The following is a 71115-nucleotide window of genomic DNA, read 5'->3' on the forward strand; positions in this document are numbered from 1 at the left end:
CCTCCCCCTTCTTTCGCCCACTCCCATTTTGTCTTATTTCCAAGAATAAGTAGGCACACTGCGCTCTTGTAGGTATGAATAATGGAAGCAGCCTGCAGCAGGAGCTCGTTTCCAGTGAGTGATCATCACACTAAAGTAAGACCTAATGATCCCGCAGATGAAGGAGAGAGGCTGGCATGCATGATTAACATCCTCAGGTCTGTCTCCAGAGCCACGCAGCCTCTGCCGTCGGATCCTAGGGCCGCCCTGAATGAATGTACGGCAGCAACACCATCCGGGATAACGTGATGGAGTATCCATGGACCTGAGAGCAAATGTGACTACAGAGTTGCAGCATCACCTTGTATTTACGCTCCTGAAAGTGTGCGAAACTTTAAAAATCAAACATTCTTGTAAACACCTGAGCAACGCATTCTCCTCCAGTTACGATTTTGAGAAAAAATTTACAGACGACAAACATTTTACGAAATCTTCACATAGTTATTTAAAATTTAATTGATCATTTGTATAGATATAAATAGGTTTTTTTTGTCTGTTATTCCCTGACTATGTAACATATAACAGTTTTTTTTTCAATACAATAAAGCGTCTTAAAGAAAATGACTTGACAATGTTTTTATTTGTTTATTTTTTTGCAGATTGCTTTTACTGCTAATCTTTCTTCAAATGATGCGCTGAAAAACGGGCAGAATTTATTTAGTTTGTGATCATTTAAGAATAGCTGAAAATAGTATTAAATCAGGTCTTTCATTAATTTCTGCATGTATTTAGTTTAATTTATTGAATTGTTTTATTCAATTATTTCATAGCCCTGCCTTGCAACATAACACCGCAACATACAAGGTGATTGGTCTGCAGTCGAGCAAAAGTTCTTGGTTAGCCAATCAGATGTTAGCGTCTATTTGACCAGTCATAATAAAACATGAAAGTATTTTATAACAAAATGTATGTAGCAAGGAAGATGTCAAATATTAAAATTCTGAAAAATATTTCTTTGATTTTTTTTTCAGAATCTAATTGCCTGATAAATTATTGACACTTCAATCCTTTTTTTGTGTGTGTTTAGTTACATTTAATTTAGATAATATACTAAGAAATATTCATTTATTAAATCGTTCATTCATTGGGTTGGGACACTTTCAGCCTTTGGTCACAAGGTGGCACTATACCTCTATAAAAAGTTTTCCCTTCTTCATGATCATGTCAAGCTACAGTTTAAATATAGACTTGTCATCAAAATGAGCATAACAATAGATTTCACAGAATATACAATTACATCTAGAAAGAAAATAAAAAATAGACATTAGGGCAAAAAATTGCACCGGTTTTCTCTTAATATTCTCTTTTTATAGTTTATTCTGAATTGAAGCCTCACACACTGCAAAAACTGAACTAAAAGTAAGTACAATTTTCTGAAAATGAGTGTATCTGTCCTTGATTTGAGCAGGTAAATAAGGTGATCTGCCAATAGAATAAGATTTTTGCATTTAAAATAGGAACAATTCATCTCCATCATCTTATTTCAAGTGCAGCATATCTAATTATCTTAATTTATGGGTCCAACATACTTATTCCATTGGCATATGATCTTATTTACCTGCTAAAATCAAGGACAAAAACACTATTTAAGACCATTTTTGGATATTTTTAGATTCCGTTTTTGCAGTGCATTCACATCAGCACTGGTGCATGACTCATTCATTCTTACAGAGAGTAGTGCAGGCTTGAAAACATGAGGTGCACAATTTGAGCTCATGATGCACATCTGAGTCAAGCGCTGCTCCAAAGACATCCTGAAGGACACGGTTTTGAGTTACATGGTGTTTCTGACAGCGAGCTTTATCCGTCTGCGTGAAAGGGCCTCGCTTCCAGTCATATTGACATAAGTCGGCTGGAATCCCACAGAAGTGATCCCAGGCACACCAGCTGGGACTCCTGTTATCACGAGATGTTTCAGACTGGACAGTGGCGGCTGACTGGAAGGCACGTCGCCTCGCTCTCCGGTAATTACAAAGGCCCGAGCTCATGTATCAGTGAGACCCGACTGAAACATAAACATTAATCTGTCTGCTTCATCAGGCGCAGAGGAGAGGCCGGGGGCATGCAGCAAATGCTTTCTCTTATCTCATCTCATGCCAGTAACTGTCTGGCTGTCATTACAAAGTACCAGGACCTGCTAACAAAGCAAGACTATGTCCCAGCAGTCACTGTAGAGGCGCTTTAACCATTTTTTTCTTCTGTTAATACAGACAGGGTATTAAAGCGAAACCATCTGAGAAGACTTGGCTGTAAGTCACTTTTTAAAACTTAACCAGCTGTAAAACTTAAAAACATATGACTTCTTTCGGATAAGGTTTGTGCTTAAAATATTTCAGCGACACTTGTTTCCTTAAGACCCTGCCCAGGGTACTTTAGGGCCTCCAGCAGAATCTCATTTGTATATGATGCATTCTTGATACATTTGGTGTTCTGGATTTAACACAACAACGCGTTTCGCTTTTCGCTGAACCATTTGAACATTGTGTCTTCTTTTGCGTCTGTGTGTTTATGGGTGGATCTATGTGAATTCAGAGCTGGCGCTTCACCAAAATTTCATCATGGTGACATAATGACTCTAAAGATTCTTGACTCTTGATGTTTGATTTCTACAGAAATCGTATGACGCGTTCCCGAGCTCAGAAGATGACTCGTTAGGGAATTGTCAGAAAACTTTATCCAGTTCATTAAACATGAGAGCGCTCATAAAGAGGTGATACAACAGAAATCGGTGCTTAATAAATTCTATTGGAATTATTTACGTTATGCAATATCACAAAGTGTCCAAACACCTTTTCATTTTTTTTTTTTTTTTTAAGATTTAGTGGCACCAGGGATATTTACTGATTAGTAGCATAAAATGAGCAGAGAGACAGGGGAAGACAGACAGGCAGTAAATGGCACCGGGTTGGAAAGGAACCCAGGACATTTGTGTTGAGGACACTGAGTTTATCACCTCGGGACCTTTATAAAAAAAGCCTCCAATCTAAATTAGAAAGGGAAATATTGAATGATAATGTTTCTCAGAGCACATCAAAGCAACCAGCTAGGTTCATGTTTATATCACAACCAAACCTAAAAACCAGTTCAGCTCATCAGCTGTTAAAAAGTGCCATCAAACTATGAGTTTCCAGAGCATTTTAGGGCAGCATCAAACTCAAACGGCATTCATCTGACCTTTTAGATAATCAGCTTGGAGCCAAGTTCCATATTTTGTTCACAAGCAACCACGGGCAAAGCACTTTTTTTATCACTGCTACGCTTACAAACAGTTTTGGTGTGCAATAAATGTTTTCCCAGCAGAAGCAATCATTCCGTTATCTTTAATTTACCACTTCTACTAACGTAAATCTAAAGATACGAGGGTTTGCTTTAATACACGTTCATTTGTTGAGACACCTTTTGAGGACAATACGTGTGCGTTCCTTGCTTTTACCTTGGGCTGTCTCTGCCTCCTTGTCCATCTTGGGACACGTCAGTGACCGTTTGGAGGGTTTTGTTTCTCTTTTCTTTTTGTAAAAACTAGTGTTGCGCCAATACCGATACCAGTATCGGACGGGGCCCAGATCCAGAATTAAAATGGTGGTATCGGTATCGGCAAGTACCAACAAATAGGGCACCGATACCACTTTGTTGTTTATATGTCACTTGAATGCAGCCTTCTCTCTCCCGACTATTATTATACATGTTATATAAGTTCATGAAAGTTGCACTATTTTGGCATTTGAGAGCCAAAAGTTTATTCAACTATATTCACCCATTCCAGGTAGGCAATAAAAAGTTCTACTACCCTAAGTAGTATGCAGTTCATATATACACACACAGATCAGTTTCAAACAGATGGTATCGGTATCGGCCAATACTGCACAGCCAGTTATCGGGTATCGGTATCGGGGCCAAAAAATGGCATCGGTGCAACACTAGTAAAAACCAAAGCATTAAAATCCACTGTGGAAACTTTGACAGCAGAGAATACACAGGAAAAAGCAAACGGCAGAAAGATCAAGGCTAATTGTAGGCTAGCTGTGCTGAAATCCGCTGGCGCTCGTGTTTACAACGCCGTCAGTAAGTTTGACACTGTTAGTGAACTGTTTGCTTTAAAAAAACAAATAGAAGACACGTGGTGTATGAAAACCAGCCTCTTTTTGTTTGCTTTTCTAACCTGTTGATATAAAAAAAGTATCATCTTTCCCTCAAACCAGTCTGCAAAAAAGAAAATAAAGCCAGAGCTCCTTGAAATTGGAGCAATTTTCCCTTCCACCAAAGCCAGAGATGAATTTATGACACTTGGAAAAAACTTATACCAGAGAAACAAAGGTTTGTTTCAATCTTTTTCCTTAAATATCTCTTTAGTTTCTGCTCTTGCAGGCATATGAGCGACACAAAATTTTCAAATGTTTCTCACCCCACAATATATCTTAGTGGAGCAGCAATAATGCAGGATTCTACACAATTTTACAGCCAATCATCATGAAAGGCTCGGTAAAAAGGATTATAAAAGCCCTAACAGAGCACAGACTCTCAAGCTGACCCACTTGTTGGTTATGACTCTTTTTCTCACTAGTTGTACAAACTGGCCTACATTATGGCGGTGCCAGCTTGTGTTCAGTTCACATCAAATTATCCGTTCAATCTCCTTCAGCCCAGCTGAGCCCAAACACCCCTACTGTTGTGAGAATAAAGAGTAGGCGGGAGAAAATAAGAAAACAGGTCCCCAACACTTGGCCGGAGTTATCATAATTAGGCCATGCTGATGTTCCAAGTACTATTTATTAGCCGTTTGAAGTATTTGTGGGATTTTTACAGGCTTCTTTCATTTTTAGAAAAGGTAAGGAGACTAGGGGTTTCCACGCGTAAATCACACACATACATATATATATATATATATATATATATATATATATATATATATATATATATATATATATATATATATATACTGTATATAAAACCCTTTAATTGTTTTCACATTCTTTTAATTACTATCACATAAAAGGCCAATGTATTTATTGCAAGCTTGTTTGCAGAAAGACCAACACAAAGTAATGTAACTGGAGGAAAAATCACACATTTAGTTTTCAAAAGATCTTGTAAATAAAAGAGCTCTAACAAGTATGGTATACACTATTTACTTTTAAACCCAAAAATTAAATTCAGTACTTCATACGACACCTGATCAGTTAGGGACAACTTCCCTGAGCTTCATCGGATCCTCTGCCGTTTGCCTACCAGCCTGTCGCCGGAGCGGATGACGCAATCATCTACCTGCAGGAGCCTGGAAGCACTGTGAGGATCACTTTCTTTGATTTCTCCGGTGCTTTTAATTAACGCCCTCCAGCCTGGACTTCAGAAGGACAAGCTTTCCGCAGTGGACCACCACCTGACAGGCCGGTCTGCGAGGATCTGTGCTGGCATGGTTCCTCTTCACTCTCTACACTGCAGACTCCATCAACTCCACAGGTTGCCGTCTTCCAAAGTTCTCAGGTCACTCAGCCATAGTTGGCCCGCTTACAGGAGAGGACGACTCAGAGGACAGAGGACACGGTTCGTTGTGGACAGGTGCCAGTGAAACCATCTCATGATCCACGTGGGGGGAAAAAATAAGGAGCTGGTGGTGGATTTCCACAGATCCACCACACTGACACTGGAGAATCTCCAAGGAACTGGCATTCATTTAGTACAGTTTTATAAGTACCTGGGTGATAACCAGAACAACAAACCTGGACTGCAGTCACAACACTGATGCTTTTTACAGTAAGGTTCAGAGCAGACTCTACCTGCTCAGGAAGCTGAGGTCTTTTAGACTGCAGGGGGCGCTCCTGAAGACCTTCTTTGACTGTGGTGTCATCAGCCATCCTCCAATGGTGTATGTTGTTGGAGCTGCAGCTTATCTGCTGCTGAGAGGAAGAAGCTAAGTTCGTCAGCAAGGCTAGAGGTGATTTTTTAATGTTGTAAAATAGTCTTTTTCTGTACAGTGTAATTTCTTTTGCTTGTTGTTTTTTTTAATCACACTTGTCTGTATATGCATGCTTCCATTTGTGTTTTAGTTTGCTGCTTGTACACCTGAGTTTCCCCAGTGAAGGACAACAAAGAATATTTTTATTTTATTCTATTCTAGAATAGAATACAATAGCATCTTATATATCTTATCATCCAAAAATAGAGTTTGGTAAAACAACAAGCTTACAAAGACATGGCCTTTCACCTAAACTGGCAGGCCGGGAACAGGAAATAATCAGAAAAGCAACTCAACTACAGCAACTCTGGAGGAGCTGTAGAGATCCAACACAAGTCAGTTTTGTCTGCCATTGAAAAAAAAGACACAAAACCTGTTTTCCCCCAGATGGAAAACTAAAACCAATGAACACCACATGGTTGGGATGGGGATTCATCAGCCAGCAGGACATTGACCATGAACCTAAAGCCGGAGCTAGAATAAAATGCCTTAGACAAATGCAGGTTCATGGGTTAGAATGGCCCAAAGTCCAAATGATCCAATTAAGTTAAATACATTTCTAAGAGACTTGTTTGTCAGATTAAAAATACCAAAAGGTACTTTTAAACAACCTTTAAGCCAGTAATAAACATACTTTTTATTAAGCCCCTATTTGTGCATGAAAACTGGATTTTTATTGGTCTGATGCAATATTCTAATCTTAAATATTGTGTTATTTGTTAGAGTTGGGGACAAAAACCGTAATCAACAAAAACAAAGGCTTTAAGACATCATCTGTCTGTGTCTGTGAAAAAAGTACATATTATATATATGTATTTATTTTTCTCTCTCACTGTATTTAATGTGTGCCCTTGAATTGTTGTTCAACAATATGCTTTTTTTATTATATACACTATAATAAAAAAGGCAAAAATAACAATATTCTTCAGTTTTATTAAACAAAGTATCAGTTCGTAAGATTACAGCATTAAATGTTTAAAACTATGAACGCAACTATTAGGAGCCTAAAATGAAAATTGAAGTAAACTTAAGACATTTGTTGGAGCTACAGAGCCTCTATTTACACCATAAATACATCACATTACATAATTCATTTTAAAAACAGCAAAATTAGCTTTACATAGAAAGATTTGTATGGCATTCTTATGTACACATAAGATAAAAGGTGGTTATTTATGATCATTTACAAGCATACAGTAAACAGATGGTTCAGAATTGCATACAGGTTCCGGATAATCATAGCTGAGATGGTCAAACGTACAGGACAAGAGTAAACACTATTTGCACAGATCTGCTGTGTCTAAGCAGAACAAAAAAAACATGTAAACATTTGGTTACAAAGATCTGCTACCAACTTGTCATCTCATCCTCTGGAGGCTAAAACTTTTCAATTCTCAATACTTTGAACTGCAACACCCAGATGTGGCCAGTGGAAGAAGAAAAAAAAAAGTGTGACTATCAACAGACGGCAGCTGAAGCACTTTTGAGGCTGCAGTCATGAGAGGAAGCCCTCTGCATTCTTGTGCAAGTGTGAATATCCACAAAGAGGCCCTGTCAACAGTATAGCTGCTGTACATATTCTTCTGCCAGTAAGCAGCTTTAATTTAGAAGTGGCGCGGCTCTGCATAACATGCTGCAGAAAAAGTGCTCACTTTGTCAAAAACTAACCCTGACGTTGCTTTAAACAGCCGTAACTCAAACACATGCGGTTTCTGCATAGCCGTGCCCAAAAATAAAGAGAGAGAAAAAAAAAAAAAGGATGCAGAGTCACTGTTTTACGCCCGAAACAGGGTTCACAAATATTCTTTCAGGAAGTGCTGCTTCTCTTTCTGGTCCTGGGCCTTCTCTTCAGAATTTCCTCCTCTTGGTCACTTTCACAATCCCTCTGAAAGAACGAAGAAACAAAAAGACGTTTGAATCATTTTGACTGCAGTGAAGTGTGGAGATGGTCTGTTTTTTTTTTTAGAAAGTTATATCCAGAATTAGAATCTGAACTCATGTAATCTGGCCCAACAAACAAGTTGCTTGTGCATTATTGCTGCACATAAATGTACATATGAGCCACAAGGAACAATATGTAGGAATGACGTCCGGTTTTTCCAAAGAAACATCAGAAGTACATCTCCAAACAGCCTGTATGTACTCAGATGCATGCAGGAAGTTATTTCACTTTCTACTCCTGAATTTAACCAAATCACACAACAAAAAAAAAAAAATGTCATTATCCTGAAATATTGGTTTTCAGAATGAAATCATTCACAATTAAGCAAATGTCCAGAAGCAGTCTTCCTTGCTGCGCTCCAGCCTAGCAGCAATTCCCGAAACCAAATCCTTATGCTAATAATGTTTGGTTTATATCTAGTTTTAAATACAGCACTGGCCACATTTATTAGCAATACCAGGTAATGATGTGTAAAAAGCCTAAAATGAAATTGATATTTGTAACAGTAGCCGGATCTCACACAGAACCATTTGGAGGAATCCAAACTTTTAATTTGAGAACATCAACTCTCTGGGATTACACATCACAATTGTTTCTAATAAAATCCACAATCATTGGTGCCACTTTAGCTGTGAATACCTTGTAATCCTCCGTGTTGTACCTCTAAGTCATCTGTGGCATTTTACACCACTGAAACAAACAGAGGGGCTGCTTTACATCAGAAACAATTATTTCCTACGCTGGGATTGGAGTTTTCTATTTTTCAGTATGAGTTTATGATATTGCAATTAAAGATTTTAGTTTTTTTTAGTGTTGCGCCGATACCAGTATCAGGCAGGGCCCCGATCCAGCACTAAAATGTTTTTTTTTTTTTTTGTTTTTTTTACACATCATTACCAGTAGACCAGAAAATTCTGTCCTCATCTGTAATATCATAAGTACAGGTGGTAACATTTTTGATTTAACTTAAATTATCAAGCAGAGGTGCATCCAGACAGGTTTCTGCAAAGTCAGGTAAGCCTTGGCGCTCTGCTTCCAGTCTTTAGCAGGAGAAAAACTCTCGGGAGGCTGGCTGTGCAAGTACAGCACAGATACGAGAGCGTCAGCAGCAGCAGCCTCGCATCGGCAATGTCTGGAGGAAGCTTTTCTGAACTGTTACGCCGCTACGACGGCTGAACCCTTACAACGTCTTCCTCACCTTATCATCTTCAGGCAGCTTCTGACTCTTCTTCATAATCCTCGTTAAGTGGTTGCACAAAGCCACAATCCGAAAGGACAGCTATAAGCGTTTAGAGACACAGAAAAAGACAAGCGGTCATAAAATCTGCTACATTTTCCACAGATAATTTAAGGGTTTAATCCTGAACTTTACCTTCCAGCGGCGTCTGGCATACTGCTTCTTAAAGTTCTCCAGGTTGATCACAGAAAGCCTCTTCTCCATGGCCTGCCTGGGATTGAGAGGCTGCAGACACACAACGTGGGATGACATGGAAAAGACAATTTGTGAGTCGAGGTGGTCGGATTTTGTCAGCATGTCTGGGATAGCTCGAGAGTCAAGCTACAATCACAGTTTAAAAAGTGGGTTTATCATGAAGAGACTACTTTTGTTTCAGGGTTGAAGAAAGAAGCAGACGCGAAGAATGTGACAAAGAAAAATTGTTTATTTGGGCCAGCAAAGAAGAAAGAAATTAGATGCATTTATACACAAGAGATGTTATCACAAGTGATGGATACTTGCATTCTTCAAGAAAGAAATAAAAAAAAGGGTAAACAGTTTGAAAAATATTTAAAAGTGCCTGTTTAAATTCATAAAAAAGAAAAATAACATCTTTAAGAAACGTTATCTACTGTCAAGATAAAAAAGAGTAACATAAAATAATGATAATAATCAATGAAATAAAAAAGTAGTAAAAAAAACATTGAAGTGTTGACTTACATTAAATAAAAGTGCTCGATATTGTGCTCAAAGTGTTATATCATTTCAAAAAAAGTTTGAAAAGGATTCAGAGGTTTTTAAGTTAAATAAAACATAATTCTAGTCTATTGTTTTACATGAAGACAATAAATTATAATAATGTGTAATTTTCATTGGTCTGAGAAAGAGCTGGAGTCATTCAGAAATGAGATAAGCTTATTTTTGTACAGGCAGCAGAGCCAGCGCCTAAAGGGAGACAGACGAATGATTGAACTGAGCCCGTCTGTTACGGTGACCAGAAAGAAAAAAAACAAGCTGCTTCTTTAGCAATCGATAAATCTGGTGTACTAAACGTAGTCTAACTTTTTAGATAATCTATTTATATTATTTTGTTTAGTTTCAAACATGAACCTATATGTATAAGAATTTAATAAACTTTTAATCTAAGTGGGTTCAGCCAAATGTGAAAACTTTCATACCAGCGAGTTAACACGTGACTTAAACTTACATAAAATAAAATAAAAACTCTGAGCGACGTGTCATATGGCCCTGCTCTGCAATATTATTCTCATCCTAAGAAGGTGCGGCTGTAAACATTGTTGTAATAAATAAAATTGAAATTGAAAAATTGAATTGTAACAGAGGAGACAGAACACCAACAAGACAATATATCCAGAAGGTTATAAAATGTAAACTGCTACACAAGTGCTTGCAGATGCAACCCTTAACTCACATCCAGCTGTGAAGGATGCAGTCAGCTCCTGGTGATGCTCCAACGCATTTCTGATGCAATCATTTCGACAGAACTTCCCAAAATATAAATATTTAAATAAATAAATAAAACACGAGAAGTGCAGACAGGCAGTATTTGTGCTGTGTCAACTGCTTCCTGGATGTAAATTTATACCCAAACTATAAAAAAAAAAACATCATCTTATTTAGGTTATCAGTAAAGCAAAACAGGCTTTTTGTTTCAGAAAATTCATCTTCACACTCCTATTTCCTGTATCAAAATAGTGTTTACACTGCAACTAACTTTTTAGTTGATCTAGAACCATGGTTCTCAAGCTGCAGTACAAGTACCACCAGTGGGATTTGTGCTTCATTTAGTGATTCTAAGAAGATATTTTGCGAAATACAGCTGAGTCCCTCAAGTACAACGAGCTTCAAACTGAAGCGAGTCAGGAGAGAGGACCGGGCGAGAGTATTTCCATAGTATGAACGAGAGCAGGAAGCTGATTTGTTCCACATTTATCATTAACCATGTCCGAGTGAGACGTTAGAGAAGCTGCAGGACTTCCCAGTTGCTACAATGTTTTCAAACACTATAGTAATTCTCACTAAAGGAGGCTGTTACAAAGATTTAAGGAAAATCTCTATTAAAAAACAACAACACAGTTTTTATTTACTGATGCTGTTAAAAAGTTTAGAATAGACGACAACCACTCAGGATTGGATCTTACGCGTAATTCTGACTTTAAGGGACTTTTCAGTTTATTTTCCTCATCTCAGTTTAGACTTTGACACAAAACTGGAACCGGTGATTGAACTGCATCCTTCAACTTTGGCCGTGCCAAATGATAAGATGTTATTTCCGTTCTTTGTCGTTTGGTTTTATGTTAAAGAAGAAGATCGGAAAAAGTCAAAGTCCTACGGTTTTTAACATGTCTTTCAGTATACTGGTCATGTTTTAGCTTTGGTCGTTTCATTCCTGACTTCTCAGGTATGAAATGGAGACGTTTTGTACTAATAAATGCATTGATACACACGTACTAGGGAGGGTTTTTTGATAAAGCAACAACTTTAGGTATTTTTCTATCGTCTGCTCACAGTCTTTTGTAGGAAATGCTGCTATGTGACTCCAAACCTTGACGAAGATCAGCAGGAGCTCAAAGTAATTGTGATTTGATTACAACCTGTCATTTTTCAGTTGATTGGCCTAAATGGAGACAAGAAGTAACAGATTACAGAATCTAATATACAATTATGTTAAACTATATCAGATTTGAGTATTTTTGTGATTATCTTGATAATGTATGTGCATATTATACAGTGATAAAGAAAATGATACATAACATACATGGGTTCTGCCTATCATGATCAGAATCAGCTACATTTAAAGAAAGTTGTTTTATAGAGTGAGTTTAACTAAATGTTTAAACATTTTTAACCATTCACCTTGCATTCGTTTTTTTTTTTTTATTGATATTGAGCTTCGGTGTTTTATAATGTGAAAAAATTGTGTGTGTTGTATTTTAGCTGCTGTCTGAAACAAAACTTACGATTTACTCAGGTGGTGCCTTGTAAAACTTTTAAGATTGGTCAAGAAGCAACATTACACGGGTATTAAAAACTCACATTCTTTAAAGAAATGGTCCAATGTTTAAACCCCATTGGGATTTCTAAGGATAATCAAACTGACTTCATTGCTACATTATCCAGACTCTTTGAGTGGTGGTGGTCTGGACACGGTTCAGAACCGCAGGACTCTCTCAGAGGCTGGTTTACGTCTTTACTCAGGATGCCGTTCTGGATGCAGACGTCAAACTCCTTCAGGATGCAGAGAGCTCACCAGTTTCTGCAGTTGCTGCAGCTCAGAGCTCAGCTCCTGCCTCAGGATATCCAGTTGGCCCTGCCCGTGCTCATACCTCCCGGTAATGTACTCCGGACTTCCATCTATGGCCTTGACGTACTCCTGCAACCGCCTCCTGCTGGCCTCCACCTTACTAAACTCAAAGCGGGCCTGAGAGTGCCGTTTCCTCACGGTTTCGTTCTCCTCTTTGTACCTAGCCTCCTTGTCACTGTAGATGGAGAACAGTGCCTCTACGTCACATGGCAGGGTGCGGCGAGCCCCTTCCACCTCCGGCTGCCCCGTCTCCGTGAAGCTGACGCGCTTCACCACGTGAGCAAAGCGCTCCAAGTTAACATGCGTGTTGTTAGGAGGCAAGCTGCAGTACGGCTGCCTGGTGTCCTCCTCCTTCAGACGTTTCGCTTCCAACGTTTCCGTTTTCTCCTCAGCTCCAGATGCATCAGCATCATCCTCCGTTTGGCCGCGGGACTTAAGGATTGAAGGAAGGAGGAAGGAGGAAGGGGAGGGGGGGACACTGAGTGAGAGGCAATCACATGATTGTATCTTGAAAAACACACTGTGGTGAAGACCACATGAGCCACAGTGGGGATTAGTAGGCGAAGATGGCCAAAAACACAGCAAACATTCTTGAGGCGTGCGCAATGTTTCCTGGCTCGGTGCTCTGGTCCAAACAGGATGGTGCGACTTCACAGCAAAAAACACCTTTCGCATGCATTACGGCAGCTATTGTGAGCGCACTTCCTCAACGGCTTTCGCCTTTCCACGGCATCAAAAACAAAACAAAAAAACAAAAAAAAAATGGGTGGGATTTTATTTCAGTCCAGGCACATTTACACAGCTTCTGGGTGTTTATGATGAAGTGGGTGTAAGTTGTGAAGGTTGAAATAAATATCCCCGGTGGGCGCGTGGTCCAGGACCATAGACAGGCCAGTGGGTGTGAACTCTGGGACTTTGAGACTGCGGTCAAACATCTTTGAACTTCTAAACGATGAATCATCTACTTCTCCTGCGAGAAGCGACCCCGTTACCCTGACATAACCTTTGACACCCGCGACTGAGCTTTTCTCTCAGAAGGACGTGATGAGAACAACACAAAGCATGCCACAGAGCAGTCCTAAACCCAGCGCATACCTTAATCCACGGGTGATTCAAGGCATCTTGGATAGTCATCCGTTTTCTGCGAAAGGACGGGAAAAAAGAGGCAGCTGAGTAAATACATCCAAGCAAGTCTGTCACACACTGAGGGAGATGGTCTGTCATGCATTATAATTACAATCTCAGAGGAATTCAGTCAGATGTAACGCTCACAGGAATATCGTGTTTCCTAAAGGTTAATCTAAATGGAAACAGATGCCACATGGTGCAAATAAAGACAAGTATTGTTTTGTCTGTCATAATTAGTTTACGGTTTAGCCATGGTTTGTTTAACTGATATTATACATAATATCACTCTGTGTCTAAAAACAAGATGACTTGCAAAACTACGCATACTGTTCAAACTTCTTTATGTTGTTTTCATTTATATATGAACACATTTCATTAGGATTTGATGTGAACATCGCAGGGTAGTGCATAATTGGAAAGTGGAATAACAATGACACGTATATATATATATATATATATATATATATATATATATATATATATATATATATATATATATATATATATATATATATATATATATATATATTTTAAACAAAAAAAAAAAAAATCTGAAAAGTGTGGCATGCATTCACATTCGGCCCCCTTAAATGAAATTTGCCTTCGGAGGTAACTTAATCAGTAAACAGGCCGCTTGAGTGTAATTTACTCTCAGTGCATCGGCGTTTTGGTGCAGAACAGAAAAGCAGGATGCTGCCACCATCGGATTTCCTTTTGGAGATTGTGTGTTCAGGAGGATACGCGGTGTCATTTTACGTTAGACACAGGTAGGCCATTTACCCTGATATCCTGTAAGCACACATTTAGTAAAACAAATAGAATTTATCAGTGTGCTGTTTAATCTTTGATTAAACCCATCTTTGCAGTTAAGGCCTCTGAGGTTTGTTTTAGGGAAGATTTATGAAAATAAGGAAGACCAATGCATACAGCGGACAGGTCAGTGATAAAGCTGTGGAGACATTTAAAGTAGAGTTAAGTTATAAAGTAATATCCAAAGCTTTAAACAATCTCATAAAGCAAAGCTCTGTTTAGTCCATCATCTGGAAAAGGAAAGAGTATAACACAAATGGAAACCTATGGAAACCTATGAAAACGTGTCCAATTAAAGTAACTGGGACAAAGAGAGAAATAATCAGAGAAGCAGAAGTGGTCCATGCAAACTCTGGAGGAGCTCAAGAGATCCATTAACCTGAATCTCGCCAGATGGATGTAGTTCCGCCGAGCTCCACACATCCATCTGGAATCGCTGCCATCGGGAGGGATTTCAATACCACATAAAATGGACGAGCCAATCAGAATCGCTGGGTGGTGTTTTTGTAGATGTGAGTTATTCGGACAACAACGGCGCCTCACAAGTGAAGAAGCAAGCGCTGACCAGATGTCCCCAAATCTCTGTTTTGGATTACCTGTCCCTGGCAAAAGCTGTCCCCGGAAATATCCCTGATTTCAGTGAATCATGATGGAGTAAAAAAAGTGTAACGCAGCAAGAGGTATTTACAAGTTGTTTATCCAATCATATGCAAGCATTTTTGATAAGAAATACATCTCCAATGGAGCAATCCTAGAAGGATGTGGGGAGCTCTGCAGGGAGAAATCCATCTGGCAAGAGTCAAGTTAGAGATCCATAGCTCAGGTGGAAGAATATTTTGACAGGACAACTACAGTATTATTTGTTCACAAATCGGAACTTCATGAAGGGCTGGTGAGAAGAAAACCCTGTTAAAAACAAAGTCATGATAAGTCCAACCTAATGTGTGCCAGTCACAAGGCATGGAGGAGAAACACATATGTTGAAGAAAGCGCTCTGGTGGAATGACACCCAAACTGAAACTTCTGGCCTACATTTTTATTTTACACCATGAAACATGGTGGTGGTAGAATAATGCTCTGGGGATGCTTTTCTTCCGCAGGGTCAAGACAGATCATAGTTTATACTGGAGTCATGGATGAAAAGCTGTTACAATCTGAAAGAGATCTTGAGGCTGGGCTTACAAGCTCACTTTCCAGCAGGACAGTAACCATAAACGTACAACCAGAGCCACGATGGCCCGATGTGAATCAAAGCATTTTTGGTGTGTTGGAACAGTCAGACTCCAGATCTCGATTCACAGCTTTATCCAGTCTTTATCCAGTCTCACTGATCTTGAGTTGTTTTATTAAAACAAGGGGGACATTTTTCCTGTGTGGATGCACATCTATGGTTCAGACATACCCTGAAAGATGTGGTAAATGGTAAAACGGTAAATGGCTTGTACTTGTATAGCGCTTTTAACTAGTCTTGACGACCTCCAAAGCGCTTTACACTACAGTCTTAGTCATTCACCCATTCACACACACATTCACACCCTGACGGTGGTGAGCTATGTAAGTAGCAGCTGTAATCGCCGTGAAAGGCCGCTTCTACAAAGCGTGGACTCGTGGAGGTTGAACACAAATGCGTGCCTCAGTTTCAGATGTTTATTTCTAAAAGACGTATCATTTTCCCGTGGAACTCTGTGACACATGTTTGCGTCTGTAACATGAGAAAATATGAAATCCTTCAAGAGGTAGTGTTACTTTGGCAATGCGCTGTGTGACTGATGTTTAACAGCGGCTCGCCCGTCACCAGCTACCAGGCTTCACCTCCGTCCCTCAGCTGTCTCCCCGTTCTTTTACCTGGTGTCCTTTTCCAGTAGCTGCCTGATGAAGCTCTTGGCCAGCTCGCTGGTATTACTGAAGAACTCTTCATCAAAGTCGTAGTCCACCGCGGAGATGTTTCCCAGCGTTTCCTGCTTGGTTTCACCGAGGAAAGGCGAGGCGCCGCTCAAACTGAAACGACGACGGAGAGACACTCGCTCACTGACCGACACCCTCTCCACATAATCCCCGACCGATGCGCCGAGATGCCAACTCACAGTATATAGGTGATGACTCCGATGCTCCTGTAAAAAAAAACAGCACGAGATTAATCCAAAGTTATGCACAGCGGCTTGTCGCGTGGAAGCCGGCAGGGTCAGATGTAATCAGCGGCTCTTACCACATGTCTGCCTCCAGTCCTAGCTGCTCATAGTTGACGATCTCCGGAGCTGAAAATAGACGGAGCAAACTCAACTTTGCAGACAGCGTGAGGTCTAAACGACAAGTAATTACAGCGCAAAAGGAAGGTTTAGAGAGTAACCAAAGGAATTGCCTTACCCACAAATTCAGGTGTGCCAAAAATGTTTTTGAAATCTGCTCCGGGTTGGATTTTGTGCGCCAGTCCAAAGTCTATGACTTTAATGCGCGGCAGAGGGACGCTCCTGTCCAGCAGCATTATGTTTTCAGGCTGCAGCGCAAACACAACAAAGAGGTTCGTCAGCGGATTTCATAGAGGTTTTTTTTTTTTTTTTTTTCCTGCTACCAAGATTGGATAATGAGTGAACAGGTAGTCAACTCAGATTACCTTGATAAAACTGCCTTTTTTTGTATGCGTTAAAGAAAAAAAACAGGCATCTGTGTTAGTGCAGCATGTATAAAACGGTTTTACAATGTTCTTGTGTCTAACAGCTCACTGCAGCTTTGCACCAAAATAATAATAATAATAAAAAAGTGACAACAGCGAGGCTACAGTGCTAGATTTTCTGTATCCCATAATCGCATGAGCATTTTTGGAGTTCATGCATTCAGAGCAGAAACTTAAGAAAGGAAGGAACGCGCTGGCCTCTCGGTTTGCAGCTTTTCCACAAAGGATTCCAGTGAAGGTTGGTTGAGTAATTTGATACGATTTTGGTCAGATTCTGCAAATGTTTGCTGATCCAAAAGTAGTTCACTCTTTGGGGGCCTGCGTAACGTACACCAGAGTTTGTATGAAGCCCTGAGAGGGGGGAAAAAGTTGCTTAGGTCAGCACCGTTTCAGTCAGCCGACACAGTAACAAAAGAAAGCTATTCAAATCTGGAGATATTTTAGGAAGAATGAATTTGTAAAAGACAATTTCATGACGAATCAAAACAAAAGTACAAGAAAAATTGAAAAGAGGAAAAAATGTTCAAAGGCAATCTGATGCTAAATTTAAAATGCAACATAAAGTGATGCGTTATTTTTTGTTGGAATACAGAAAGTTTAAAGATAAGCTAAATTTGTTAATCCAGTGTTTGGAAGAATGAGGGACAATGTGGAAGCTGGGGTTGAAATCTTCCTGATTTCCTGGGCAGAGACTACCTGCAGCTAGGCGGCCTTTCTGTGAAACACCCCTCTGCTGCTGAGTCTGACGCATATCGGCTAACAACATGCATTTATGAAGAGCAAGTAGTGAATCCCAGTGTTACAAACTCAAGAGCCATTGAATGTGGTGATGCTATTTCATATGGCCGACATGGCTCAGAGCCCAGGGCAGTAAAGCCAAGGGAGCGGCTTGAGTACGTAAAAAAAAAAGTTACCGATCAGCTGCTCTAATGTTTACTATTGCCTGTTTTTATGTCCCAAGATGAATGCACAGTCTAGAAACTGTAATTAAAACCAACACAGCAGCTCAGACTTCTGCTCCGTTTATGGCTGTTTTCAGACTCACAGTAAAAGAGGGGTACCACAGAAGGCAGCTAGACATAGAACCCTGGAAATATACAGGAGACAGAGAAGCCAGGTGGTCTTAAATGGAAGGATAGGAACTAGAGGACATGTGAAGGTAAGCTGACGCTATCTAATGCTGGCACGCAATAATAACAGCGCTCATACACAATACGTCCAGTGTAAAATTATTTAACGGTTGAAGATATTAGTTATTAAAATATGCTTTGACGAGCTAACCGCAGGCGAGTGGGAACTAAAAATTTTAACAGTTCCACGTTACTAATGAAAAAAGCTGAAAAGCAATCTGTAGCAAACCGCTCTGAGTTGGCACCAGGGGAAAAGATGCATGTCTGAGGTCAGTTTAGTCATTGAGAGAGAGCAGATAACAGGAAGGCTGAGACGAGGACAGCATGGGGACGTCACAGTGTTCTACTCGCCTTTTAAATAAGCAGGATAATGCAGGCAGAACAACAGCGGTTGTTTTGAAAAAGTTTTGAGCTCCTCTGATAAATTCCATACAAGAACTCGTACCATCTGGGAAAAATGAATGAAATCCACACACACCTAACAAAAACGTATTAGAGGATTATTAAGACCCCAGCAGGTGCTCTTTGTCCATGTAGGGACTAATCAGAGCGGTAATGTCGGCAAATTATGACCACCACAACCTCTCTAAGTGGTCACAGTTTTATAGCCGGTTCCTGACATAGTCGGTCTTTTGTTGCACAGAAACTTGATTATCATTTTTAAGTCACTTTAGATGAGCAGTGTTTGGAAAGTTACATTGGGTGAAAGGTTCTGTTAGGTTTTTCCACCTGCTAAATGAAAACGGAGCACTTTTTATTGAAAATCTGAGTTAGAGATATTTCTGAACTGTCAGTCTCCTGTTGACGCGTTGCAGTCCTGTACATCGTTGCAACTGCTCTGTGACAGATGTTTACACTGGAGAGTTCAGTATCGCCTCTCTGAATGTGCTAAAAATGAGTGTTGCACCGATACCAGTATCGGGCGGGGCTCCGATCCAGCACTAAAATGGTGGTATCGTTATCGGCGAATACCAACAAATTGGGCACCGATACCATTTTGATGTTTGAACGCAGCCTTCTCTCTCCTGACACTCACTAGTTCTACTGGATTCACTTTGTATTAGTCTTTCTCCTGCTTTACAAAGGTAGCAGCTTGACAAAGCCATGATGGCAATTATTTTACATCCAAGTAGTATGCAGTTCTTCATATATACACACACACATCAATTTCAAACAGATGGTATCGGTATGGTATCGGTATCGGCCAATACAGCACAGCCAGGTATCAGGTATCGGTATCAGAGCCAAAAAATGGCATCGGCGCAACACAACTAAAAATGATGAAAAGGTTGACGCCTAAGTCAAATCTAAATCAGTGTCCTCTGGCTTTAATTGTAAAAAAAAATAAAAATAATAATACATATATAAATAAAAGCGTAAAATGAGCTTCAGAAAACAATTATAGAAAACTGAAGAGCAACTGTTTATAGAGCTACGTGGGCGAGCCGGCTCTCTCAGAGAGAAGAGATAACCTTGTGGTGTCGCTGCCGGTCTAAACACTTGCTTAACCGAAACAGGAAGGATATGTAAACCCAAGTGGTGAGACACTACCTTAGAAGCATGAGAGACCTGCTGTCTAAATGTCACAATAAGCTCTCTATGGCCTCACTGATACCCCGTGATGCTTATGAGGGAAATCTAATACTAATGCAGCATACCATACCTTCAAATCAAAATGTGCAATCCCCTTCGAGTGGAGGTACTGGACCCCGTCTAGTATCTGTTTAATAAACTGCGTGGCCTCCTCCTCACTGAGAGACTCTTTCCGAGCCAGGAAATCAAACAGTTCTCCTCCGGAGACCCTGCAAAACACAAAAAAAAAAAAACACAGACATGTACACACTTGCTTATTGTTGGCTCAGATTATGGAGAGCAAGGGCCTCTCCACTCCTTTATCTAAAGTGTGCTCTCAGGAGATGGACGCAGAACTCCTGGATGCCTTAGATACAGGGATGTATGTTTGTTGTATCAACTGGGACCTGTTTGGAGACATTCGCCCCTACATATGAACCACTGTTTTCCCCTCCGTGAAGGCTAATGAAAAGGCTTAGGGAGGTTTATGCATAAACAGAGAACCATCTTGCCCGCTAACAACCAGCTCAGCCTGTCAGTCACTTGACAATAATTGGATCGGGGGTTTTCTCTGGTCCTAATTAGGCCCTACAATTTCCCAGGCCCTCGCAGGACACGAATGGGGCCTGCTGGGGCGCAAGCATTATTTACTTTGTCAGACCATTTTTGTTCCATCTGATACACACGGGCCCGTCTCAGGCAAAAGGTTTTTGAACAAACAGCGGCTTCAGCAAACAGTTCATGTGAACAGAAACAAGAACGCGAGCAGCAAGGTTCAAGGCCAGTGAGTTTTACTGGCTATTTGGCTCAGGAATTATTTTTTTTTAAAGAAAATGCTCTCAGACCACAGTCCTAAAGATAAAACCCGTGAACGTTTCTAAATTCAGTCCCATTACAGCGATATGATTTTACGCGATGGGTGTTTTGCATAATTGTTAGGAAGTGTTAGGAAAGTAATTCATAGTTAGCAAAAAACTTCTACAAATAAAAATCTAAAGCGCTGCACGCATTTGCATTCAGCCCCCACATTTACTCTAATACTCCAACATAAAGTCCAACAAATTAAATGAAGACAGAGGAACACAGCTGACGGGTCAGGGATAAAGTTGTGGAGTTCAAATCACGATTGGGTCATTAAAAAAAAAAAAAATATCCCGAGCTTTGAACATCTCACAGCCCTCTGTTCAGCCCATCATGTGAAAATGGATAGGCAATGGCACAATTTCAAACCTGGCCTTATTGGGGAAGGGGCAAGAGGGAAAAAAAAAAGTCTTGTTTTAATGTTTGCCACTAGCTTTACGGGGAACAAGGCGAACATGTAGAAGATGTCGCTCTGGTCAGATGAGAGTCAAAACTCAGCTTATAGACCTGCATGCAAAGGGCCAAGTGTGGCAGAAAACTAACACCCCAAACATGCCGTCCCTCCTGATTAAACATGGTGGCGGCAATGTTATCCCGTGGAGGTTGTGTGTGTGTTTTTTTTTAACTGGGACATGAAAGCTTGTCAAAGGTGAACGGAAGATAGATGATGGTGAAACGCTTGGCAAATAAAACCCTGCCTAGGGCTGCAAATGCTTGAGACCGAGGTCGAGGTTCCCCTACCAGCAGGACAACGGCACTAACAACACAACCAGGACTGGATTGAACATAAGCAATGTTAGAATGGTCCAGTCCAACTCAAGAACCAAATCTGGGTTCTGAGTGAACAGCTGAGGATGACGGATGCGCTACATCCAATTATACTGAGCCTGAGGTATTTCGAAAAGAGGATGTGGCACAAATTTCACGTCAATACAAATGTACAACACAGTTTCAATAAGGGGAAAAAAACATTTATAACCTTGTAATATCCCTCACCTCCAAATATGCACTAATATGAATTTAGTTTATCACATGAATCCTAAAATAAACTATGATTTGTCACGGTAATTTGACAAAAGGTGGAAAAGTTCAACGTGTACTTTTCAAAAGTCACTCTGTTTTACTTATTTCACCCTGAAATGCAGACAGTCCTGCAGCTGCGGTAACTGTAGGAATCGTGTCGTGACTCACAGTTCGAGGATGAGCACCACGTCCGTGCGGTTCTCGTACACGTCGTGCAGCTCCACGATGTTGGGGTGCTGTATCTGCTGCAGGATGTCCACCTCTCGCTCGATCTCCTCTCTTTTCACACCCCGCCTGCTGACCCGACTCTGGCGCTTCTTGATGAACTTGGCGGCGTATGCGGCGCCTGTGCTCTTCTCTTTGCAGCGCTTGACCACCGCAAACTGCCCACTGCAGACGTTAAAGAGGGAGACAGAATTATGGATTGTGAGCGTGATGAGGGCGAGTTTATTTCCCAGTTTTGGCGTATTTAAGTTCAATGCAGGTGCCATTTTGCGACAACAGGACATAAACCGAACAGACACTGAGCAGGAAGTTGTGTGTCAAAAAAAAACGTCTGAAATATTTCGGTATGGCCCATTACTTCCCGTTTCCCGACGAGACAGAGAACAATCAGCCAGGCTGATAGTGTGGACAGAGCCTTTCGCCTCCTACATCATCCAACTTCCTGCCAAAACTCTTCTTTTTTTTTTTTTTCCTTTCTGCTGAAAGAATCCCAAAAACTCTGAATATTTCACAACAGAGGTGCAGCTTTCAGACCATCCACAACTGGATCATTGTGTTCTTGTGTTTGTTACTGCTCCTTTTGACTCAGCTAAACATCTTCCCCTTGTTTTTTCCTGTGGCTCTACATGGTCTTTTCAGTCAGAAATGCCTAGCTGACAACGTGGATTATGCGCATAAAAAAACATTTTACAGCGCAACACCCTTTTAACAGTACATAGGAAGCCTCTATGGCTTTGTTTTCATAAGGTTCTCATAGTAAGCCTGCTACCATTCCTGCTGCTTCAGTCATTTCCTGCTGCCGTGGACTCACTCCATACATCCAAACTGGGAAAACAAGTCTCTGGGTTACCTCAGCCATTATTGTCAGGTCCCACAAAATATGAGTGGAGTACATGGAACAAATGTCCATGTCTTTGGCAAAAATCGTACACACCTAAAAAGATAGTTTTCTGCTACCGAACGTACACGCTTGTCTCGACAATATTTAAACACAAACGCTTTGTCTTTGGAGATGGAGTGCCTGACAGAAACCTTGCAGCAGGCAACACAATGACCACCAGTCACAGTACCGCACTCCCGTGTTAGTTCATGACATACAGTAGTTTCACATTCACATTTTTTATTTTATTTTTTTTAAGTGAGGGGCATGCGGGTTACGGAGCGAGATGAGGCTACAATGTCATCGATTTCAGAAAAGTTATGGCTCACATATACAAATGGAAAGACGAAACCAGCTATTTGAAAAAAAAAAAAGAAAAAAAAAAGATAATTTTTGGTCTCCCAAAACGACTAGTGTGGATTCATGTGGACGCACAGCTTAAATGATACAATACCTTTGTGGATACACCTGAACTCGTTTCCATGTGTACAGGACCTCAGTGGCCTTACAGAGAGCTTTGACAATATGTGCAGCATTAACAAATTTAAACAAAACTTGAGTTTTACTATGACAGTATGAGTGAAAAACTACACAACACATATTTGAACTTGCAGACTGACTTGATGGCATCTTAAAGGCCTAACGGCTGTGGCTAGACTTTCTTGCGTACCTTGCCCGTGTAACAGGTGCTTACACACGTAACACCGGTGCATGACAGAAAAAGTAAAAATAAAGCAAACATTGTGGTTTAAAGTTACAGCTGATTCTCTGAGCTCTCTTTAACCACAGTGTTGTGTGAGGGTTGAACCAGTTGGTTGTTTTACAGCCACACCCAATCCAGCTTTTACTCACTACTGAAAAAAATATCCTCTGTGAAACCCCCATACTTACCGAAACATTCATCAGAATAATTCAGGCACAAAAAAAAAAAAAAAAAAAAAAAACATATTCAGAAACATGGCGGGAGATTTTAAAATATAAATGGCACATCACAGAATGGAGAGTAAGGGCAAATTACACAGTGGAAAAGCTTCATATCAGACCCATACGTTTCACTCCTGGTACTTGGGTTGCATTTAGTGGTGTTTTGGCAAAAATATAAGGCTTATTAATTGTTATGTAGGTCTAAATAAGTAGGAATATCCAAAAGGATGAGTTGATCAAGCACGTTGAGGAGAAGTGTGATGGAGGAAAAGCTGCCAGGCTGGGTTTCATTTAGATCTGAAATTCAACCCAAGTTGTATTGGTTGAAATTGGGAAAACAGTGGGATATATGCTCACTGTTGTGACTGTGTGACTTATAACCTAGCCACAATTAGCAATGCAAAGTAAAAAAAAACTGTGTACTTCTTTGAATTCTTCAGTATTTAGACACAAAAAAGGACAATACTCACTAACAGAAGTCGTACCATACTGTGTGTGTAAAAGATTTATTGACATCCAAACGACTGAAAGTTCAAAGAAACTATTTATCACAGCACTTTCACTACTTTGGAGTCTGAGTTGGGGAGCTGGTAAAAAAAATCTCAATCTTCCCCTCTTGGAACTTGTAAATTTTAACCTGTAAGTAAAAACTGACTATAAAATTAAATGGCATTCTTTATTCAAACACACAGAAAAAAAAGGTTGTTGTTTTTTTCTTTCTGTAAAAAATAAAAATTAAGTCTGTGTGCCAGTTATCTCCAAAGTCACAACTTTGGTAATGACATCCAACGCAACTTAATAACATCGCACCAGTAAGTTGGAAAACTGGTGTGAAATGGTTATTGCTATTTGCTCATTGACAAGCTCACTGCTGTTTGCAATGCAAACTGATAACACTTTACTTTTTTGCAATTTAAATGTTTGAACATTGAAAGGTAAATGTTAACTTAAAGCTGTTGCTTGGTACTATGCGTGTTAACGATTTAATGAGATAGAAACTTTCAGAAGAGCAGATAAGTAGTTTAGTAATGCAGCTTCATAAATTCCAAAGAGTGGCGGCCATGATGGATTCTCAGGTTGGAGTTGGTGAGAACTGGCGGACTTTCTCACTGAATTTCAACTTCAAGAACTCCCTTATCAGCTTTTTCCCCAATTTTGACCTTGCGAATTTTGACTTTAGAGTAAAAATTTAATTCACCGTTAAACCACAGACAGTCGCTTATATTACAAAGCTAAAGAAAAAGAAAAGAAGGACTGGTAATTTGCACTTCTTTGTCATCTTTCATATAGAAAAGCAAACGTCCAACTCTTGGTAGGTTGCCATTTTAAAATGTTATGATGATGATCTTCAGAGGCCCTCGTATCTACTAAATTGGCTTATCAAGGCTAAGAATGATACATTGATACATTTAAATGACCCAGTTGAGAGAAACATTTTCCACATGCCTGACAAGTAAAAGGAGTCTCACCTGTGTGGGTTCTCTTGTCGTGAGGCAGACACCCTGTCTACTTTTAAGACTAGACTTAAAACTTTCCTTTTTGACAAACTTATAGTTAGAGTGGCTCATGTTACCCCGAGCTGCTTCTATAGTTATGCTGCTATAGGCTTAGGCTACTGGAGGACATCAGGGTCTATTTTTCTCACTCTACTGAGTTCTCCTACTGTTCTCCAATTTTGCATTGCTTGTCGTCATTTCAGCTTTTGACTTTTTGCTCTCTCTCTTTTTCTTCATAGTATGGACACCTGGTCTGACGTTCTGTTAAACTGTGACATCATCCAAGGAAGACCGATCACCCACTATTACCATCTAATGTAGAACAGATTACTAGATCAATGTCTGCTTCTGTGCTTGTTTGTCTCTCTTATTGTGTCTCTACTCTGTCTTCTGTAACCCCAGTCAGTCGAGGCAGATGACCGTTCATACTGAGCCTGGTTCTGCTGGAGGTTTTCCTTCCCGTTAAAGGGGAGTTTTTCTTTCCACTGTTGCTTCATGCTTGCTTAGTATGAGGGATTGCTGCAAAGCTAAGGACAATACAGACGACTCTTCCTGTAGCTCTACGCTTCTTCAGGAGTGAATGCTGCTTGTCAGGACTTTGAAGCAATCAACTGGTTCCCTTATATAGGAAATTTTTGACCAATCTGTATAATCTGACTGATTTTGACTTTGTAAAGTGCCTCGAAATGACATGTTTCATGAATTGGGGCTATATAAATAAAATTGAATTGAATTGAAAGAATGCCATTAGACAGGTGAAGGTGTTGGGTGTTTCCCCTGTGACTCTATTAAAAAGGAATGCATTTCAACTGCTGTTTTTTTTTTCCCCACTAGATCCCCTCAGGAAACCTATCTATTAAAGCCCTAAAGCTGCTGGTTCGTTTGAAGGGTTGTTCTCCATCTGAACATGTTTCAGCAGATAGTACAAGAAAAAGCAGGGCCAATGCGGACGCTGCAGCGTCAGAAGCCGTTGCAGACGCATGCCTCATAGGAGAAATACAAAGAGTGGGTGGATGGGGGTTAAAGCGGCTTGGAAACTGAAATACTCCCTCTGTATGATCTGGTCACAGGGCATCTCCACCCCTGAGACCTCTCTGAATGGCTGACCCCGATATTGAGAGCTGTCATTATGTGTGAACTGAGGAGGAGGCAAATATACTCAAAGAATTCCTCTTGCAAAGAAAAAAAAAAGGGCAGGAAGTATCACATGGTGAGCAATCCCGGCAATCCCTCCAAGTGTAGCCGCCTGTGATGAAAGACGCCATTAAAATATGAGACAGTGGCCCGGCCAGGTGCCAGCGCCAGAGGCTTTGCTGTGGTGTCGATATAAAGTGTAGAGTAACACAGCAGCCAGAGAGGCGATGCTGGCAGTGGTTTTCCACGACGGGACGGTCGCACAATCTGTCTTCGTACTTAAGCCGGCCTGTGCAGCTGAAAGTGCCATCCACCGAGAGTTTCCGTTTCCAACAGCTGACCGCCATTATCCGCAGACAAGGTGGGGAGAACGCTCGCGCGAGCGGCGCCGACGGCATATCCAAACGTGCTTCTCAAATGAGCGACCGCGCGGGGGGGCTTGCGTGACCAAGACAGTCAGAATGATAGCTGATTCATAGACCTAAACGGATCATCTCTGTAATCCTGCCAGCAAATGTCATGGTGCTCAGGGGGTGACACCCCCGATAGCTTCTAATGGGCCTGAAAACACAAATTACAGACTATGGCCCGCTTCTTTGCTGTATAAATGACATCTTTTAATGTTCCAAACCCCAGATTTGGTCATTAATTAGCTTGAAAGCGCCCTCGCGGTGGTGATTAATTATCCGAGGAGCTGCCGCATTGTGTACTGTCTGTTATGAATTGACCTCTGTCAAACAGGAACTTTAGGAATGCCGAAAAAGGTCATTGTTTTTTTCTTTCCTTACTCAAAAGCAGCAATGTCTGTATCCCAGAGCAAACTTCACACACTCCCGTTCTACTCCTCACTTACACACATACGTGCCTGCTGTCCGGGGTAAAGATATACGGCGTACAGAACGTTCCTTTGGCAAGGATTCTTTACAGCCATACGTCAGCTCTTGTTTCTTCAAAACATTCACGTCCGAAAGGTTTTGTTGCTGCATCACAAGTGTAATATGTAACTTATTCAAACTGAAAATGTGCTTCTGGTTGGTTTCTTTCACATGACCTTGTCTTGTGTTTTTTTTTTCTTGAAATCATTGCTACAAGACAGACATACTGATTCCTGTAAAACTGTGCCTAACAGCTGCTTTAAAAATACATATTTTCCATTTTTAAATATTCCTTTAACGAGAGAGCTGTGGTTGAATGTACTTGTGGTTTCGCATAGATAATATCAACAACAAATGTTAAAAAAATATATATCTTAGTATACTGTTCATCCTTGGTATAACAAACTAAGTTGAGTTAGTGTTCTAATTGTAAAAAGAAAAGAAAAAACATCTAGATCTATACACGTTGTTAGCAAGGAATAAGTGCCGGTGCAGTTTTTCAGCCTGCTATTTAGCTGTGTGCAGCAACAGGTTTGGGAGGGGCAGCATTACGTCATTCTATGCTCTGTGAAGCCAGAGGGGAGAAAAATGTACTCAAGCTGTTTCTCTTGCCTCTTGAACCATAGATACAGTCATATGGACATTTTTGTGGGCTTAAAAATGTAACCGTAAGGCTCATGATAGATAATAAAATGTTTGAGGTTCAACTTGAGGAAAATGCGTAAAATCAGTAGGAAAGATCATTACTGATCATTGTCTTCAAAAATTAGTTTTTTTTTCTATTAAGGCAACAAATTAAGAAAAAAATACTTCCGTTCCCTCACTTTTAGAGGATTTAAAGGCTCTGCTGTGACGTTTTGCTAACATGGTTTAAGTATTTTGACTTTTTTTTTTTTCCAACAAATCAGTTAAAAGCCATTTGGACAGATAATATAATCTCAGACTATTTCTTCAAGCGAGCCCTTGTTAAGCACACAATAAACATACATTCCTAGGACCGAAGCCCTCGCTGAATTAGCTGAAAAACTATGTGACTCATATGCTGCTGCCTTCACAGTCTCCAGACCTCAACCAAGTTGTGCACTTTGGAAAGGAAATCGCTAATAACAAAACCAGCAAATGGAGTAATGTTTTTTTTATCCCTCAAGTGGCATTCCAGCGACTTGCAAAATCACAGCTAAGCCGTGCTGACGTTGTTCTGGCAGAATGTGGTGACCCAACGCATTATTAGGAGATGATTTATGGATGGCCCCGATGAGATTTTTTCTTTACTTCAGCTCGAATTAAAGTGTTGGATCTGTAACATGAAAGGACGGCGTGGTCATGTGTAGAATAACGTCTTCAGCATGTACAAACCAGTGTTGATCCGGTCAGGATGTTGTCACAGAGCAGCGGTTGAACTCACAATGACGTCAGTTAGCGTTTCGTAACGTGGAGGAAAGTTTAGACATTTTATCTTCCTGTTTAGGCACGCAAAGAGAAAAGGCGCTCCCTTTTTATGACAGGGGTTTACAAAGTTTTTGTTGATTCAGCCAACTGTGTTTTCTGACATAACGGCTGGTAATACTCTGGTATCATGACCGCGCATGGGCTGATTTCCAGTTCTCAAAGTATACCAAGGTGTGACTCTATTTCAAAAGACTTAAAATGGTCTGTGATACTGTTACAAAAGGTTTAAAGTGGGTTTAATAAGATACCAGAGAAAATGCCCACAGGTGAGCTGGCTGGCATTAGGGTTAGTCAAAAGTAACCTTGCCTTCAAGCTGAATTCTCGCACTACTTTTCACAAATGCAGTAGAATCCCTCTGGTCCTGTTCCCGCCTCAACCGTTTGAAACAGAGCCAAAACAGGTCAGCCAATCACATTGTTGTATTATGGTTGCAGTATTATGGCTCAGGAGGACGCACGCCTACCTGCTGCTATCACATCCGTTTTGTCAGAATCCACGACTGTCACTACCCAAAAAAAAAACTGTGCCTTGACCAGCGGAACTTGTTGTGGTTTCTCATGGCGCCTGCTGCTTACGACATTTCCATCTAATACCGTGATTGGCTGAAACCGACCTTTGGTAGGCGGGCACTAGGCGTCGCTTCAACCCAATCAGTGCAGAAAGTTCTGCTGAATGTCCCTTCTTTTTTCAGACGTGATGGGAGCAGGCCCGGACAGATAATGTGCAAAACGTAGAGTGGTTATCAAAACACTGACAATGCTCTTGTGTTAACTGAGGGAAGGTAATTAAGCTATCAAGTTTAAGTATAAGTGTGGTGCTTAAAATGAAGTGGGATGAGACACACAGCGATGTAAGAAGCTATTTAACAGGAACTGTTCTATCAGGTTGTGAGAGAGCAAGACTCTCAGCAGATAACAGGAAGAGTTTATTTACAGGAAAGTTCCTCTCGTTTATTCTTTGAGCTTTTAACTTCTATTTGTCGTGGATATTCTGAATTTGGAGACATTGGGATCAACTGCGTGTTCATGTCTTTGGTAAAGAGATTGCTCAACAGCGAGCGCTCAGTAACATCTCATGTTATCTCACCTCTACCCCCAATACAAATATCGACTGCTCAAAGCAGGAAGTGTAGGGGAGAAATGTTGGTGAAGATTCTCAGTCATCCAGGTCATGATCAATCAAACAAAAACAAAAAAAAAGGTTTAAAAAATAAGACAACTGGACTTCTATTCTCAAGCTGTAGACATTTTGCTTCCCATCCGGGAAGCTTTCTCAATTGAAAATGTCTGGAGTAGTGCGAAGTTCCAAGCTTTATAGATCTATACATTTTTTAAATCTTGTTTTTGAGTAGGGAAGAAATTGTTTTAAAATCAGAATTGGTAAGGTCTGAATCACTAGGTCAGCTCTACCCAGTTTGCAGATTGATAAGCATCTGACTCCCCGTTACTAAGGGGGTGGACCGGTTTCGGTTCAATTTTTATGTCATCTAAGCCATTACAAGGCATTTGTTGGGCAGTACTATAAAGCTTGCAACTCCTCACTACTCCAGACATTTTAAATTGGGAAAGCTTCCTGGATAGGAAGCAAAACATCTTCAAACTTTGAAAAAAAGTCCAGTTGTTTTGTTTTTTAACCTTTTTTGGAATCTCACTAGAGGCTTTACCTGAACAGATTGCCTAATAATTATTAACCAGCTAAGGTTACATTGCAATGCTTTCTGTACACTGCAGACTGGTGACAAGGTGTAATCAACTGTGCAACAGGCACATTTATGTGAAAACATCTAATAAATCTAGTGGGTTTTTTACTATTTACGCCCAGCAAGAGTAAAGATTTGAATCTGATGGAGAATCTGTGGAAGGAGCTAAAGATTGGGGCCATAAGTAGGAGACATTCCAACCACAAAGACCACAAACTCATCACCAGGGATGAGTCATTAAATACCAGGGGAAACATGCAAAAAGCTGACCAGTAACCGTAATGCCGGTGTGAATATTTGTACAAACCTGATGCCCTTTTGCATCGTTTTCTTATCTTTTTAGAGATGCATGTCTCATTTCCTGTCGGATAGGGCTTGCATGAAAAGAATTTGTAAATCTACATTGCAGCTTTCACATAGAAAGATGATTGCCATTACTGTTATTATAACTACCAATCACATTGCTTTAGTAGCAGCGGCAATCGCTGCTTTCCTGCGTCAAATAAAAGCAATTAGATCTTATTATACATTTTTGTTTTTAAATATGTGCACAAATGTGACCAAACCAGAACGAGCACGAATTTACTGCTAACAGAGTGGACACAGTTTGTCAATGTTACTGCTTTTGTAACAGCAGTCATAAACCATGTGTCGGTAGGAATTTCATCATGTGTGTCATTACTTAAAGGGCAAATATACTTTTAAATCATTCCTTTTCAGGTTCAGATCATTCAATTCTGGTCTATTTAATGTAGAACTGCAATGTTTTAGTCTGAATTCTTTGTCAGTGAAGCTTATAACCGATTATCAGCCGCCTCTGAGTCTTTTTCATGGGGCTTCATCCCCTACCATCTCCCATGGTAATCCACCTCACCCCCTTCGCAGTTGTTGTAGCTCCACCAAGAGAAAACGACGCTGCTCATATCACTATGCTACTCGAGATAGGCACCATGGTTGTGCTCTCAAGAAGCTATAAGCGAGCGCACTGCAACCATCATTATCTCCAAAATAAAGTCTGTTGAAATTTCAGAGTTATCAGCAGCTTGCTGCTTTGCAGTATCCTTTGTTTCCATAGCGCCCTCCATCAGATGAAGTCTCTGGGCAAATCTCTCTTCAATACTGGCAAAAACTACAGAAGCATTGATCGTTGAAGTGTTTCGGCCCAAACAACGATGACCTTCCCCCACTGATGCAGGCACGCTCCCCCGAAACATAAAGTTTAACCGGGCACTTCAACAAGTTTCTGATAATGGGGGCTGGAGAAGTTGACCTGTGTGGGTTAATACACCCAACGACCGAACATTTAGACTTTTCCATTGACGGCTTCGGCGTCCTTGAGTTGGACTACAAAATGGAAGCGACGACTAAACACGGCAGAAAAATGCTGGGACGTCTATCACGGTACGTAATTTAGACGTCCCGCAAAAAAAGCTGTAATGTAACAGAGAAGAAAACGGAACAGAGAACAGAAAAATATGAACAGCTTGAGAAATAGGACCCAAAAATAACACTTTGGAAGATTAAATTCAACTTTTCAGTACTTCAAGAGGTCCCAAGTACAAAACAAAAAGTATTATCAGGGCTGAACAAGTAGATTTTGCATGTTATGTCTCCTTTAAACGAAGTAACAGCTATAGTATCTCACATCTAATGCATCACAGGTTAAGTTTTGATTTACATACAAGCTCAGCCCTCACTATTGGGGGCAAGAACACAGCTGGGTGGTGCTGACGGGTAGAAAAACCCATCAACAGGAGCAGAATGATGAGTTAGCTACCCACTAAGGAATAGGTCAACATCTTCACAGAGCAGAAAACCTTTTGATCCCTCACAAAGATGACAGTTTGATCCGTTTATTCAAACTTTCCAAAAACCTGACGAATGGTTCCTGAAGTGGAAAGCATTAGCTATATATAGTAGGCAGCGTCAGATGCATCTTTCTAACGCACCTGCGAGTACACATCAGAGCCGCTCAGATGTTTTGCATCTTTAAATATATATTTTTTTTAACTTCCGTGGCTTTTCACCACAGGACTTCAAGTTCTCGTGATCGCTCTTCAGAACATTTGTGGAGATAAGCTCACAGCAGCAGATTCACGCTTTAACAGACGTGATAACATCAGAGTTTAAACAATGCATTTCCTTGTCAGCATTTATGTAAGTGGGCTTTTATAAAGATGAAGCTTTTATACAGAAATTTAAATACGCTTTAAAAAGCAACTCATATTTACTCAATGAATCTCAGCCATTCCTCTAAACCTTTAAGCAAATATGCATTTAAGACTTGTCCTGTGACAAAAACAACCACAAGGTTCAGTGTATTTAGAGGGAATTCTGTGTTGTACACAAAGACAAAGCAAAGTAATTATGAAGTGAAAGAGAAAGAAATGACAGAAGGAAATCAAAACGAACATGTTAGAACCACTTTTTTTTTTCCATTACAGATGCAAGCCATGGCTGGTAAATCTCTACTAGCGATGTGCATCAAAAACTAAAATCTTCACCCGTTGTTTTTGCAAAAAACAGCTCAAGCCCAGTCAAAGTCAAATTGGACAGAGGGCGTCTGTGAACATTGTTTTTTAAAGTACCGCCACAGATAGATATGCTTCGATCCAAACCAGTTCATGGTAGCTCTGGTTGTGCTTAGGATCATATTCACTCTAGAAGGTGAACCTCTGCTGCAGTCTCAGGTCTGTCTCGGCCCCTCAACACGTTTTCTTTCAGGGTTTCGTTTTATGTAGCTCAGTCTTTCAACCTACTCTGACCAGTTTCCCTGTTCCTTGACGAAGGAAAGCATAACCACATCATGGTGCTGCCCCCACCGTGTTTCTCTATGGGGATTTTGTGTTCAGGGTGTTAGTTTTCCTCCATAAATCTTATCAGGCCAGGTCACCTTTATCCACATGTTTATTATATAACCCCCATACGTGGCCTGTGGCAAACAACAACAAAAAACAAAAAAACATCCACAAAAAACACCACATTTCTATGCCTCCCAGCTAATAGAGTCAACACATTCTCCCACCTGAGTTGCTGATCTCTGCAGCTCCTCCAGAGTTACTGTGGAGTTATTGGCTGCTTATCTGATTCAGTTTTGGCATTGCTTCAGACATTGCTTTATAATCCAACCTTACTTAAAACGTCTCCGTAACTTGAACTCTGACCACGCTGCTGTGTTCGTTAGAGAACAAGCAGCATCCTGAAGACTAACGAGCCTCTGAAACCTTCACTGAACAGCGGAGCTTAAATGGCAAACGGTGGTGCTGAATTTTAGTTAGGGGCATCAGTGTAAAAGGACGTTGCATACATTTCTACATTATTCTTTTCATATTTTGAGTGGTTAAAAAATTTGTTTTGAAAACAATCATTTCTCTTCCACTTCACAAATATTCGTCACTTTGTCTCGGTCTAAAAAAAACACAACAACAACACTAAATCAAATTGAAGTTTGTGTTTGTCATGTAACAAAGTATGAAAAACGTCCAAGGAGCGTGAGTAATTTGTTATTCTGCCATAAATATTATCAGCTTTCACTAATCTCTGGAAAATTCCTTCGATCTTACGCAACAGGGTGTGATCGAACAGCAATTTGTAAACCCTTGATTACTTCCCACATGTTGTAAACGACCTGAAGCTGATCTTTAAACTACCGCTGCATGTTTAGAGTTACCATTAAACACCCTTGCCTTGTAAACACATAGCATGTAGTTGGCATAAAATGGGGTTGCTTTGTTTAGAAACTCTTCGGTGTGTAAATACACAAACGGGTACAGTCGAGACAAAGATGTTTTGGAGGAAACGGCCAAGGAAAACCATCGGGACGCAGCGTGTCGACGGGGTTTAACAGCGAAGGGGTTAGAGGTCACCTTCCGTTTACTTGGCTCTATCTAGCTACGACACATGCCTCGGCAGACAAGCGCCAAATAGATATGCAGCTTCCTCAGTCAGTCTATATTGTTCTCTGAGAACTTCCTGAAATTCATTTCCCCAGAAGATAGCTTGGTTTTCTTCAAATAAATGCGAATAAAAAACAAAAACAAAACATCGATCATCCCAAACACATCCTGTCCCGCTTCACTTTGTTTGCCTCGTCGACCTTTATCCCTGGCAGTAAACTCCAAACCACTTTATGACGCAGTGACACTCCAGCTGTTTGCATATCTGCATACACAGGGGGACCACTGCATCATGGGAGGCCCCCCCCCCCTCCGCAGAGATCTCAACCACACACACACACACACACACACACACACACAAAGTGACATTTAAAGAGCCGGGAGGAAATACCTTCCTCTGCACACAACTCGTGAGGGATTCCTCACCTTCCCAGTTCTTCTCCAATTTCATAGAAGTCCTCCACATTCTCCTGCTTGAATACCGCCATGCCGGGTGTCCTCATTGATGTGGAGCTCTCCTCGACATGGGCTGGAAGAAACCTGTCGATCAGTCTCCCCTCTTCTTTTTCCGCTAACTCCACAGCTCCAGTACCTGCTGATGCACAAAGTAGCCCCTGTTGGTTTCTGACTGAAGGCATCACATTTTTTTTTTCTTGAACCACATGTCCCAGCTTGTTGCAGCTGCACCTACTTTCACCTTACAGTTCAGAACACATCTGCACCCTTTATAGTTGACCAGCAAATAAATACATTTATGAAGAAAAAAAAACAAACAAACTTTTGGCACAAATAATCTATAATACAGGAGCGTGTCCAGTTGAACATAATAGGAATGTTTAGTTCTGGCGATTATGAAAGGATTAGAGGGGAAAAGAGGATTTCTGCATAATTGGGGCACAGCGTCTGCAGTGAAACGTGTTATCTGGCACCAGCGTAACCTGATTAAAATTACAAGACCCTTTACTGGGGTTCTGAGGGGGATATCTGAAGCTAAACGGGACATAAAACGCTGTACTTTGGCCGTGAACAGATGGGTACAAGCAAATAGGAACAACCAGAGGGGAAAGAAAAAAAGAACAAACTAACTAAAAAGCCACAAACTTCCTTTCTGGTGAGCTTCACAAACTGCTAGGCAAATCAAACTTAAAAGCTGAAGCCGTACCTTCAGTCAGATGGAGAGCAGAGGATAAAGCTGCATTAGATCCCACGTCTCCTACCGCCGGTGAGGTGCTCTCATAGCTGAAGCTGCAGAGGCAGAAACTGGCTCCTTTCTGTCACAACCCGCACGGCCCCGCCAGGCTTTTGTGTCTGCAGAAGTCCCTCCTTCCTCCACACACACACACACACACACACAACCCCCCTTACTATCTGCTCTGCTCTGAAAGTATGGCGTGCAGCAGAAGAGAGGCAGCCTTATCAATAGGGATCACTGCTCGTTTTTGCGGTTTTGATCTGCGCATGATTTTGAGGAACCGAGAGTTTGTTCATCTCCACAACCTGGATGCAAATAAAGCGACACGTTCGAGTCAGGACTTTTTCTTTTGAATTCGTTTATTTATTGAATTGGTATCAATAAAAAAAAAAAAAAAAAAAAAAACAATGGACTGCATACACTTATTAACAATTCCCATCTTCAAACTGACAAATTAGTTACAAATAAAAGTTGAAGTGCCCTGTGATCTTCTTTTTCTCATCATATGCTTGTGCAAAGAAAACTTAGAAGCAGAGACGGAGGATTTTCGCTGTAGCTTATTTAAACCTTCAACAGAGGGCTTTTTTTTATTGTTGTATCGAGTAATTATTTGGATCAGGAACCAAAACAGTTAAAATTTAGCACAAACAAAAATGGGAAATGTTGATGTCACGAGAGACCAGCTCTCAAATTTGTTTCATTAAAGCAAAAAAAAAAAAAAATTATCCAAGCAAGTTTGCATGTTTTACATTTGATCTAAAAAACATCAACCAGGTAAAAGTTGTGATCCTGCAGCAGAAAAAGGTGGCTTGATCTCTGTAAACAGGTTCAGGTGAGTAAAAAGATTAAGACTTTCACGCAGCTCATTACAGGTGCTCACTTCTAAACAAGTGTTTGGGAGATCAAGTTACCCGCAGAGATCAGCAATTTAGGTGATCTGAAGGCTGAACGTGGAACAGCATGGACGATTGTCCCGTGCACGCCCTCAGGTTTAGTAAAAAAAAAAAAAAAAAAAAAAAAAAATATTCCCTCATTCATTACAAGCCACAATTCAGTTTTCAAAGAGCCATTACAGAGGCGGACAGACTTTCTAACTTTTTCAGATTAATTACACTTTTTTCCGTCTCCCCCAGAGCGCCTGTGCAATTGAGTGAAGACCTGACAAACGATACACTGCCACCCTGTGGACAATTAACACAAGTACAACAGTATTTCTCCCCCCTTGGATGGTATCAGAGAAAAGATTTGCAGCAAAGAACAAAAGAAAACATATAATTCACAGGATCCAAGATCAAACAGCTAAAATGGAAGAGGCAATACGAGGTTATCCCCCCACAAAAGAAAAGGACATCTGGAAGGATCCGGAGAGATCCGAATCCGATGAATTGGCAAAGTTGACAATGTGATTTGTTCTTTAAGCATAAATGCAAATGTAAAACAATAAGCTTTTTATAATGTAACTTTGAACGAATAAGTAGCTTTGAGATTCTTACAATAACTAAATGATTGAAATACTAAGCATAAAAAAAACAGAAATCCTGAAGTGGACAGACAAACTAGACTGATTAACAGCACAGTATTGGGTCTCAGGCTTGAAATCAGTTTGAAAAGATGTTGAAACAGCAGAAAGTAATTAAAATATAAATTTTACCTGCTGTTTCTGCATTTTCAATGACAATATTGAGTTTTTGGCTCATCCTTTCATTTCGCCTTTTTAGATTTGAACCATGTCTGAATGGACATTTAAAAACAATGGAAAGTTTCAGCAAATAATATCTTAGTTACAGCAAGAATAATTCAAGTGCATGAGAAGATAAAAAGATAAAGAATGTTTTTGTGTATTTATAAAAAATAAAAATATCAAACAAAGGATGGAAATTTAAAGCACAGAATCAAAAGATAATGTTTTTTTATAGATGTGAGCAAAAAAATAAAATAAAGATAGTAATTCCTTCAAAAGGTATAAAAATGTTGGAAAATACTGTTTCGGACTACATGTGTTGGCAACAAAGAAAAGTGAACTGCTGGCTATGAACAACATGAAAAGGAGCAGCAAAACAAATACAAATTGAACAGAAAATTGTCCAGAACACTGATATAATGCGTTTGTACCTCTGATGCGACTGGACTCAGTTTATCTTTCTCTCTTTAATGCGGGAACCGACTGGGGAATAAAGCCCTTTTCGGCAGCCGCAAAGGGCCGCCGCTCTGCGGAGAACCTGCGTTTGTCTTTATTGTTTAAAGCGGCGCAGCCTGGAAATAAAGAAGCTCAGTTATCCTCCTCGTCGTCGCTGGCGAAGCTCCGTCGGTCCAGACTCGTCTCCCTCTTCTGGATGAACGTCTGTCTGATGGCCTCCAGCTCCGTCAGCTCCAGGCGAACCTTCTCCAGGTGGAAAGAGCGGCGGTTCTGGATTTGCCTCATGGGGAACGGGTTCATGTCGACAAAAGCAATGTTCATCAGCTTCCTGCAAAAAAAAAAAAAAAAAAAAAAAAAAAAATAGAAAATGTCTCCCTTTTGTTGTAAAATGCATGTCTCTGTGCATTAATCAGCAGACAATGCTATTATCCTCCTATTTGTGGCTTCTTAGCGCCAGTAAGAGACATTGGGGGGTTCCTAGATAAAAGTAGCTGCGGGAGGAAGCATACAGGCTCCTTTTCCTACCTCCTTCCTTACTGACTGCACTATTCGGACAGCACTTACCATGCCGACCGCTGACGCACTTCCACTTTGGCTAGAGTCCCTACTCAAGGACATTCGGATGGAGCCATGGATTTATCTCAGCAACACTGGTGAAATAGCCCCTTACTACAGCACCCCCTACTGGCTAGTTCCATATGATCAAATGTCATCACAACAAGTTTTTTTCATACCTGTTTTAAGACAAATGGAAGTACTGACAAGCAGTTTAAGGCAGAGGTGCAAAAAGTTTGTAAGAGACTGTAAAAGAACTCCTGATGATCATTTCTCCTCTTTTCCATCACTTCAGTCAGGTCAAATTGTGAATTTGTCACTTTCCAAAATGCTTATGGACACCAGATTGAAGAAGGAATGAAACATACTTTCAAACTCGTGATATTCACGCAGGTTAAAAACCCCGTGCACAATATACTTCTTTTTCTGTTTGTTTGTTTGTTTCTACTGGTTCTACAGCAAGGAGGTTTGACTTCCAGGGTTATTATTCTCCTCTTTACTGCTGCAGACATACTTTTTTTGAACAATGCCAAACCCTCCAGATATCAGGAGTCTCCTGACCTTGAGTCCAGGATTGTGCGTGTGAAGTATCGAAGGTATTTGAAGATGGCCGTCGAGTCTTGCAACTTCAAAAACTCTTCTTCTTTGTACTTAAAGAGAGCCAGAGCGAATCGAAATATGATCTGTAGAAGGAAGAGCAACAAATACATAAGAGCTGTGAAATCTACCCCATGACTTTTTATTTGCACCTCTGTGTTCACACAAAAAAAAAAAACTTGTAAAACTGTCCGTAAACTGAAATAAAACAAACACTCTTTAGGTTTCACTGGCTTCACACGAAAGCCCCCATAGACTATCAGTGATGAAAACGTGTTAGCATAGCTGTGATGTTTGCTTTACTTACTAAGCTAAAGCTACTTCCTCCACATGTCTGCTGCGTCTCTTTCATGACAAACTCCCAGTGGTATGAATACTTTTGGGCTAGTTTTATGCTTGTTAAAAAAATAACATAATAATAACATGCATTCCAGTTTGCATGTTAAGATAACATGTGAGCAACAGATGTGACCCATCAGATCTGTTTAAAAAAAACAAAACACCACATCAGTTGATGGTAATGAAAATGATCAACCCGCTGAGGGCTCAATCCAAAGTCAACAAGGAAGTGAAACTGAAAAGTTGATGCTGCAGGCTAGTCCAGTTTTCTGAAGTGTCATTGCAGCAACTCAAAATAGCACTCAGGAGTTTGGCCCCCACATGTCTGTGTGCATGCCTGACAACCTCGGGCCACGACCCCTGTGACGTAACGGATGCTGTCCCGGGGGTATCTCCTCCCAGACCCCGACCAGGGCGCCACTGAACTTCTGAATTATCTGAGGTACAACCAGGTGGCGTCGACATCATGTTCTGTTGGGTTTAGGTCATGGAAGCATGGAGGTCAACCAATAACCAAATTCTTCATTCTCCAGGAACTGCCTGCATGGTCTTGCCATATGAGGCTGGGGATTATCAGTACCAGAGGAACCCAGGACCCACTGTGACAGTGAAGGGTCCATCAATGGGTCTAAGGACTTCACCCTCATATGGCAGTCAGGAAGCCGCCGTTTCTCCTGCACAGATCGTTGTCCCTCCATTGATGTGCCTCGCCAGACCAACACTGCCGAACAACGCTGCAGGCAGCATAACGTCTTTCCCGTCTGTCACACCAGCTCAGAGTGACCCGGCTCTCATCTGTGAAAAGAGTGCTGGAACCTGCTCGTTCTGGTGTTCTCTGGCAAACGCCAGTCCTGCTCCACGGTGCCGGGCAGTGAGCACGGGGCCTATGAGAGGATGGTGGGCCCTCAGGCCTGTTTCTAATTGTTTGGTCAGAGAGTCATGACAGTGGCCCACTGGAGGTCACTTTATAGGGATCTGGTGGAACTCCTACTGTTCCTGATTGCTCAAAGGCGCAGATACTAGTACTGCTGGTGGGTTAAAGACCTCCAACGGCCCCGTGCAGCTCTCCTAGAGTAACCGTCTCCTGGAACCTCCTCCAGGTTCTTAAATCTCCGCTGGGAGATGCAGCAAACCTTCTGGTATCCATGCCCCATTCTGGTGGATTTGGGCTGCCTGTGGAACCCCTGTAGGGTCCAGGTATCGCCTCATGGTACCCGTAGTGACCCTGACCCTGGTCAAATGCAACACTACTGAAAAACAGTAAAATAAATGAAAAGGGAAAAAAGGTCTGGCCTCCACCTGCAAAACCCTTCCTGTTCTTGAGGTCGTCACCAAACACTGATCAACATCCCCCTCTACGCCTGAACTCACCATATCAATAACCCAGACGTTTATCTGACCTGATGCTACGCTCCGTTTTGTCTTTTCTGGTACGCTGAGGCCTTTCGACCGTGTTAAAAAAAGGCTTCCCGTCCTCCGTCTCTCACCTTGGGCCCTTCGAACAGAAAGGCGTCCCAGATCTTGAACAGGATGTCGCTCACCACGCTGTCCACAAACACCACCAGGAACCAGTTGAAGGTGATGAGGGAGAAGTCCACCTTGTGCTGCTCGAAGTGGGCGTGAAGGCGCGGCAGCTTCTCACTCATCAGGTCCTTGAACACACGCTGGTCGACCTAAAGGGATATTTGTTTTTAGATTTTAACAGAAGTTAGGGGCGAAATCTAACAGAAAGGCATAAAAATTGATGAACATGTTATTCCTGTAGTAAAATATAAATGAGCTCGCATACCTGAGAGCCAAGCAGAGTCTTTGTGTAATAGTCTCTTGGCATGAAGACCTCCACGATGGCTACAAGGGTCCAAAAGGCATCTTCTTGGTCTAAATAGAGCAAGGCGATTGCTGCTAGCCTAAAGAAAGAGCATGCATTACAAAAATATAAAAAAAAAGACCTTAAAACAATGTAAAAACAGAGGCACCAGATCTTATCCAGTACCTGTTCAGACCCTGACAGTAGCCGATGTCTGGATTCCTCCAGGAGAACGCCACCAGCACGTTCCTGAGCTTGTGGATGCCGGCGGCGCTCGGGGAGGCGTAGTGCTTGTTGTTGGGCAGCGTGCGCAGCAAGTCTAGCTCGATCTGCTTGGACGCCGGGTTGGGCCGGTCCCGCGCCACGTTCAGCAGAGTCTCGTAATAGTCCGGGGCCAGGTGGTCCCGGAACTTCTTGACGTGGAAGCTGGCGCACCAGCGCCACACCAGGGAGCGGTGCTCGTGGGGCACGCCGCAGCGGATCAGCGCCTTGAGCTCGGGGGAACGCGCCAGGTCTCTGTTCATGGTGCCGGCCAGGAAGTTCTCCCACTTCACCCCGACGGATACCTCCTGGTCGGTCATCGACAGGGACTTCAGCTCCAGGGCCCTCACCTTGGCCACCAGCCTCTCCTCCTCTTCCTCCTCCTCGGGGACCGTCTTGAAGCCGTACGCGTCGTACTCGCTGACGCAGAGAGAAAACGAAAAGGTTAATCACCTTTCAATCTGCGCACTTTAATAGAAAGAGAAGCTCACGGGTGCAAACTTAAGGTGCCTAGCCTCGTGAGACCATCCTGATCTCGCGAGCTTTCAAGGTTTCACTCGCAGATCAGTCTGGCTACTCTCCGTTAAAGAAAATTTGGAGCCGTTCACCAAACGAACGTCCAATCAGCGTTGGCTTTGAGGCGGGTTGAGGTGTGACGCAACGAGAAGATCGACAGTTCAGTCTAAAGAACATGGCGGCTTCAGCCGATGAAGCTAGCGTTAGCGTGGCTGTCGAGCAAGTTTTATCGGAATTACAGAGTATTTCTTCACTGAAAGAAGAGCAAAACACTGCTCTGGAGGCTTTTCTCAGAGGAAAAGATGTTTTTGCTCTTCTCCCGACTGGTTTCGGCAAGAGCTTGTGGTTGTGTTTTCGTCGTCGCTCGTAACAGAGCGACGACGAATCTGATTGGTTTATTTGGCCCGTCTATCACCAACATAGGCCAATCAGCTAACCAGTATTTTCGCCCCTTCCCAAAATTACTTCAACGGAAGGTTTCCAGATGGATATGCGAAGCAAATCTATCTGGCGGAGTCGGGTTAAAAGGTGCCTCCATCTCCAGCTTTCTTATGGCCTGCCTTGAAAGCATTACGATGCTTTTGCACCACTAAAGCATGCCTGCGCTTGTTTGAACCGAACAGCAAATAAAGTCTGAAGCATGCCGAGCAGCAGAGCTTCCCTGCTCACAGATATTTCCACGCAACTATAAATTACAGCAGAACAGGTCTGTGATCTGCCAGAGCTGCCGGGGCTGCACCAACATCCTCCTCCAGAAGGAATATTTGTTCCTCGAAGACAAACCGTGTCTACGAGACAAAGTAGATATATAACCCATTATAAATGTAAATAAGACATCATATGCCCATTCCTATTTCTTTTTGTATTTTTTGGTATTCTTTTTGATCCTTTGTATATATGAAGATTCACTGTATATAACTGAATGCACCTTCTTGTATGAGCCGATGTGACGAGTGAATTTCGCCATTGTGAGATCAATAAAGACTATCTTATCTTATCTTAAAAGTGTGGCGTGCTTTGGTGTTCATCCTACCTGAGTCAATACTTTATAGAACCACCTTTCACTTATTTGCAGCTGCAAGTGTTCTGGGGTTTGTCTTCATCAGCTTTGTATCCTCCATAGTCAGCATGTCTCTCTTGGCTGCCTCTTAGCTTAATGCGCTCCTCGACCAAATGCACTATATTTACCATCTATGCAATTTTCTGGATGAAATTTGTTGCACCGCGTTTTATTTATTAAAAATCTACACCTGACACAATCAAGTTTTGTCCGAAGTAACAGATGAGGACTACCTGACTGTATTTGGTTTGAAGATTTGGTGTTCGCTCTGATCCGGGCTTTCCGCCTGCAGCGCGTCCTCCAGTAACCTGGAAATGAGCGGATTCTGCTCCAGCGAGCAGACTGGAGTCCTCACCTCCTGAAGCAGCACCAGATATTTGCTCTCCACCTGACAGAGCTTGGCCTCCAGCGCCGTACACTGCAACAAGGGCGGGAAGAAGCAGAGAGTGGTTTACATTTCTCACGCATTCGGGTTTGTTGAAGATTCAGCTCAATGCAGCTGAATGTATGCAAAGTTACAAGTTTAGAGCTTGTTTTTTTTTTTGGGTTTACCTTTGCTTCTAAAGCTTTTTCCCGAGTCTCTGCATTCCTGCGCAGGACTGTCAACTCCAGGATCTCTTTGTTCAAGAACTTGTTCTGGGATTTGTAGCCTTGAAGGCTGTCCTAAGGTCGGGGGAGGAAAAAAAAAAATAGAAAGTCTGAATAATCAGCTCAGAAGTGAGATTTAAAATAAACATCTTGTTGGTTTTGTTTTCTCTTTACTGTTTGGTTTAAGCATTTCCTTTCTGCACCTTAAGAACGTTCAGCTCCTGGGGAGGCGGCGGAGAACCAGCGTCACTCAGATTCCCGCTCTGCTCCGAGTTCTCCTGCGACAGCTTCACGATGACTTGATCTTTGGCCTGGATGGTCTCCATCAGCATCCCCAGCTGGTCATTGATTTCCCCCACCTTGACTTTCAGGCTCTTCAGCTCCAGCTGCAGGCTGTCCTTCTCCAGCGAGAGACGCTCCATGTGTCCACACAGGGCCTGGATCTGTCCGTCTCGCTCCTGAAGCAGCGCCTCCAGCTGGGCCACATCCTCCTGGGTCACCGCTGGACTCGGGGGCTGGTCCGCGGCGGCCGATGGATCCGGAGCTGCTCGGCACACGGTGGGCCTCTCGCACTGGGAGCTCCTGAGAGTCTGCTGCAGGAGTCTCACCAGCTCCTACAAGGGGGAGGGGAGAAATTATTTCAATATATGCTGCACAACAGTTTGGAAAACTGTCAAAGACGCAATTTCTATATGGTGTAGTTGTAACCAGCTTTGGTTTTTATTAGGTTTGTGTTTTAAAAGACCACAATAGGGCTGAAGCCCTGGCCATTTTATGCTGTTGCTTAGTGACCTATTTTTATATAGAGAACACACAAACTCTGAATTTAAACTTAACCCTTTAATTCAACCATTTTTTTTTCCAAAACTGCTAATTTTTTAAAAGAAAAAAAGAACACATGCTCTATGAAAGGGGCGGAGCTTGGTGTCCTGGGTCTGCGTTGTGATTGGTTGGGAGGATGTAATGACTGTAATATTAACCTACATGGCTAAAATGCAAAACAAAGGAAAACTGTTATTCGATCAAACTATTTATTCACTCTTTTTATCATCGATATACGTCTATTGATCGATGTTTATTGTTACTGAATTATCGTCCAGCCCTAGACAGTAACATGTATATTTAGCACACAAAAAAAAACCTTTCATAGAGAGTTGTGATGATCCAACTAGGATGTTGTTAAAGCATGGGCTACTTATTCCAGGTCACACCTAGAAAGGAGCCGTTTAATATTGAGATGAAAGGATGATTTTATTACATCGTTAATGGGGTTATCAAACCAAAGGCCAGCATCTATTCTTACAAGTCAGTGACCTAAAGCTGAGAAATCAGCACAAGTATCACTGGTGGAGCAATTTGAACTGAATCAAACCACTTCAATTTTATGTTTATTAAAGTGAAAACAAAAATGAAAGCCATCCACAGCTTGATATCACTTAAGTTAAGATGGGGCTTTTGTCAGAAATGGAGGACTTCAACCACTGGAGATCTGAGCCTGTGATATCCCTCCGTTGCTTCAGCCATGAAAACATGGTATCTTGGTCTAAATATCATCTATTTTGCTTTCTACACATCTTTTTATTTAACACATAAAATATGAAAATGAAAGCACACAGAAAGGTGAAGGACATTGAAGGAAATGATTCAGTTTTATTCTACTTATTATCCAATAAGAGGGCTGTTTATTGTGCGTCATGTTAAGATGAGAGCCAGGAATTAATCTAACGAACAGAATAGTTTTTTTGCATCCAGATGTGGTTAGAAGCTCATTAGACAGCTTTATTTTTGACAAGGATTAAAAAAAAGCACTTTCATAGATCAGACGATATTTCATCTGTTCAGTTTTTATTTCATTTTTTTATTGGTCAGTAAAACAACAAAGTTGGAGATAAAAATTTTACTTTAAAGTACTGTTGAAAATTCATTCCCATCTTAGGTATGTTTAAACTTGGTCAAATAGTCCATAGTCTAATTACATTCTTATGTGACCAATAAATCAAGGTTTCTTCAAGTTTCAGTTAGTAAAATGTAAGAGCTTTAAAGACTCCTAAATGTAAGTCCAACATAAACTATGAAAAAAATTTAGATTTTTTTTTGTAGGTTTTCATTTTCCTTTTTAAAAAACATAAAACAACAAAAATCCAGTTTCAGGTGCACAACTCCTAAAGGTTGGCACAGAAAGGTGAATGCTCAAGTCTTATTTTTTCACAATGTGAATAAACAACAACACTAAAATTCAAGATTTGACCCAGTCAGTGAAGACTAATAGTAAAATAATAACTTTAAAATATAATATTCATGTAAAACAAAGTTTGTGAACCATTTTTTCCTCCGTAATTTATCCAAATAGCAAACTACCAAAGGGAAATAAACAGATAGCTGATGATTAAATATGCTGGAATAAAATGGAACAGAATGAAGGAACAAATTGTTGAACGTTTGGAGCAGAGGTCATCTTGTAATGTTACATTCACTCTAGTATTTTTTTTTATGATGAGCAAAGTACTGAGCACAGGGGAAAACATTTCCATCTATGATCTAACCCACATTTATGGCCAAATAAAGACAGAAAGATCAGGATGCAAGCAGAACAAAATGAGATTTGTTTAACGCCTCAGAGAAGCTGGAGTAGAGTTTCTGCTCCTGCTTTATTGTAAGGAACCAGTTGAGCTAGTTGACACCTCTGTCCTTAACCAGCCCAACTGTCTTAAAGGGAGACTCCCCAAATGCACCAGATCTCTCAGCTGGCTCAACGACTCCCGTTTCCTGTCCGTCGAGTTGGAGGATGGAATCACAGCGATTAAACTTCAGGCAAATATGAGCATGGTAACTTTGATTTTTAAATAAGAGCTTTTGGCATCAGATTTCTTTTACAGACGCTCTGCTTTGAAAGTGCTAATGCGACGCTTTAAAGGGAAAATGCACAATAATGAGGCTGCAAGTCGGAGGAGGAGAAACCCACAAGCGTTGGGAAACGGTTGAACTAAAAACTCACTATGTCTCGTCTACACTGCAAAAACAGATCTAAAAATAAGTCAAATGTTCTTAAAGTTAGTGTATTTGTCCTTGATTTGAGCAAGTAAATAATATCATCTGCCAAATGAACGAGTATTTTGACCCCTAAAATAAGATATTTAGACATCCTGGACTTGAAGTAAGATGATGGAGATGAGTTGTTCCTATTTTAAAGTGCAAAAATCTTATTCCACTGGCAGATAATCTTATTAACCTGCTCAAATCAAGGACAGATACACTAATTTTAACAACATTTTACTTATTTTTAGTTCTGTTTTTGCAGTGTAGGAAGAGACACGGTTGGGCTAAAGCAACCAATCAGCATGTTGAGAACAGTGAGAAAAGAAAGGAAGAGGAAGAAACGGGAAGAGGTGCAACAGCTGTGATTGTTTTCAACAGAACTGCCGTTTCCTTCTTTATCACTGAAGTGTGACTAATCACTCCCCGTCTTCCTGAGTGTTTGTCAGCAAGAGCTTAAGAAATGACACAGAGCTTCTTGGTCTGACATGAAAAGTCCGGCACTGTGGAAGCACAGACCGTTCCTTGCCATGTCTGAAGCGTGGCGTCGTAAAAGTTTTATAAACCCAGCATGAAAAGAAGAATGACTGCACCTTCTGGCCGGCCAGCTCCTCCCGGAGCTTGTTTTGCTCCTGCTGCATCTGGTTCAGCTCATCCTGCTGGTTCTGGAGGCGGAGCTGCACGTCCAACGGTTTGCTGCCGTTGCATTCCCCCGTCGGACTCTCGGAGCCGCGTCCCTCCACGCCGCGGCCGAGCTTCCCGGGCCCCCGCGCGTCTCGCAGCAAGGGCCTCTGGGGCCGCTGGCGGTTCCGCACAAAGTCGAATGTGAACGCCGACCCGAAGGAATCTGAGCGAGAAGAGGAGCGCGAATGTGGGAGGGATGCAAGAGCTGTGTTCACCTCCAAGCGGTGCGGGACGGGCGAGAGCGGACTCACGTCTGTGCGTGTCTAGAGGGTGTTTCTGCTCGGGGAGGTCTCTGGGGGGAGGGTCCACCATCTCCCACTCCTCTGAGCTGCTGTTGTTGTTGGCGGCGGCGGTGGCGTAAAACACGCTGCGTCTGTTCTCTGCTCGGCCCGGCCTCAGGTTAGACATGGAGTTCCTGAAAGAGAGGCGGAACCGGTTCAAACCCGACCCGCTGCTACTTTGTAAACGTTAGCGGCGTTTGTCAAATGTCAGCCAAGGACAGCGCCACTGCAATGAAAACAGGAAACACAGAATCCCTCCAGATCATTGATTAGTAAGGCCGAAAAAAGGCCTTTCTGGCGTAGAATAATATAGAGCACCCTGAAGTATTTAGAATACAAAAAATAAAAAAATAAAATACTCTAATCCCTTTAAATAAAAACTAATGCAACAAAATCACCTAATCAGTAAATAGAGTCCACCTCTGTGTAATTTGTGCTCAAGATAAAGATGGCGAGACCAGGAAAGGAGAGAGCACTGCACTGCAAAAACGGATCTAAAAATAAGCAAAATGTTCTTAAACATAGTGTTTTTGTCCTTGAATTGAGCAGGTAAATAAGATCATCTGCCAATGGAATAAGTATTTGGACCCTTAAATTAACATAATTAGACATCCTGCACTTGAAATAAGACGATGGAGATGAATTGTACCTATTTTAAGTGCAAAAATCCTATTTTATTGGCAGATCACCTTATTTACCTGCTCAAATCAAGGACAGATAATGTTGTTGGGCAGATAAAGACACTCATTTTCAGAAAATTTTACTTATTTTTAGTTCAGTGTTTGCAGTGTGGTCTGCAGACAGGACACCTACTAGTCATCAATTCTACAAACATTGTGGCTTTTGTGGAAGAGCAAGACAAAAAAAGTTATAGAAAGACACCCAAAAAAATGCCTCTGTCCACAGTTTGACAGAAGTCGTATAGGGACCAAAGCAAACATGGGGAAAAGTAGCTCTGGTCAAACCCAGATGAGATTTTTTTTGGACTACAAGCGAAATGCTGTGTGTGGAGGAAGAAATTAAGAGTGTCCGTCTCCCCTGAACACACCATCGCCGCAGTGAAACGTGACGGTGACAGCGTCATGCAGTGGGCATCGTTTCCTTCAGCATGAAATAGGGAGGGTGGTCCGAGCGGGTGGGAAGACGGGTGAAGTTAAATAGATTAGAGAAATTCTGGAAATAAAACCTGTTAGAGGCTGCAAAAGGCTTGGGGTAAGGGTTGATCTTCCAGCAGGACAACAACCTGAAACATACAACCAGAGCTGCAATGTGTTGGTACCTCCATGCGTGTCCGTGTCCCAGAACAGCCTGCATCAGAATCTAACTGAGATTTTAGCAATGCACCAGAAGCACTCCCTCCAGAGTCAGAGCGTTATCGCAAACAAGAACCAGCAAAGTTTTGAGTGTCTTTGTTTGCAGAGCTGGCCGAGACACATCCCAAAGGAGACACAGAGAAAAGAGCAGATTGTACTTTCTATTTGCCCGATATCTACTAAAGCCCTGCCACGACAATCCATTAAAAAACGGTTTACTTTGCTTTTTCTATTAACACATCTAGATGACTATGTTTTAAGTGGGATGCGCTAAGTTTTGTACAAACACTTTGGAACATAAAAGTTTTTGTTTTTTTTTCCATTTTAAAAGTAAGAAAAAGGTGTTGAATGTCATCCAGCACCCCATCGGTTTAGGCATTGCCTTGCAATGTAGCATTTTAACTACTTAAGAGCATCAGATCTTTTATAGATAGGTTGTACTATCCTATACTGTAAATGGTAATCAGTGCAGTGTAACCGTTACTTAGAAAATTTCCCTGGCCTGATTTTTTTTTTTTCCTTCTTTTTTCTCTTCTCTTTTCCTCACTTATTACATGTTTTTATTTCTATTGTTATATTGGTAAGAGTATATTTTTTTTGGACCGTAATTTGGTAAATATATGCATGTTTTATACTCTTGTGTACGATTTTTGTATGTTGCATTTTGAAAACTTAATAAACATATTACAAAAAAAAAAAGAAAAAAAAAAAGAGCGTCAGATCTTTTGAGTAAATGTGTTTACATCCTAAAAAAAAGGAACTCCTGATTGCTGCATAGCTGAACAACCAGTGAACTACAGATGCAACCACTTCCTCTAATACCGTAGGCCTCAGGAAGAACCAAAGGTGTTTTCTTCCCTCATTAGGGACACAAAGCAGAAAAAAAAAAAAAAACTGCACTGGCTTGGCAACAAGTCAACAAAACACTGAACGTTGGTAATAAAACAGCTGCGAGTACAAAGCGGGCTCGGTATAGAGCCCTCGCTGGGCTCTCAGCTTTACCTGAGCTCTGTGCCGAGGTTTTTGATGGAGAAGGGCCCTCTGGCTGACTGGATTCCCACCATTCCTCCTGCGTCTGTTTCTGCGTCCATGGCGAAGTCGCTGCGCACCTTCTCCATGCTTTCGCTCAGCTTCTCAGTGAAGAAGGCATCTGAAAACGTGACATGAGTCGATTAGAATCAACTGATGATATCGCTTTTTACCAAAATAGTCCCCCCACTGCCTCGTCTCGGGGAGATCAACCAGAAAAGCCTTCAGGGTAAAACGATCCAACAAGTTTTGGTTGATAAAACTTATTTTAGAACTATTTTTTTTCATTTGGTTCAGCTTTCTAACGTCCCGTAGCACGACTGAAATCAGATAGTTTGCTTTCCTTATATGAAAGTATGGAAATATTTCAAAAGGAAAAAGTAAAGTTGATTGATAAAATTATCTTTCTAACATACAGTAGATCTTAGGCAACTTAAACTTTTAAACTATGTCCCATCAAACAGCACTTTCTTTTTAGACTTACCGCCCGACACCAGGAAGTCGATCATCTTCACTAAGAAAAGCTTTGATACGTTGATCTGTGACCCACAGCGGCATGAAAATACAGCCGGCCTCACTGCTATGCTGGCTCATTTTACACACTTCAACATAGTTAGCCAAAAAAAGAAAAAAACAAAAAAAACGCAGGTCTTTCAAAACTTACAAAACACAGGACATGATGCTGTAATTAAACCATTACTGGACGCTTGTTTGCCTCGCCTCCGTTCAAAGTGGCGCTCGTTGCTTAGTCTGCAAAGTTGCAGAGTTGCTATAACAGATATCTGTGGTTTGCTGTTGAAGTGCAATAAATGCGGCATCTTAGGTTGACGGCGACTGTCGAAAATTTGGTTTCCTTGCAGCTGTACCCAACGTTAACGTGCAACGTGCACTGACCACATAGAAGCAGCTGCTGGGCCAAGAAATCTTTCATCCATTTCCCCCTTTTTACGTTAGTCAGTGAAGTTAGCCCTACACTGCAAGTAAGTAAACTTTTCTTAAATTATATTTTTCCTTGATTTGAGCAGCTAAATAAGACTTTATTTGCCAATGGAATGAGAATTTCTACCCCTAAAATAAGATAATTAGACATCCTGCACTTGAAATAAGATAATGGAGATGAAGTGTTATTATTTTAAGTGCAAAAATCTTATTCCATTGCCAAATAGTCTGATTTACCTGCTCAAATCAATGAAAAATACACTAATTTCAAGAGGATTTTACCTACTTTTAGTTCCCTTTTTGCAGTGTAGTTTGTGACCATGTGGTTGACCATACTCTACGCTCGCTCACAGTATAGACAGCGGCAGGTTAAATAGATCCAAAATATTAGGGCATCCATCACCCAGATTTGCTTTTGGAAATCTAATCTAAATGTGAGACATCTCACTTTGCTCAACAGCAGACTGCTGCAACAAACTGGGCTCCATGACGCAAGAGAACAAAAAAAAAACACCACCTTTTCTAATCCTTCATATCCTCTAATGCAGCTCAGACCAAAGAGCTACTTTGGTAACATATATACAAAAATGCAACAACCTCGCTTATTTTATTATACTGATAATCAAGTATCAAATAAAAATTTTAACATTGCTGAGAGTATCAGCATGTTAAAGAGCATCAAGACTGAAGCGAATGCCACACACAAACACGTACACAGGATTGCAAAACCTTTTTTTATTCTAGTAATCTCACTTAAAAAGGTTTATTATTAGACCCAGTAAATATGAACATCTGCTACACAGACACCGCAGCGACAACATATCTGCCTGCTCACATATTTCTGTTGCTAACCAGAGTAAATACAAAAAGTGCTTTTCAAATAACCATTTCATTATTTACAAAAAGAGAGAAAAAAAATTAATTATCCAACTCAATCTGTCCTCATATAAGAAGATACCTTTTCTCTAAAGCTGATAACTGGTGCAAACAACTTCCTGGACCTCTCGGACGTCGTTGTGGTCCCTCTTCTTTCAGATCGGAGGGGTTTTCAGCATCAACGGCCTGTTTAAGACCACGCCCGACACCGTGCCAATCAAACTCGGGTTCAGACTGCGCAGCCATTCAGAGGCCGGTCTGGCTTCGGAGCTGTGGATCATTTCTGTGCTGCGTAAGCCAGGCTCAAAAAACCGAAGTTCTGACACTTTCCTACAGGACTTTTGTCAGAGAGCAGATTCCACGGTTCCAAGATGCAAAGCAGACCTGCCCCCCCCCCTACCATCAAACCACCATCATGTTTGGCTCTAGGTATGACATTCCTTTCCTGAAAATGCTTTGTTAGCTTTACATCAGATGCAAGCGAGCGCCCAGCTGTTATCTCCAGGGTACTACTGGTTCCCCTCAGAGTCACGTTGGTTTGGTTCATCTTTAATTTTAAACATTTGTTTGATGGTCTTAAACATCAGGAAGTGAAAAAAGGGGAAACAGTGATCGTTCACAGCACTGTATGAAGGGGCATGAGTTACATGTTTTTTTTTTCTTTGTCATTGCTCTTAAAAAAAAAAAAAAAAAAAAAAAAAAAAAAAAAAAAAAAAAAAAAGCACAAGAGATAAGAATCCAGAGCCGGGTGCAGGGCTGTCTTTTCATCTCAGTAACAGTGACCTCAGAAGTTTTGTCCTGCATTGAGCTCTCGACTCGTGTGCAACTTGCCAGCCTAAACACCCGTATTCTGGCCCAGATAAGGGAAGATAAGGCTGGTACCGGAACATTTTGAAGACAGATACGATCAGAGGAGACTGCAGACAGAGGAAAACATGTGAGCTGTGTGCATAGAAAAAGGACAGGAAGCAGGATTCACAGTTCACGTCCTCCGGCTGAAAGAAAGAAAGAAAAAACGCCATCCAGCCTAACTCATGGAAAGTACACCCTGCTGCATAAAAGTTGACTCATGAGGTTGAAAGGAGAGGAGACAAACGCAACTGATGAACGTGGACAACAACAAATTGCCTTAAAGCTGGCATCATGTTCTGTTTTTTTGGAAGATAACCAACACAGTCCAATCCTTCACCGTCTACTTTCCTTCCATGTCACCCATCCCTACTAAAGCAGGAGACAACCCAAAGTAATAGCCGACACTAGGGCTGGGCGATATGGATAAAAAAAATAAATCTCCGATTTTATCATACCAAATCCGATTAATCGATTTTTTTCCTCCTTTTTTTTTTTTTTTTTTACAAAAAGAAATTATTTTAAAACCTTGCTTTTTATGTCAAGCATTTCGTCAGGGAGTTGACCTGGATTCAAAGTGCAACTAAAAACAAGCTGTGAAACATGCAAAACAAGATGGCAGCCGTGCCACTATAAACAATGAAAATATGACAAAACATTTGCTGCTAGTGGTATTACACATTGAGCTAAGAACAGGCTTCACTGCACTTGTGAACTTCAAACTAAGTTAAAAAAAAAAAAGTAAATAAGTAAATGAAGTACCTCGTATGATGGTAAAAAAAAGTTTCTACTTAACAATATTTTGACAATACATTTGCCTAAACATATATTCAGCATCACATTATGTTCTCTTCATGGAAACCCAATGAGTGTATTGGCAAAATAAAATCCAGATTTTCCAAAAATTAAATCTTAAAGAATTGTAAATTCAAATTAATCGATTAAAATCGATTTATCGCCCAGCCCTAGACGACACAGCGTAACGCTGACATAAAACTGATCCTTCAAGAAAATTGAGCACATGAAAACAATAGGACTTGTAGATGGATAGTCGTGGTTCTATCCATCCAAGTTAGAGATACACTAGCTGGGGACCAGCGGCAGATGACCTTGGGCTTGATTGGCACCGATCGGTGGTCAGAGAATAACGCCCAGATTCCACATCCTCCGCGCTACGTGGTTTATGTTAAGTAATGGGAACGGTTCCACATTCTCCGTGACTACTCCGAACGTCATCGTCGAACGGACCCACGCTACATCGTTCCACGCCGAATTACGGAACGACTCCAATTGTCCGTTCCGTTCCGGACTAGCCAGATGGATTTTGCTCCACCTAGCTCCACTCACATCCATCTGGAACTGATCCATAGGAATGGCGTTTTTGAAGGCTGGGCCTTATCAAAAATCCTTGCATATGATTGGATAAGCCACTTGTCTGTCATCTTTATCGACGTGCTATTTCAACCACTCACACCTAAGCTAACCCGTGACGCTGTGAGAGCGACGCAGGAAAGAAAAACTTTTTTTTTTTTTTAAATGTATTTGCGGCTCTAGTGGCACGTGTTTTATTGACAGTGAGCTGACAGAAAGAAGGAGGAAAAGACAGGCGACAAAGCGTCGCGAGTCGGAGTCGATCTAGGGCCGACCGCATCGAGGACTAAACAATATTAGGTAGATTTGACAACACGGAAGAAATAGCAGCATCAATGTTAACGCTTGCTTCCTCGATGCGAGCTGCCATTGTCTGAATCAGTCTCACGGTCGCTTCTCCACTACGTCACATCTATGAAACTCCAGCCCTGCGTCCTGATTGGCTGGACAATAAAATTGGTTGGAGAAATCACTCTCTATGGGAGAGGTCCCAGATGGATGTGAGTGAAGCTAGGCGGAACTAGGCGGAGCGATATCAATCTGGCTAGGGTCAGGTTAGGTCTGGCCAGCTCCGGCAGGGTCAGGCTACACAACGCCAGTCGCAGCAAACAGGAAAAAGAACGACAACAACGTCCAGTCGGTCGAAGTCAAATGGTGTAAATAGAGAACGTTAACCTTCAGCAGACGTGTTGGGTAACGGTGGAACCGCTGCTGAACGCGTGTGCTCCTGCCTACCGTGCTCCTTGCCCACGAGGCCGGTGGGAGGGTAGGCCAGCGTGGGAGAACTCCAGCTGTCCCTTTTCACGCTGCCTCTGGTGTTGCTGTACTCCCAGCGCTTCTGCTGCAACTCCTGCAGCCAGTAGTGCATCACCTGCCTGCTGGGGGCCTGCAAACAAGCGCACACACACACACACACACCCACAGTTATTCACATGTATGGGATAAATAGAAACTTCCCTTTTTTAAAAGGTTGCAATAGGCACGAAAAGCAAACATGGTTCAGTTCCCGGCACCAACGGAAAACCGGCGTTTGGCACATTTCCGTGGTTCTGAATCGGTAACCGTTTCAGAGAACCTTTTGGCCAGCTGCTTGAAGCAAAGTCCAACAGCGTGGTCCTCCCTCCCCCACCTGTTGCTGCAGACATTGTGTTTCTTGTAAGCAACAGAAAGTGATAGGAGTAACTCTAAGTCATCTGTTTGTAAAGGTTTGGCAGAGAACCTGATGTTGTGCCACGTTGCATTTTTTTTTTATTAAAGAATCTCAACAGACAGAATAATACAGCAAGATGAAAAGTTGGAAACCAAAACACTAAAAGTTAAATCAATACAAATAGATTAAAAAGAATAGATAAAATAAAATCCAAGTAACAATAAATTGAGAGCTCAAACGGAAGACTCAAGTTTAAGTGTTTTCAGTTGTTTTTTTAAATAGTCTAAGCAGCAAATTTATTGCATAACTTTTCAGCTACTGACTGGAAAGATCGATCCCCTTTAGCTGAACAGCTAATGCATGGAAGAGTCTGTGAAGAAGAGTTAGGTTTCAACAGGTCTGAGGAGCTTAACCATCTAGGCCCCAAAAATCTAGATAAATAAAAAAATAAAAAAATCACCCTAATATTAACTGGAGAATGAAGCAACAGGGGATCTTATGTTTGTGGCAATTAAAATTCCTGCAGCTGGATTTTACACAATCCGTAGTTGATCTACAATTGCACAATTTCACAAAGTCAAATGCTGAGAATTTTTTTAAACCACTGAGACTTTGTAATCAGGGGTCAATGACTAATGTCTCTGTTTTATATGGAGATAACAGTAATCCAACTATTGGCTGATTTCTGTTTGGCAATAGATTAAACTAGGCAATGTATGGAGCTTCAGGCAGAATGGTATAGCTGGACGTCATCTGCATAGATGGTAACAGAAGTTTGTTTTGCACCCTATAATCTAACCTAGTGGAAATATATAAGCTGGAAAGAAATAGTGCCCAGAACAGAAGCTTGAGGAACACCACAAGACAAAAACTAAAAGATCCATCAGAAAGATCTAATTTAAAAAAAAAAAAAAAACATTTTAAAACCCAACATTGGAAGCCAATTGACTCCTTCAATTATTAGAATTGAAGGCATAATGAAAATGCCACTGACGGCTTTGAGCAGAGCAATTTCTATCTAGCAAATTTATGAGAAATTAGACTTAAAATGTATTCTCCTGAAAAAAGTGGGGTCGCTCTGCTACAGGTTTTCCCAGAATGTTCGATGCTGATATTGTTTATACTACTGCAGGAGGAATAACAGCAGCGATTATTATTCTGTTATTACTGTCCAACAAAACCTTAGGGTTGTTTTTTTTCAACTATGGGACTGGTAAAATATGCACTCCTGGCATATTTTACCAAATCATTCAATAGGTTGGAGCTGATGGACTTCCAACTTTGTAGGTTTGAGCTGAAAGGATGGATATTTTAATTAATCCAGTCCAGTTCTCCCTTGATTGCTGAAATTGGTTGAAAAGGGACAAAAAGGTTTTGTGTGTGTGTGTATATATATATATATATTATATATATATATATATATATATATATATATATATATATATATATATATATATATATATATATATATATATATATAAAATAATATTTTAGTTTATAAACACATTTGCATGACATAAAACAGTGATACATTAATAGGAGTGGTGGCTGGCTCTCCCTCAGATTTCACTACATGACAGGGGAAATGTTTCTCAACACCCAAGTTTAGTCTTTCCTGTAAGGGGAAAGTGTGAGGAGCCTATTTTTAGCCAGCTGACCAGAAGTGTGCAGCAACAACCCAAGAACAGGCAGTGCTGTGTAAGCATACGTTTCATTTGTAAAGGAAACTGGTCACTCGACCACTTCCTGACCCCATAACAGAGAAAGGACTATAAAACTAAATTTTAACCATCCACGACTCTTGACAGGCCTTTTTCAGAGAAAAGAAAGCTGTGACATCATGTCTTATCGTGCAATGGGAATCTCCAATCAGTCCATATCTAGTTTTCAACATAACGCCTCCACCCTGCAGTGAGAAAGCGCGTTAGAACGCTGTGCGTTTCCAAATAGCTGGCCGCTCCTCGGCTCGTTCACATGACCGAGCCGAGAGGCTGGTTTCAGTCTCAGTTCCAGCCTCTGGCCTGACAAGCTGTTTGGTATTAAGCAGTCAGACCATCTGCTGAGAACGACTCCAACTTCAGACAGCGGGAGCCAAGCCACCTGTCTTAGTCAGAGTCATATGAGGGCAAAGAGGACTGAGACAGCATCACATGAGATGCTGTGAGCAGTGAGCTCACATTTAAAGCAAAATCACAAACCTAAGGCCAAAAAAAAAAAAAAGGCGGGGCCGGCCCAAGGTGTAAAGGAAACTTGTGGCCTTGAACAAGTAGTAACAGAGTCTTGATTTAGAGTCGTTTAAATCATCCGTGGTTTTGTTTAAATACCTTCTTACTCACTAGGCTTCTCATTCTAGAAACACTTTAATATTACTAGTTTTTTCATATTTACGTACTTTTCTCTTTATATTATTTGTAGAGGTTAGGACAAACCATACACAACTTTGCCAACATCAGATGAAGGAAAAAAAAAAAGTTCCCAGATCCTGAAATCTCAAAAGAACAAAAGGAGGAAATCGTCATTTTCACTTTGTGTTAAGCACCTTATGTTTTTCAGTTCTGGTGAGCTCTAGAGACGTACTATAGCAAGTAAAGAAAACATGTATCTAAAATGAAAATATTTAGCTTTGTTTTTTTTTTTTAAAGCTACACTTTTAAAACTACAAAACATTTCTGTCAGAACCACGTCTACAGCTTAAAGTCAAATGAGACGAGATGCCAAAAAAACAGCGTAGGCTTGATCTGCGTTTCCTCAGGTAGTAGGGAGTAACGCCGGTCTGCCCCTCCCCCACCTGTTGCTATATGGTCCTGGTCGCTCCTGTTAAAGTGACGTTTGGTTTAATGTCACAGCTGGCAAGCTACCGGACACAGAGGTGTGCGTCAAGATACTTTACTGACCATTTTATGCTGCTCTGAAACATCCAGGCATTTAAAATAAACAAACGGCGCTGAGCCCGGCGGCCAACCAGGTTTATAATACGCTGAATGTTTAGATTTCTTGACGGTATGTAAAACAAAAATCACTTTTTTTTCCCCAACACAATCCAAAGGCCATAAATGATTCCTGAGTTTCATCTTTTAAAATGCTGCTCCAGTTTATTTGCGATCCTGCATGGGCAAATGTCAATATCAATATATTCAAAAATATGATTAAATGCAGGTACCGTGTGCAGTTGGGTGATGCGTTTATGGGGTTCACACTGTCACAACCATACAGTTACTTAAAAAAAACAAACTGCAAACAAGTTGTGAGTAATCTTGTATCATCACTTCTACTAGTATCACAATAGTACCACAAAATGCGTGTATAATGCTTTAAGTCCATATTGCCCACTACTAGATCTAATCATCTGAAAGGTCTAGAAATGCTTTTCCAGATGTGTTCCCCAACATGCTTAATCTCAACTATTCTTTTAATAACTTAAAATGAGGTTGATGTAAATGCCAAGCAAAAGACTTCCTGTCATACACTTAATGTGTCGTTTTCTTCCTGGATAACTATAAATGTGGCCAATGTTGAACGTAAAAAAAAAAAAATTATAATGGACGGACAATAAAATGAATTTCTGCTCAGGGCCTCATTCAACCTTTGGTCGGCTCTGAACAAACGCGGTCAGCTGGTGGGAGTTTCGGCCTGTCGGAGGGTTAATAATAAAACCCAACTTCTCTAGAAATAAAGAAAGAATTAAAAAAAAATCTGCCACCCGGAACATTCCGACGGATGTTCAAAACTTAAAACGAAAACTCCACTAGAAAGGGTGTGTCTGAAACAAAAAGGCAGCAACACATACCCCCACACACACCCCAAAACAAAAAAAAAAGTAGGAAAAAAAAAAAAAGCAACAAGCTTGATTTCTGGTAAGTTCTACCTTTAAGAGAAACTCCTTCCCAGCTGTGCGGACCTCGAACTGGCCCTCTTCCCCCTCCACGTCGTACATGAAGCACGCATCGCCTATATCGATGTGTCCGAGAGGCAGGGCATCTTGGGGCGTCTTGAAGTAATACAAGTAACATTTCCTCTGGTCGTACACGAACCAGCGCAGCTTGTAGCCCCTGAGAGGCCCCTTGCCGGAGAGTTTGTTCAAGTAGCCGCACAGCTTGGAGGCCTGCTCCTTCGCTCCCTCCGCGTCGGCCACATCCAGAGACTTGACGGAGGTCAGCCGCGACGCTGCGCAGGAGCTCTCCCCGCTGCCGTCCTCATCTTCGTGCATCTTTTCCCCCCGGAGGTTGTTATTCTTGCAGCCCCGCGGATGGCAACTCCTTGGTCCGTCCGCATGACTGCCTTCCACACGGACACGGGCGCGCTGGGAAATGTAGTTTTTTTGTGAGCCAAAAACTGACGCGTCTGCGCAAGGGGGCATTCGCTGGAGGTGTGTGCTACCCACGGGGCGCCACAAGGGGGTGCTGTTTGACAAGATGAGGGAAATGGAGCGACAGATCGGCGGCAGATGGTAAATCCGCGCAGTTTGTGCTGCTGAGACACGCTGTCCACCGGATTAAGACGTGACATATAAATGTTTTTATTTGAACACGTCAGGATTAGTCTGTAGGAGCTCGGATAAAATAATCAATGCTTTGAGCTTGCCTTGCAATAATCAAAGCTTTTTTCTTAGCCAGGAAATTTCTGAAATTGTCTTTTATTGCAGCCACAATGCCTCATATATTCATTTATTTATTGTTTCTGTTGTTGTTGTTGTTTTTTGTATTAGGTATACCTATATGACCAGTACCAAAATGAGTCAGTAGTCTACTCTCTCATCTCTGATGTGGGAATTTTGAGCACCAGCTTTTCTATTTTCCCAGTGGTACACATTTGATTGCCTCAACTTGTAAACAAGGTCTTAAGCTCCAGTCACCACGGGTTGACGTCCTGCAACTTTTACATGCATTCCTGGTCCAACACACCCGGATCAAATGGCTGAATGATGTCCTCGCCATTCAGTGATGCTCTACAGCACGTGTCAAATTCAAGGCCAGTGGGCCAAATCCGATCCGTCAAGGCAATTTATCCGGCCCTCAAGAGCCAAAAAAAAAAAAAGGCATATTGTGTCATAACGTGGAGGCATCTAATCTTTGAAATGTATAAAGTGACTAAAACTGTGCCTCCTGTAGCGATTGTTAATTTTTTTAACTGTATAACACCCACCAGATGTCAGTTTTTCACATTAAAACAAAGTAGAGATGTCAAAAAGGAGAAAAAGTTATGCAGAATGATGAGTTTAAGGTATAACTCACCCAAATATCAACTTTTTTTTTTGCTGATAAAAATTTGGCCTAAGGGTGCTACTTTTATTTTACTGTGCATTTTTTATATATATTTCTATGTGAACTGAAAAGGAATTTTAAAATCGGCCTTTTAACAACTTTATGATGCCAAAGTGGCCCAATACAGCAATTAGTTTGACTCCCCTGCTCTACAGAGTCCTGCTACTCAATCATTGCATTGAGCTGTTTTCAAGCAGGCACACATTTAAAAGTTACAAGGACCCAACACGTCCTCATCTTTCAACACTGTGTACACCTCAGTATCTCAAAATATCATTCATAATGTATTATGTTTAAATAATGCAATTCAAAAAAGCAAAACTCATGTATAATAGATAATTGTTGACACCCAGAACTTCAGATTTTAGGTCTTTATATCTGATAATTTTAATGTGGTTCACATGTTATGATTATTACACAAAATAGAAGAGATAAGGAAGAGAAATGTCACCCTGCTGAAAGGTAAGGCCACGTACTGTACGGCATATGCTTTGGATACAAGTCATGATTGTATCCTAAATGTATCTAATACTTTTCTTCGGAACATTCACCAGTATTTTAATTTTTTTTATTCAAGCACTTGCAATGGTGTCAGATGAATGAATTATTATAATACTGATTAGCTGCACATTATTGCTTTTGACTGCTAGTTTATATCAGGTTAATCTTATGTAAATATTGTTTTTCATAAAACCCGCCTCTGATCTAAAGGTATGTTTAAACAGCGTAAAATACAGGTGAGTTATCTTGTATAAATTCATATAGAGAAGGAGATTAACAAATTGACTTGGTAACGGGCTCTGTGGGAGCTGGATCTAGTATAAAAACAACGCAGGTAACAATGAATAGCTGATGGCAAAAGTAGGTTAAAAGAGATATATTTTGTTTTTTGTTGGGTTATTTTTTGTTTTCTTTTATTTTCTTTGCATGATTGCAGGTATGTTATGTATTCTAGTCCTAAAATATTTTGCTATTGATAAATAAAAAACACTAATTCAAAGCAATATATAAATGCATAAATAAATGAAAGATATTAATGAATGTTCTGGTTTAAAGGTTAGGATGTTTGCCAACGTGGATATACTTTCTGCACGTCATCTTTCCCTTTGTCCCACACTGCTGCGCTGTCATTCCATTCGATGTAGGCAAGAAAGTACAGCTGTAAAAGCAAAACATAATATATACACGTATAAAATAAAAAAATGCAAATATCATCTCAGAAATCGCCTACATGCCGAACAACAGAGCCTCAGGAGTATTGTTTTCACCCTCCCACTCCTTTTTGTAAAAACCTTAAATCGATCGATGATTAAAGCTGCGTTGGACTTGATTTATGCATATCGAAGCTGTAATCTCTGATGTGGGCAGGCACTTAATGTATGTATTTCGCAGCGTGACTCATAAGAAGAGAAGAACGAGAGTCTGAGCTGCCGGAACAATTGTTGAGCCGACTCCGAAAGGTGAAAACAAAACACGTCGAAGTAACCCAGATGATTAACGATGACAAACCTGTTACACCAGGGTGTGTGTGTGTGTGTGTGTGTGTGTGTGTGTGTGTGTGTGTGTGTGTGTGTGTGGGCCCCCGGGACAGTGAGTAAACAGTAGGTGACTGGTTTTAAGCTGGGGGAATACACCTGTTGTTTTTCACATTTTGAGATAGAGCCTGAGTACAGTGAAAAACCCCAAACAACCAGTGTAACTGTCCCCCAACTATATTCCGGTAAGATTTATAGTCTACTTGCTAAAGAAAGCTTAAAGAGTTCAGAAGGAGGCCGGTTTTACCTCGAGACTTGGAAAGCAGACACAGACGACATGTGGTTCGGTTGCAGTGACATTTTATGGGCGTCAAATTGTGACCTTTCAAGTACCCCCCCCCCCCCCCCCTTCCTCAAGAGGTGGGCTTTCATCAAGGCACTGGAACCAAAATATCAGCTTCAGGAGCCTTGGTTTTATTTTTAGGAACCTCTTACGCTCCCTTTTTCTCATCAGTTGAAGCAGGTTTTCACACATCATCTGCATGGGAACGTTTGGTGAGCAGGATTCTTTACAGAGATGGATTCGGCGATAAGATTTGACCTCAAACCTCACATCTCCCCCAGAGGAGCGCGCTATGAATCACAAAGTGCGGCAAAAACAGACAAGGCCGCGCTGCCGAGATGGGTTGAAATTGTAGGCTGCGTTGTGCGTTACTGTAGCACTTGTTAGTCATACGTGGAACGTAAGGTACAGTTGTCGGGCTCGATGCTTATTCGTCACGTGTAATTTATAGGAGTCAAAACTGCAAGGCGATAAAATAGATTCAGTCCGAGCGGCTGTGCACACAAAGAAAACAAGGCGTATAGAGGTAAAGAAAACAAAATCAGAATAAAATCTTTCAGTATTTTAAAAAATAATCCTGCTTCACATCATTGCCAATTAATAAAACCTGGTTTAATCTTAAAGGATGGCCTACAAAATGGGTTCTTATTTGCAGGGTGTTGCTCAACAACCTTAAGACATTCATATCTGTGTTGCAAAACGCTCTAGTGGCATTGATTTTTACGCGTCTGAATGTTCGAGCGAGCGCAGTCAAGGCCAAAATCCAGAAGTGAAATAACGGCCTTACCATAAACCGACCACAGGCAGCTGCTCGTTGCAGGATTTCTCTGTACTCCCCCGTTAGAAACCTTTTGAGGAACAACCGGTTTGTGAAAAAAGGAGTCGAGGAAATAATCACAACTTGTTGTTCGTCCATGAAAACATTTGTAGGAGTCAGTTAAATGCTGCAAGGATAGAATCTGGTTAGAAGAGATCCGAGTTTATCTCTTGGAGATGTTTGGAGGAGGAATGGCACGGCGACTCGTCCGAAAAAAATCACGACACCGTCGCTCACAGTTCATGTCATCGATGGCTCGGTTAATCGACGGCATGAATCCAGCTGAAAATCTTTAAAAAGTCAGAACGGCAAGCGTGCACAGAAGAGGTCCCCAGAACATTCAAAGTCTAATGAGTTTGTGTGTGAAATTAGTCAAAAATCGCTGCATGAAAATAAGATGCTGTGGAAAAAAAATATTTCCCCTCTTCATAGAGTTCTATTTTTAACTTTTTTTAAACATTTACGTGTTACTGATCATCGCACGATTTCAGTATCAGGCAAGATAACTTAGTTAAATACCATATGTAGTTTCAAAACTTAATAAGATCATGAGTTCATTGACTCAGGGGAAAACCAGTACTATCAACCTAGTCTTATGTGAAAAAGTAATTGCTTCCTAAGCCTGATAACTGCCATCGAAAGTGTTTGCAATAGCTGTCGAGCGTTCAACATCACCGGGAATGAACTCTGACTCACTTTTCTTCACAGAATTGCTTCACTGCAGCCACACTGGAGATTTCAATCATGAACGGCCTGCTTAAGGTCATCCCACAGCAGCCAGATTGGATTTGATTCTGGACTTTGATTAAGCCACTCTAACCCCCCCCAACACCATTCAGAGGTAACCTTGCTGGAGTGCTATGGACCTGCTAGAGACCAGAACTCCTAGTTCCATCAATTACAGCGAGTCACCCAAGTTGTGAATCATCAAAGGAACCATCAGACCATCGCTTAAACAACATCGTGTCTGATTTAGTATGATGTTCTTTTTCTGAAATGCTCTTGATTCAACACCAGATGTAGAAAAAAAAAACGTTCTCTTATTTTTTTCCTTTTTAAACGAACAAACAATGAAAAAAAAAAAGATAAAATGGGGATAAAAAGAATTGTTCTGTTCTTGCCACATCAGTCCATAAAACATTTTCCTGAAAGTATTTGGGATTGTAAAAATGTTTTTATAAGAAATGCTTAAATTATTATTTATTTACATTTTTTTGTTATTTGGGCCTTGGAGCTCTTACATGAATCCCCATTTTATTCTCATTGTTGAACCATGAACACTGACCTTAAAGGGGCCTAGACACATATATTGAGCATCAAAAGAAAACACATAAAAACATGCGTTCATCTTCAAATAAAACGATATACGGCAATAATTCGTCCTGATAGTATTCACTTTGCCTTTTTTGAGCCTGACAAGAATTTCTGCACCGGGCGCGATCAGCAGACCTAAACGTTGTGACATCTGATGACAGTACCGCAGAGCCGAAAGCAAGATGGCGACACCTGATGCAGCTACTGTAAGAGCCAGTAGACCGTCCTGCAATGCCTTGGAGTAAAGCGACAGCTGGGCATATTTACTGCGAGGTAACGGCGTTAGCGTTTCCTTTCGCACCTCCGCTGGGCGATGCTGACTCGCTCGGCTCCGTCGCCTCTTCTCGTTTACTCATCGCATGCATGTGCATTATCGTTCCTCCGCTCACGTGGTCTGGTTATGGTAAATGTGGTATATTACGCGCTTATATTATATTACATGGTATATACACATACACTAACAAATAGAGCAAAAACAAAGCGTGAAACACATAAATAAAATATAAAAAGGCCAACAGGGTGCGATAACTTAATTAGAAAAACTTTATGCAATCACAGTGAGTTACTGGCGTAGGAATACGTAAAGTGACTAGGCCCCGTAAAGTGAGACCAGCAAGTACTAGATGTTGTTTGGAGCTCTTTTGTGACTTTCTGGATAAGTCCTCTATGTGCTCTTCGCGTAATTTCAGTAGGCCGACCAATCCTAGAAATGTTCCCAGCGTTCCAGGCTTTCTCCATCTGTGAAGAAATAACACTCACTGTGGTTTCCTGGAGTCTCAAAGCCCTAGACATGGCTTTGAGATCCTGTCTACATAGTCACTGGCTTTATTTCTCACCTCTTCTTGAATCGTTTAGATCAGCGCACAAAGTTTTAATCTCTGAAATCTGTAAGTCTTGTCAGACAGATTCCGTTTGGGGGATTTCTTACTTGTACAGGTCTGACAGTCATTAGGCCTGGGTGGTATTGTTTAAACTGAACTCATCTTTTCAAAAACTGTTTCACTCATAAATTAATTCGTCATTTAGCTATTTTGAAATGGGCCTGGTCGGTTTGGATAGCGGTTTGTCCGTTAAATGACATCATCATTTGAAAATTGCATTTTGCGTTTACTTAATCTTTGATATTCAAATTTCTTTGATTGTCTGAAAGTTTTTTGTTTGACAAAAGAGAAAAGACAGAAGAAATCTGTGAAGGGTAAGGCAATAGTTTTTTTTTTTTTTTTTTTTTAACCGCACTGTTGTTTCTCCAAGAGAAATCTTTAAGGAATCCATCACGAAAGTAGTTCTTACATTTTAGTTTCTTACACATAGCTCCATTCATGGACTACTTTTTTTCAGCTTTTTGTTTTTATGCGTCAACTACTCAGGTGATCATCAACATCTTTCTGAATTCACATCAATACCGCCTTTAGAAATATATTCAGAAAACTGTTGACGTGTTCGATACTTATTTTCCCTGCTCGGTGAGTAAATTTGTTGTAGTTATGTTACCATTATAGGGGGCAATGTGAAAATGTGTTTTTTTTCCCCCCCTCCATGACACTGAGTATTTCTGCTTGTTGGCTCTCCCCCACTGGGACTTCCTACTGTTCCTTACAGAGCTAAACCTAAATGATTCATGACAACAATCTGAGCAATGGGGGGAATGACTCTGAGTTATTCTTCTTTTATTATTTATGAGAACCTCAATAGCAGCCCAGGGAAATGTCTCATCTTTTCAGAAGCTTATTAAGCCCCACGGAGAATACATCACATCTTCCCAAATATTTCCACTCTTCCATCTCTTTAGTCCCGTCTTAGAAACTGTTGTCTGAATCACCCCGAGTGAGAAAAAAAAAAGAAAAACAACAAGCAGAAGATGAAGTGCTGACGCAACTTCTCTCCCGTCACTACGGTAATCAGACGCTCCGTGGGTACAACTTCTCCCCCTCGCAAGCCGATGCATGCGTTTGCTCACAAACCGCTGTTCCTGTACACCTTGCTTTCCGTTTTCTCTTCAGGAAGCTCTCGCTTTGTTCAACAACCCTCAGCTCTCTTTGTTATGCAAATGACCGCAGCGCCGTTGCCGAGTATACCTCTGCTTTCCAGACCGGTGGAAAAATGTGTGTAATTGTAAATGTCATCTGTCTATATCTCTCTGTGGGGGGTCACAATCAAACCATTTTCAGTTGGAGATTACAGAGGTTCAGAAGCCTAGAGGAGAATTTTAATGTTTGCTGCAATGACACCGGGCTCAAATCACACTCTGCTAATCACAAGGAGAGGTACGTAACCCCCCCCCTCCACTGAGGACGACTTTACTGGGACAGCGTGAGCTTTACAGTTACATTTTAATGATCTTCTTCAGGGATCGAAAGGCGCTGCTGCCCGTTGTGCCGACAACAACCAAAAGCCAGATTGGATAATATCGACTACTTTTCACATTCAAGACCAAGGGAGGAGAATCACACCAAGTCCCCCTGCTTTAGGACACGAGTGAAGTTTTGCTTCAAGGTAAGAGTCATTGGCAGCTTAAAAGAGTATTTTATTACTTGCAAATCATGGAAAGTTTGTTTTCCGTCACTGTAGCAAAAAGGTAGCAGAGGTTAGTCTTTTTTTAATTTTGGATGGTTATTTTTGGGTATGCTAAGCTGAAGAAGTCCTATATTTAAACAGTAAACAAATTTTATGCTGGAATGGACAGGACTTTTTTTTCCCCCCCACTCTCCTGCATTGCCATATTTTAAAAAAACAAAACTAAAAAAAGAAATACAACAAGAACACTGTACTGGCCCCAGGGTTTGAGTGACGCCTCCTGGAAAATAAGCAAATTAGACTGTTAAAAGATCGACTCACTCTGGGCTGTGGGGCATAAATGCCGCTTGTGTTCACCAGACGCTCGTGTTGTTTTGATCAGGACAGGGTGAGGATGGAGCAAAGGGAGCCGGCCGTGGATCCCACTGCTGAAGCCGGGGAGGGGAGGCTCAGGGACTTGGCCTCCAAGTGGTTCATAGACACTCAGCTGCCTCTTATTGTCAACAACGGCCTCTTCCCCAGCTGGTTCCTGGGCTTCATCAGCAGAAAGTAAGTATTCACCGAAAATATGCACATTTTTACCCTCATGTGTTATGTGAAATTAAGGTATTTTCTAAATTATTTCTATTGAGCTCTTATTTTTTTTTTTTTGCATATATTTAAACAAAAACAAAGAAGCAGATCTAGTCTGTATTTCTTTGAAAAGATGTTTTATTGTGAAAAAAAAGATAGATTGTCGCTTGAGAGAAGCGGTTATGTCCACGCAAGCCGCAGGCACGTTATCTCTGATGGAAAGTGTCCACTTTTCAGGACAACCCACGCTCATCTTCTGCCCTTTCCTCTAACAGACACCACACTCCTACGTAAAAAAAAAAAAAAAAAGCATGTGGGACAGTTAGCAAAATACAGCCAGCGTCTATATCAAAAGGGCATGTTGCGAAATGGGGTTTTCCTTTAAGACAGAGTTACTTCCAAAGTGGAATTTATTCAAAAGTGCTTTCCTTTATGCCTGATTTTTTTTCTTTTTTTTTAACAAGTTACGAATAGGTTTGAAATTATGTTTAAATTTCACGTTGTTTTTGGCTTGTCTACAGGGATGCTGAGGACATACTCAGAGAAAAGGACCTTGGCTGTTTCCTGATCCGGCTCAGTGATAAAGCTATTGGATATATTCTGTCCTACAAGTGAGTACTAGTTTACTCCAAAGAAGCTGCTATATTTTTTTTATATATATTTTTTTTATATTTTAAACGGAGTTTTCATTAAAAAAAATACTATTCCCTCACAAATGAATACAACTTTGTAGAATGTCAACAAATAAAAATAAGTACCATGCAAATTTGAATGAATTTGGCATACCGTAAATCATAATAGCAACAGCTTGCTAAAATTAACCTGTTTCTCCTTTTGCAGAGGCAGAGATCGGTGTCGGCACTTTGTGATAAGCCAAAGCGAGACGGGAAAGTTTATAGTCTGCGGAGACACAGAGGGACACAACACTATGCTGGATCTAATAGAGCACTATAAAACAAAACCCGTCGAGCCCTTTGGAGAGTATCTGACTTCTCCATGCTTTGGGGTAAGAGTTGACTCATTTTCAAATTTGTATTTCCTGAAGAGGACTTGATGGGATTAATGGCCTAACTTGTGGTGTCGGTTTTGCAGGATGTCAATGAGGACCTCTATGATACCATCCATGTCAGCCCCAAACCCGAAGCTCCTCTCAGAGCAGCGAAGAAAGCAAATAGACACCAGATTAACTCAGTCACAGAGCCACATCCAGTGCGGGCCCCAAGGAGCATCCGACCTCAAGAGGTGAGTCGAAAAATGAAAAATAATATAGATAAAAACATTCATGTTCAATAAATTAGGAAAATGCTTTCTGATGAGACTTAAATCTCTGCATTAAGTGTTTTTTTTATTGGTCTGATGAAATCTTCCAATCTTAAATGTCTTGTTTTCATTAGCTGTAAACAGGAAGCGACCATTGTTAACAAAGGGAAAGATCTGAAAACTTGTCTGTGTGTAATTACTTTATTCAACGTCACTCACTTAGCAAATTACATTATCTTTTCAACAATGTTATTATTTTTTTTTATATGACTGTATATTGTACATTCTGTCATATATTTTCTGCCCTAAACATGACATGGGTGTATATTTATTTACATTCTCAGCAACTTTAGTTTTTTTTTTATTTAATTTATGAATATATAACTATGCATCATACGAGGAACTCTTACTAGTTATGTATGATGGTAATTCTGTTTCATTTTATTCTCTCCAAAGTTACATGGTTGTATTTTTTTTCTTCCATTATATCAACGAAATACGTCATGGCCAGCTTATAAAACAATTTTCTTATTTTCCTCATAAACAGGAAGTGCCACCTTTGCCACGGAGGACCAGGCATGTGGAGAGCACCCCAGTCGTTGACAGCGATAGCGTTCTGTACGCTCAGCTTAGGAAGCAAACACCCAGGGATGCATCTAGAACCCACCACACCTCCAAAGACAAGTCCCCAGGCGCTAATCACGGCAAAGCAGAGAGGCCGAATATCAAGGAGCAGAACAATGGCAGGAGCAGTCCTCCATCAGACCCTGAATCTGTCTACTCTGAGCTCGGCGTGCTTGACGGCAAGAGCATGTCCCTGCCTCTGCTGGACAGCAGCACGGACGGCGAGCAGAGTTACAGACTGAGCGTGCCTCCCGACACGCCGCCGAGGCTTTCCCCGAGGCCGGTCAGGCAGGCCTCCGGCGGCATCTCGCAGTCGAACAGCAGCCACAGCCTGGACGGCCTGAGCGACCACTCGGTGTATCACCTGGCCGGCGGATATAGCCCAACGCCCTCTGAACACGCGTCATCCACAGAGCAGCTCAGTGACTCCCTGTACGCCGAGGTCTCCATCGAGACGCCTGACATCGATAACGACGGCACATACGAGATCCTCCCCAACCACAAGGAGCCTGCCAAGCCCAAAGCCAGCAGCAACACGTACGAGATCGTGGAGGAGACCAAACGCAAATGCAACAACGGATCCTGGGGGATAAAGGTTTGTGAAAAAACCTTTATTGAAGTTTTTTTTTTTACTACTTTACTTTTTTACTTTAATTCCTAATATTGATATGTCATTACTTGTCTTTTGCAGAATGACAAATGGAAATGGCTCTTCCCCGAGAACAAGAGGAAATGATAAACCAACTAATGAAGATGTTTACCCAATTTCACCTATGTAACACTACTTTGCTACTTATGCTGTACATTTGCTCTCGTTGTATATATTTATTTAAAATGGATCAACCCTTGTCCAGTTAATTGAATTTATTAAAGCTATTGAACATTTAAAAAAACCTTTTCATTACTTTTTAAACATTTTATTACACCAATTACACTAAACGAGATGTGTATAAATCATTATTTTCAGAGCTACGACTAAAATGACGGGAAAGATATTGAGTACTGAAGGCGAGTTCATGCATAAAGCTGTGGAAAAAAAACATTTTATGAAAACTTAGGAAAACTGCTTTCATCTGCATGGAAAGAAAGACAAATCAGATATTTTTTTTTTGAAGATTTTCTCTCTCTCAATGGGTTTTTTGAGACATTTTACCTTTTAATCCAGATTCATCGGCCAGTTTGGGCATATTAAAGTAAAGGTTTAATATGACCTCCTTTTCCTAATAAGGAAACATGAATACAAATTTTAGGGCTGTCGGGGAATGGCAGAAGCATTTCGGTGTGCAGATATCAAAATGCAAATAACGGCAAAATCAAACATGTAGGAGAAACACCTCCCAGTGTTTATCAAAACTCCTGCTGTGTGTGTGAGTCTCACTCTTGCCATGTGTTGCTCTGACTCTGTGGTTCTCCATAACTGACAGGAGGAGCTTTCGGTGTAAAACATGAGTTCACGTGGGCACATTCAGAGAAATTCAGTGCTCTTGCTGTGAAAAGTTAAATTGAAAGTCCTAAACTTGATACTTTAGGATGTGTTTGCTGCCATCAGAGCTGCACTTTTTTCACAGGAAACTTATTTGCATAAAGATTTTTCAAAGGCCACATCCAGCAGCAATGGGGAAATAAGCTGAAGGTTCTAAAGTGTTTTTTTAGTATCTTTTATCATCTCCTTTTTTATTTACTTTCCTAATTACAGCTTTAGTGGGGCCCATAAACTACAATAAAGCTCACATCCCTGTCCGTGCATTTGAATGGTTTCATAGTTTCATCCTGAAGCAGTTTAACAGCTGTTGCAGTGTTGCGTTTAGAGCAGAAGTCTGAGCAATTAGAGGGTAAGGTGTTTCCCCTAGAAGTCCTATACGGCGAACTAAGATATGTTAACCTGCTCAAATGTCAATCATCCGGTTTTTGTGACCTTTCGGCAACCTGCTCTTTCACAACTAAGCCCCTCACGGTAAAATCTCACTGGAAAACAGACTATTGACGGGGTAAAGTCGTAATGGAGGATAATTATGTCATAACTGTTTGATTGTGCAACGGTGGAAAACAAACTACTAATGGTGTAAGGCTGCAATGGGTGATTATTTCAAAATAAGTTCCTCATTGAG

General features: G+C 41.1%; 3 protein-coding genes, 1 long non-coding RNA gene and 1 pseudogene across 8 annotated transcripts; 2 read left to right on the plus strand and 3 right to left on the minus strand.

The window, feature by feature from the left end:
* Nucleotides 1-6905: 6905 nt before the first annotated feature.
* Nucleotides 6906-35553, minus strand: dapk2b (death-associated protein kinase 2b). 3 transcript variants are annotated; one of them, XM_012871477.3, is made up of 12 exons: nucleotides 35412-35553; nucleotides 34676-34841; nucleotides 21839-22060; nucleotides 19878-20016; nucleotides 16778-16907; nucleotides 16620-16668; nucleotides 16498-16524; nucleotides 16259-16411; nucleotides 13571-13616; nucleotides 9307-9396; nucleotides 9133-9213; nucleotides 6906-7877 (listed from the first exon to the last, which is right to left on the minus strand). In XM_012871477.3, the coding sequence occupies exons 2-12, from the start codon at nucleotides 34750-34752 to the stop codon at nucleotides 7800-7802; spliced, it is 1092 nt and encodes a 363-aa protein (XP_012726931.2). In that variant the 5' UTR covers nucleotides 34753-34841; nucleotides 35412-35553; the 3' UTR covers nucleotides 6906-7799. The 3 variants fall into 3 exon arrangements, with proteins under 3 accessions (XP_012726931.2, XP_012726930.2, XP_036005425.1); XM_012871476.3 differs by having other exon boundaries at nucleotides 34676-34844; XM_036149532.1 differs by lacking the exons at nucleotides 21839-22060; nucleotides 34676-34841; nucleotides 35412-35553 and adding an exon at nucleotides 17025-17038 and having other exon boundaries at nucleotides 19878-19939.
* Nucleotides 9852-13564, minus strand: LOC118566662 (annotated as a pseudogene).
* A 1793-nt stretch (nucleotides 35554-37346) lies between the features above and the next one.
* Nucleotides 37347-67005, minus strand: tbc1d2b (TBC1 domain family, member 2B). 3 transcript variants are annotated; one of them, XM_021320964.2, is made up of 14 exons: nucleotides 66872-67005; nucleotides 54412-54562; nucleotides 49615-49762; nucleotides 48486-48542; nucleotides 47270-47433; nucleotides 46928-47181; nucleotides 43505-43915; nucleotides 43266-43376; nucleotides 42947-43131; nucleotides 41063-41557; nucleotides 40859-40976; nucleotides 40557-40742; nucleotides 38695-38816; nucleotides 37347-37906 (listed from the first exon to the last, which is right to left on the minus strand). In XM_021320964.2, the coding sequence occupies exons 2-14, from the start codon at nucleotides 54542-54544 to the stop codon at nucleotides 37711-37713; spliced, it is 2580 nt and encodes an 859-aa protein (XP_021176639.2). In that variant the 5' UTR covers nucleotides 54545-54562; nucleotides 66872-67005; the 3' UTR covers nucleotides 37347-37710. The 3 variants fall into 3 exon arrangements, with proteins under 3 accessions (XP_021176639.2, XP_021176638.2, XP_012726920.2); XM_021320963.2 differs by lacking the exon at nucleotides 66872-67005 and adding an exon at nucleotides 58692-59101; XM_012871466.3 differs by lacking the exons at nucleotides 48486-48542; nucleotides 66872-67005 and adding an exon at nucleotides 58692-59101.
* On the plus strand, nucleotides 61994-63876 carry LOC110369069. Its single transcript, XR_002428666.2, has 2 exons — nucleotides 61994-62117; nucleotides 63431-63876. It is a non-coding gene; the product is annotated as an uncharacterized LOC110369069 (long non-coding RNA).
* Nucleotides 65891-69900, plus strand: LOC105932347 (SH2 domain-containing protein 7). Its single transcript, XM_021320965.2, has 8 exons — nucleotides 65891-66300; nucleotides 66384-66529; nucleotides 66933-67099; nucleotides 67645-67734; nucleotides 67964-68129; nucleotides 68216-68365; nucleotides 68931-69602; nucleotides 69699-69900. Exons 1-8 carry the CDS (start codon nucleotides 66246-66248, stop codon nucleotides 69741-69743), a joined length of 1491 nt encoding a protein of 496 aa, XP_021176640.2. The 5' UTR covers nucleotides 65891-66245; the 3' UTR covers nucleotides 69744-69900.
* Nucleotides 69901-71115: the final 1215 nt, after the last annotated feature.

This window comes from Fundulus heteroclitus, chromosome 2 (assembly GCF_011125445.2).
Source record: "Fundulus heteroclitus isolate FHET01 chromosome 2, MU-UCD_Fhet_4.1, whole genome shotgun sequence".
In the NCBI taxonomy this organism is placed as follows: Eukaryota; Metazoa; Chordata; class Actinopteri; order Cyprinodontiformes; family Fundulidae; genus Fundulus; species Fundulus heteroclitus.

Excerpts from the sequence above, each read along its gene's own strand:
- dapk2b (XM_012871477.3), bottom strand. The coding sequence starts at position 34,752 with ATGAGGACACCCGGCATGGCGGTATTCAAGCAGGAGAATGTGGAGGAC. Across the intron at positions 16,669-16,777 it reads TGGCACACCTGAATTTGTGG|CTCCGGAGATCGTCAACTAT; the intron begins GTAAGGCAATTC and ends GTCTATTTTCAG. Across the intron at positions 16,525-16,619 it reads GGACTGGAGGCAGACATGTG|GAGCATCGGAGTCATCACCT; the intron begins GTAAGAGCCGCT and ends TTTTTTTTACAG.
- tbc1d2b (XM_021320963.2), bottom strand. The coding sequence starts at position 59,033 with ATGCACGAAGATGAGGACGGCAGCGGGGAGAGCTCCTGCGCAGCGTCG. Across the intron at positions 43,132-43,265 it reads AAAAAGCTTTAGAAGCAAAG|TGTACGGCGCTGGAGGCCAA; the intron begins GTAAACCCAAAA and ends CCCTTGTTGCAG. Across the intron at positions 40,743-40,858 it reads AGACTCTGCTTGGCTCTCAG|GTCGACCAGCGTGTGTTCAA; the intron begins GTATGCGAGCTC and ends ATATCCCTTTAG.
- LOC105932347 (XM_021320965.2), top strand. The coding sequence starts at position 66,246 with ATGTTTGCTGCAATGACACCGGGCTCAAATCACACTCTGCTAATCACA. Across the intron at positions 66,301-66,383 it reads TCTGCTAATCACAAGGAGAG|GGATCGAAAGGCGCTGCTGC; the intron begins GTACGTAACCCC and ends GATCTTCTTCAG. Across the intron at positions 68,366-68,930 it reads GGAGCATCCGACCTCAAGAG|GAAGTGCCACCTTTGCCACG; the intron begins GTGAGTCGAAAA and ends CCTCATAAACAG.